This window comes from Hordeum vulgare, chromosome 1H (genome assembly GCF_904849725.1).
Source record: "Hordeum vulgare subsp. vulgare chromosome 1H, MorexV3_pseudomolecules_assembly, whole genome shotgun sequence".
In the NCBI taxonomy this organism is placed as follows: domain Eukaryota; kingdom Viridiplantae; phylum Streptophyta; class Magnoliopsida; order Poales; family Poaceae; genus Hordeum; species Hordeum vulgare.
Window position 1 is genome coordinate 425,814,259 of NC_058518.1, and position 72,089 is coordinate 425,886,347.

Here is a 72,089-nt window from a genome sequence, read left to right on the forward strand (position 1 = left end):
TTAAAGCTTATGGTCATCTTTAGGACAAGCTCGAGTTCATCGAAAACGTAGTTCATCTGAATCTTCTATGATGTTTTTGATGTTGGAGTTTTTGTCAGTTCTTCATTCATAGAGGTTTCACATATCTATATCACTGGCATTTTTCTACCGCCTCTTCTAGCTATAACCATTCATTGTTTGGATAGTACTTGTCATCTGCTATCCAACAAGCTTGAGTTTGCTCAATTCGGAGCTTGCACTACAAGAAATATGCTCATACTTGACGTTTTTTAAAATGTTGTTGATGAATTCGTCATAAATCTACGACGATTTCATCCGAGATTGTCGTAAGCCGTTTGAGGGGATCAAATCTACATATAAATTACAACGATGTGAGTCAAAAACATCGTAACCGCATAAGATGAGATCGTCATAATTTTTACGACGATTATAAAAACATCGTAACACGATGTAACATAATTTTTACGACGATTATAAAAACATCGTAAAATGTATTGAATTTTTTTTCATCTTACTTTTCTGTTGGCTATTTTTTTCATCTTACTTTACTGTTGGCTATTTTTTCCATCTTACTTTTATATTGGGCTTGCTAATGGGCTTGTTTGTGGTCTGTCCACATGGTGCACATATTGGGCTTGCTAATGGGCTTCTTTGTGGTCTGTCCACATCGTGTGCACCACTGCACAAATCGCAAAAATTCGAGCGCAGACAGGACTCGAACTCACGACCTCTCTGTCCAGAGCTAGTGCTAATAGGTCCGCACCACTACGCTAGCGACTCTGCTTGTGTTAGTTGATAGAACTAACTATATACATAGTAAGTTAATATAGATACAACTGCTCTTTCCTGCCCTTCCCTAATCTAACCCACTGCAGTTTTCAGTTTTCCCACTGCGCGGCGGATCTGGTGACCGGCGGCGGGGGCTGATGCGGAGGTGACCGGTGGCGGTGGCTGGTGCAGGGGTGGGCAGCGGCGGAGGGAGCTGGTGCGGGTGCGGGCAGCGGCGGAGGGTGCGGGCAGCGGCGGAGGGAGCTGCAGAGGGAGCTGGTGTGGGCGGAGGGAGCGGCGGAGGGAGCTGCGAGGGGAGCTGGTGTGGTGTTCGACGGATGTAGCTTTGGATTACTCCCCTGGAGGGAGCGGCTGGAGGGAGCTGGGAGCGGCTGGATTACTCCCCTCGAGGGAGATGGGAGCTGGAGGGAGCGGCTGGAGGGAGCTTCTTCCCCTACACAAGGTGATTATTCCCCTGCAGCTTTGGATTTGTAGATGGACTTATGTTTGCATCCTACACAGGTGAAACGGTTCACTGTGAGGCTAGATTTCATTTACCGAAACCAAGAAAACTTGCTTACTTTTGTACTCTATTCAGTTGCTGAGTTAGTATGTGGATATGAATAAACATAAATGTTAGTAAGATTTTTGTACTTGTATGTCCTTTTGTGATGTGAAAGATAAAATCATTTCAGCAAACTACAAATCGACAACTTACTGGTATAGGCTGTGTAGGGGAAATATTGTTGGTATATTATTGTATAGGCTGGAGGGAGCTGGTATATTATAGGGGACATCCATCTTTTTCGCAGGATGATGCAAAAATATTATTGGTATAGGGGAAATGCATGCTGGAGGGAGCTGGTATATTATAGGGGATCTGCTTCTAATCATTTTATGGATGAATGTTTAGTATTATTGGTATAGGCTGTGTAGGGGAAATGCATGCAGGATGCTGGAGTATATGATATATCACTTTATTAGGTTTTGTAGGGGAAATGCATGCATGCAGGATGTTTAATATTATTGGTATAGGCTGTGTAGGGGAAATGCATGCACTGATGATTTATCTAGGTTTGGTTTGCTTTTTGCTAGCTACTGTTGGTCTCTAAGCTTTGATTGATGCTATGTTGCAACATTTCTTGGTCTTTGGCAGATGGACAGGAGCTGGATTAAAGGAGTTAGAAGGCTTTCCGCTGAACATACAAAAGGAGTCAAAGAATTTATGCAATTTGTTCGTAGAAGTGCTGCCGAGGATGCTCATGTTCTTTGCCCATGTCGGAGCTGTCTCAACCGTGCACAACAACCTCTAGGAACTGTAGAGGCTCATCTGTTGATTTATGGGATGGCAAGCACATATGATCGGTGGGTCTATCATGGAGAACCTTTACAGGCTGAACCTGAACCTGATGCAGACCCACACCATGTTGATGAAGGCAATGATTTTGTACAAGATGATCGGCCAGCGGGTGCCGGTTTTGAGGAGGGTGGAAATGAAGATGACAGAATTCCTGAGTTGTTGAAGGATTTCTACAATTCAGAACCGCAAGGTGATCGACAGAAGACAATCTTTGCCGAGCTGTTAGAGGAGGCGAAGCGCCCAGCTAGTGATGGTGGTAAATTGTCCAAATTTTCCTTCACCGTGAAGTTACTTCACGCCAAGTCTTTCTACCGGATGACCAATGTTCAATTCAAGGATTTCTCCGTATCATGACCTTGCAATATCCAGATAGCGAAATTCCCAAATCTTATGATGAAGCATTGAGTATAATCAGCACATTGGGACTTGGCTATGTTTCAATCCATGTCTGCCCGAATAACTGTGTCTTGTTTCGGAAGCAGTTTGCCCACTACAACGAGTGTCCAAAATGTAATGCCTCCAGGTGGAAAAATGCTAATGGGAAGAAGCGGATACCGGTGAAGGTGTTGAGGCACTTTCCTTTGATTCCAAGGCTGCAGAGGATATTTATTTCGAAGAAACAATCGGAGGAGGTACAATGGCACAAGCTAAATCGGAAATCCGTGGAGGGTGAACTCAGCCATGCAGCTGACGGGCAGGCATGGAAAGAGTTGGACAAATTAGATAAAGAATTTGCCGCTGATCCAAGGAACTTTAGTCTCGGCATTGCCGGTGATGCTTTTAATCCATTTGGAAAGATGAGCACATCCTATAGTATGTGGCCTGTATTTGTGATTCCATACAACCTTCCGCCATGGGCATGTATGGATCAGTCCAACGTCATGATGGTGTTGCTGATTCCGGGTCCAAATTCTCCCGGCAAGGATTTTGATGTCTTTATGGAGCCCCTCGTAGATGAACTGCTCCTGCTATGGAAGGGTGTACTTACATATGATGCCGGAAGTCCCGAAAAGTTCAATCTACGTGTTGCGATCTTATGGTGCATCCATAATTACCCGGCGCTGCACACTTTATCGGGGAGGACCACAGGGGGGTATCAAGCATGCGTTCGTTGTGATAAGGACCCTTTCTCAAAGAGAATAAGGAGCAAGATATGCTTTACTGGGCACCACCGTTTTCTTAGTCGCAGCCATCCTTGGCGGAAAAGCAAGGATTTTAACGGCGAGACTGAAACTCGCGACAAGCCAGCACAATTCACTCAAGAAGAGCTTGAGCAGCAACTTGACAAGGTCAAAGATGTGAGACGAGGAAAGCATGGAAAGAAAAGAAAGCGTTAGCAGGGTCAATGTTGGGACCGGAGGTCTATTCTGTGGGACCTCCCGTACTGGAAACACCTAAAGCTCAGGCATAATCTCGATGTTATGCACATCGAGAAAAACATATGTGAGAATCTGCTAGGGACATTTCTGAATATTGAAGGAAAGACAAAGGACACGGTTAACTCCAGGCTAGATTTGGAAGACATGGGCATAAGAGAAGATTTGCACCTACAGCCTTCTGAAGACGGAGAGTCATTCGAAATGCCAGAAGCATGGTATACGATGACTAAAGAAGAAAAGCTTGCATTCTGTGAATATATAATGAATGTAACATCATACATATCGTGTTCTTGCAGAATTTCGATTGTTTTGTGTCGTCAATATGGATGTTCGTTTGCTGGAAAGCTGTTGTAATTATGGCACGCATTCAACTTTGCCAAAAGTAATGCACCATCCATTCTGCATGTTTATGCGTAAAACACTTTGATCAATTAGATTAAAAGGTCAACAATATTAGTTTTCGGTAACTCCACAGCATTACTTATTGATACTTACAAATGGTAGACACAGCTCTCTGATATAGTAATGTCAGTGGTTGCTATACTTTCAGTTAAACCATAATCATTCCTCTGTTTCTGTATATACAACCTGAATGCAGTCATTCATCTTATCTGGATGTTTATCATATTTTTACTCTAAGTCTATGAGAGCAAAATATGGGCACACTAATTTTTACCCCCTCTGTCCCACAATATAAGAGCATTTTTGCAAGTTATGTTGGCTTGCAAAATGCTCTTATATTATGGGACGGAGGGAGTAGCATGTAAGCTATGGACCAGACTTGTTTCTTTTTTAATTTTCTACAGTACTATGATCCTGGTATGCTTATTTACTAGTTTAATGGTACTTGTTGGCTCTTGCCATCAGAAAATGTGCGTAGATGCTGTAGGATCAAGGTGGTGATCAGGTCATGTGGAAACAGGGTGCAATTCGATGTATCTTAACACAGGAATGCGATCATTAAACATATAGCGCGATCTTCTTTCACATGCTTTTGTCAGGTAGCTCATTGTATATGCTAAGTAATATTTCTTATTCCATTGCAGGTGCCAAGTTTTGGAGTCAAGCTGCCGTGACCGTGTGATTTTGTGGTTATCTCGCTTCCCTAATTTCTGTTAGTTGTGATTCTGTAAAATTTATGGTGTGGAACACTTATGTAAAGTTGTGAACTTATATGGTAGTCTATGTTGTATACGGTAGTGCTCATTGCCAGTGCTCATCACCTTGTAAATAAAATCCTGGGAGTAATTTGTTTGTTGAAGGTTTTGATTTGTGCATCTGCTAATTCTTGTCGATCTGAACACAATTGTGGATCTGAAGCAAGTGGTCATGTGGCTGGTAGGCTGGTAGTTTTAGTTAATCTAAAGAAAGTGTATATGGTTGTTGGTTTGTTATTAACTATTAATGTAAATAGTCTATTGTTAGTAACTCATCTTTTACTTTAATCTATATTTTGTATGGCATCACTAGCCTGTTATTACATCAAGCTTGATTAGCCCTATTGTATAAGCTTGTTATACAAGTGCTTCTTCTTAGATATTAATTGAATCTATTGAGTTCTTGGCCCTGTTTATGGTGGTTTTGTTCCTGAAATTGATTGATAAAATATTAGTTCATTGGAGGATCATTCTACTTTATCCCCATTGTATCTCATTCGTGTTCATTCTGTTTTGCAAGCTATTAGGGCAACTTGATACCATCAGCACAATCAGCACATATACAACCCCTTGAGATCAGCCTATAGCCCCTCGAGATCAGCCATGACAAGGACGAAGCAGCCGTCGCCTGGTATACAACTTGCTACTTATTGTACCGCTTGTTTTATCAGCCATGTTAAGCTACCAGGATGCATGGGACATTGGGTGCAATACTGTTTGTTTGTAAGTTTCACACAAAATATATTATGTGGCGCCTGGGTGTGTCTATGTACTAACTATAGAAATGTGCCTAGCTCATGCTTGTAATCTGGTAATTGAAATATATTGTTTTAGTCCAAAAAATTGGTTTATATTTTTCTTGTGCCATTAATGTACTAGGATTAAATAAAACTAAGATCTTATAGGATACCTTAGTTGTTTGAGTTGTCTTGCTTCCCTATGCATTTCAACCATTCATCTAATGGCTATGTTTTCTTATTCATGTAAAGAAGAACCCCTGACTGAGATCGAGAAGATTAGGGCTAGAACTATGATGAGGAACAACCGCATGTTCCAATCGCTAGGTCTTGGTGTGATAGTATCAACGATTAGGAAGTCAAATGCACGTGAAGACGGTAGTGCACCTACTTGTGATGAATCGGCATCTGCCATAACACAAGATGGAAGCTCATACTACAACCCTAAAGATGATGAAGTTATTGATGGAGAGGAAGTTGATGACAAATTAGTGAAGAAGAAAGGAAAGGTGCAAACTCTATCTTGTTTAGGGTGGGAGTTGTATGTTGTGTGCTTTCTTTTTTCGTACATTGCAGAATTTTCTTGTGATCTAATTCCGCCGTCCTTGCCTTTTATACGACACCCTGCAGGTTTCTAGGAAGAAGAAGTGTGCTAACAGAAACAGGAGGAAAGTTTCAGAAACATCTAGTCCAATGGCTCCAGGAAGGGTGTTAGCTCTATCTCCAGAAGGATCAAAGAGGCTTCTGACACCTGATGATGAACCAGTTGTGGCTAGACTCACAGAAGGATCAAAGAGGCTTCTGACACCTAATGATGAACCAGTTGTGGCTAGACTCACTAGGCAGAAAGTAAGGGAGGATGTTGACAAGAGCCTGCTGCACAAGGGTCAAGGACCACTGCGAACTGATGATGAGTTGGCCTCCATGAAAGAAGGAAGCAGGATGTGCATGGACCTCAGCCCCGTTGCACCTTCTGTGGTCAGCAATCATGGCCATGAGTTGAACTTGACAGTCCTTTCTACAGAACCTGAGCAGCCAATGGGTGATGAAGGCATGTTCATCTAGTTTTCTTTTCTTACTAGTTCATTTTCTAAATGTAAGCAATGCATGTATGGGTGACTACTAGTCTTGACTAATGTTTGAGTGTATCCTTTTCAGGCGCTGTTGATGTGGTCAAGAGTTCTAGGAATGGAAAAGGGCTAGAAAAGTTGACACGTGCAATGGGAGCAAAGGTGAGAATTGAAATCGCTGAAGTGATGAGGCGTCCGAAGAAGCCCGTGCAGGCTGTGAAGCTAGCATCTGAGGGTGGCCTCATTGCGAGAGCTCATATGCCGCTGCTTCCTCACTTCAAGGAGTATAAAAAGAACCCAAGTCTTGTGCAGAATTATATAGGAAAAGTATCTGTAAGCTAACTATCTTGTTGCTGAATGCGGTCTTTATTCCCTGTTATTATACATCTCATATGATGGTTAATCTTGGTACTCATCTTGTTTGCTGCCTTTGTAGGCAAATTTTGAGATGGACACGGAATCAAGTGTCATTGAGTATGCATGCACTTATATCTTGAAGAATTCGTTGAGGAACAGACGCCATTATGTCAAGAAGGAGTACTTTGACAATGTCGAAGCAAGCAAGGTTAGCATCAAGTCCCCTGTTTCTGACATAACGGATACTGAATGGCAAAGGCTGGTCGAGTTGTGGTCAACTCCAAGACACAAGGTATGTAAATGCTTGACTGTTGCTTTACCTTGCCCATGCAAACTGTGTGATTTGCTTTATTGTATGGAAGTGATGATCTGATGTGCACATATGTAGGAGACATGTGCCAATAACAAGGTTAATCGAACAAAAGTCAAGTTTGCGCAGAAAACTGGTTCAAGATGCTATGTTGCTCATGTGCATGCAACTGTAAGATCCAACATTGTTGTTCCTTTAGTTGTTTTCCTTTAGACATAAGCATCAATTTGTTGCAAAAGCTAATGGTTGGGTTGTTGTTGAAAAACATTTCAGCAAGAGCAAAGAAAGGGTGAAGTGTTATCTGCATTGGACATTTTCAAGGCGACACACAACAGCACCAAACATGGATTCTCAGAGGATGTTCAAGCTGCTATAGTAAGTAATCTTCCTTGGATTTGTTTCTGGCCTCATGTGCTATACAGTTGTATGCTCTAGGAGTGAAAAACATGGATTTGTTTCTGGATGAGCCGCTATAAGTAGTATATGCATGAGCTCCTTTTGTGTCCAGCATTTTATTGTAACAACCAGTAAAATGCCTGTTTGACTTTATATTATCCTGCTATGTGCTGATACATGCTTATACATGTAGTTTGTTGAGTCTAAAATAACAACCAGTAAAATAGTAGTTTTTGTATGTAGTTTATGTATAAGTAGTTTCTGTATTAATTTGTGTATAAGTAGTTTCTGTATGTAGTTTCTGTATAAGTAGTTTCTGTATTCTTCATTATTCTTCATTAATTTCTGTATAAGTAGTTTATGTATGTAGTTTCATTATTTCATTAGTTTCTGGTTTTATGTAATTTATGGTTTCATTAGTTTCTGTATGTAATTTCTGTATAAGTAGTTTCCTCTCCGTGGTTCTATTAACATGAAACCAGAAACTTATTCCTATCTTATTGGGAGATGGTATTGCCAAACTCTACTGGTTCTATTAACATGAAACAGAAATCTGGTTTCATTATGTCTGCTTTCCTCATTATTGGGCGCTTATTTTGCTTTCTTTCTCATGGATTTAAACTGTTTCTCAATGCATTCATTATCTTTCAGTCTGAGATGGAAGAGAAGATGACTGCTCCTGTACAAGAAGGCGAAGAGCGAAAGTCTCCTGTTTCAGTTGTTGCGGAAGTTCTGACCAAGCATCGCCCATCAAGCAAATTCTTGAAGAATGTTGGTCTGCAGCCAAACTCTACTGGCAAGTCCAGCAAGTCAAATGCTGCTGTCAATGCTCATGTGCTGGATCTACAAGAGCAGCTCGAGATGTCGCGTCAAAGAAGTGAAGTTATGCGTGAAGAGATGGATGTTATGAAGAGGAAGGCAGCAGAAGCTGAAGCTGCACAAGCTGAACGTGACAAGTCCTATGAGCTGCTGCTCAAGAAGGCGGAAGAAAATGATGCGAAGTATGCTCAGCTGATGGCGTTGGTTGGAGCCAAAACAGGAAACTAGTTGGTTTTAGAACTAGATTTTCATAGCAGTTCTTGTGCACTTGATAACTATGGTGTGGGCTGAAATTTATTTTGGTTGTGCTCAGATTTTGGTAGCAGTTCTTGTGCTACAGATTTAGGATCTGTATGGGCTCAGATTTAGGATCTGTATGTGCTATGCTATTTTTGGTGTGGGCTGAAATTTTTGGTTGTGCTACATACTTTGTGATGTGGGCTATATAATATCAGATTTTGGTTGTGCTTCATACTTTGTGATGTGGGCTGACTTTGTGATGTGGGCTAAGATGTTTTAGAATCTGTGTATGGGCTTCAAAGTTCCATGGGCTCAGATTTATGTGTATGAGCTTCGAATTTGTATGGGCTTAGATTTATTTGGACATAAAAGGAAAAAAAAGTTGCTGAATTCAAAAATGAAAAAAGGCTAAAACTGAAAATGGATCAAATGTATTTGGGCATGAAAAGGCCAAGGCCCAAAAGAAGCCCAAATTAGAATGATAAAAAAAATTCAAAAAAAAACTAAAGTGGCTGAAAATAGGCCAAGGCCCAAAAGAAGCCCAATAAGAAAAGCCCAAAAAAAATAAAATGAGCCCATGTGATCAATTGAAATGGGTTGGGCTGATTTCAGCCATGACGTTTTGATTTCGTCGTAATTTTGCCACGTAGGACTGCCACGTAGGACTGGGTTTGATTGTCAGCGATGATTTAGGATCGTCGTAAAGGTTACGACAATCCAGGAATCGTCGTAAAGTTACGACGATTTTGACCAAAACGTTGTTGCTGTTCATTTCTGACGCTCCGTTTTTTACGCTTGGTTTTTCGTCGTGCGATCGTCGTAAATGAAAAACCGTGACGATGTAGCGACGAAAAAATAGCGTCGTGTACTAGCATATTCCTTGTAGTGTTGTATGTGAAAGTTATGGTTGTTTTTCTCTTACATGTTTTACACTAAGAGGTTGTACCGGTCGACTGGTACAACCGGTGTTTGGAGCGGTTGTACCACTCCAGAATTGGTCTGGAGGTTGTACCGGCCATGTGCCGCTATACCATCGGACTCTTGGAAATATGCCCTAGAGGCAATGATAAAATAGTTATTATTATATTTCCTGTTTCAAGATAATCATTTATTATCCATGCTATAGTTGTATTGAATGAAAGCATAGATACATGTGTGGATATATAGAGAAAACAATGTCCCTAGTAAGCCTCTAGTTGACTAGCCAGTTGATCAAGGATGGTTAAGGTTTTCTGACCATATGCAAGTGTTGTCACTTTATGATTGGATCACATCATTAGGAGAATGATGTGATGGACAAGACCCAAATTATAAACGTAGCATGTGATCGTGTCATTTGTTGCTACTGTTTTCTGCGTGTCAAGTATTCATTCCTATGACCATGAGATCATGTAACTCACTGACACCGGAGGAATGCCTTGTGTGTATCAAACGTCGCAACGTTACTGGGTGACTATAAAGGTGCTCTACAGGTATCTCCGAAGGTGTCCGTTGAGTTAGCATGGATCAAGACTGGGATTTGTCACTCCGTGTGACGGAGAGGTATCTCGGGGCCCACTCTGTAATACAACATCACATATAAGCCTTGCAAGCAATGTGGCTAATGTGTTAGTAACGGGATCTTGTATTACGGAATGAGTAAAGAGACTTGCTGGTAACGAGAATGAAATAGGTATAGGGATACCGACGATCCAATCTCAGGCAAGTAACATACGAAATAGGTATAGGGATACTGACGATCAAATCTCAGGCAAGTAACATACCGAAGGACAATGGGAATGGTATACGGGATTATATGAATCCTTGGCACAGAGGTTCAACTGATAAGATCTTCGTAGAATATGTAGGATCCAATATGGACATCCAGGTCCCGCTGTTGGATATTGACCGGGGAGTGTCTACAGGTCATGTCTGCATAGTTCTCGAACCCGCAGGGTCAGCACACTTTAGATTCGGTGACGTTTCGGTATAGTAGAGTTATAGGTATTGGTGACCGAAGGTTGTTCGGAGTCCCGGATGAGATCATGGATGTCATGAGGGTTTCCGGAATGGTCCGGAAACGAAGATTGATATATAGGATTGTTTCATTTGGTCTCCGGAAAGATTTCGGGCTTTACCGGCAGTGTACCAGGAGTGACGAATGGGTTCTGAGTTTTTACCGGGAGGGGCCCACCCACCCGGGAGTGAGCCTAATATCCCAATGGTGGCGCACCAGCCCTTAGTGGGCTGGTGAGGCCAGCCCAAGTGGGCTATGTAGGCTAAGGAAAAACCCAAAGGAAAAAAAGAGGGAGGTGGGAAGGAAGGAGGGGACTCCTCCTCCCCAAACCGACTTGGAGATGGAGTCCTCCTCCTCCTCTCTCGGCCGGCGCCCTTGGAGCTCCTTGAGCCCCAAGGCTAGCCCCTCCCCTCCTCCTATATAAACTAGAGGTTTTAGGGTTTTTGACACACAACTTTGCCACGTGCAACCCTAAACCGCTACTTCGTAGTTCTTCCTCTAGGTTTTCTGCGGAGCTCACGCGGAGCCCTGCAGGAATAGATCATCACCATCACCGGCGCGTCGTCACGCTGCCGGAGAACTCATCTACTTCCTCGTCTCTCTTGCTGGATCAAGAAGGCGGAGATCGTCATCGAGCTGTATGTGTGCTGAACGCGGAGATGCCGTCCATTCGGCGCTAGATCGGAACGAATCGTGGGACGACGGTGATTTGAATCACGAAGCTATACCACTACATCAATCGCATTTCTTAACGCTTCCCGCTTAGCGATCTACAAGGGTATGTGAATTCAATATCCCTCTCGTAGATGAACATCACCATGATAGGTCTTCGTGTGCGTAGGAAATTTTTTGTTTCCCATGAAATGTTCCCCCACACGGACTAGGTTATGTTTTGGATCGGTTCTTGGGCGGTGGTTGGGCGGTTGTACCGCCCTTGTGTTATTCTGCGCATAACAGGCAGATTTGTGGGGACCTATTTTTGGGGGTCTTCCTCCCCAATGGTTACCCAACTCTTGAGCTCGTGTTTACCCCTCAGTGTTGCCCTTCTTAGAGCTTGCTAACTCTCAATCCCTCGAATGATTCTTGCTCCTTTTTGAGGGAAAAGAGAGAGGAGATCTAGATCCTCATTTCCACCAATCACTTTCTCCTCTATGTGAGGGGAACCCCTTGGATCTAGTTCTTGGAGTTCTTGGTGTTCTTCTTTGTTCTTCCTCTCATTTTCCACCATAGCATTAGTCGTTATTGTGGGATTTGGGCGAGAAGGACTTGGGCACTCTGTGTGCCCTTGCCATTGCATTTGGTGCATAGTTTTGAGTTCCATGGTGATACATGGAAGTGAAGTTTGATAATCCTATTTACTCTTGGGTGCTTGGTACCCTAATACTTGTTCTTCTTGGGTGCTTTGGCATCCTAGAAGCTTGGTTGTGCCTTGAAGCTCAATCATTGTGGTGTAAAGCTTCGGGCAAGCGTCGGGGTCTCCAATTAGGTTGTGGAGATTGCCCCGAGCATTTGAGGTTACCTCAAAGCCATATTCCATTGTGGTGAAGCTTCATGGTGTTGTTGGGAGCCTCCAATTAAGTTGTGGAGATTGCCCCAACCTTGTTTGTACGGGTTTGTTGATCGCCCTCAAGGGTCCCTTAGTGGAATCACAACATCTTGCATTGTGCGAGGGTGTGAGCAGATTATGGTGGCCTTAGTGGCATATTGGGGAGCATTGTGCCTCCACACCGCTCCAAACGGAGATTAGCATCTGCAAGGGTGTGAACTTCGGGATACATTGTTGTCTCTGCGTGCCTCAGTTATCTCTTACCCGAGCCTTTTACTTCTGCACTTTAGTTTGTGATATCCATACTGTTTCTTGTTATATATCTTGCTATCACTTAGTTGTTTATCTTGATTAGCATATGTTGTTGGTGCACATAGGTGAGCCTAGTTGTTTTAGGTTTTGTGCTTGACTAATTAAACGTAAGTTTAATTTTGCATTTGTTCAAGCCTAAACCGTAATTATTTTAAAGCACCTATTCACCACCCCCCTCTAGGTGACATCCACGTCCTTTCAATTGGTATCGGAGCTAGGTATCTCATTATTAGGTTTGACCACCTAGAGAGTAAGGATGTCGACTAGGGGATTAAAATTCTCCGACACTCTTAGTTTTGATGGCACAAATTTTGATGTTTGGGTAATTCGCATGCTTAATCAATTTAGGGTCATGCACCCAAATTTAGAGCGGATCGTAGATATGGGTTTTTCTCCTCCAAAGGATTCTCAAAACATATCTTTAGAGGATGAGAAAAACTCTTATCTCAATGCTCAAGCTTCTAACGTGCTTTTCGATCCTTTGAGCAATGTAGTTACATTTCAACTCATGCCATTTCGGGATGCTCATGAGTTGTGGACAAAGCTTCAAAATCGATATGGTGTGTCCAAGATTTGTGGGAATGATTGTTCTCCCTCCACCTTCGGTCCTGTGATCTAGTGGATGCTTCCTAGCAGTCCCCGGCAACGACACTAGAAAAATGTTGTTGACGTGTTCCTGACTTGATGCCTCCACGGCAACGGAGCCAGAACTGTTCCCAGTTGCTCAACAATTAGCAATTGTCTTGCAATGGCCCACCAGCGCGTGGGTTCGCGGCAGTTTTCGAGGATAGAGTATTCAACCCAAGTTTGTTGGTTCGCCCGACAGGAAGTGAAAGGATACTCTCAAGTATTAGCACCTGAATGTGTCGGATTCAACCGCACATGAAAGATTAGTATCTGCAAGCAAAGTATCAGTAGCAAAGTAGTATGATAGCAACGGTGCCAGAAACGATCTCTTGACGGAAGACTATTCCTAACTGTTGTATCAATGGCGCCAGAAGTTGCCCGTGGACGGGAAATATTCTTTCCCGGCAACGGTGCGAGAAAAAGTACTGTAGCAGGTAGCAGCAGTGTAACGAGTAATAGCAGTGGCAAGGAACAACAGTAGTGACAGCAGTAGCAAGTAGCAACAGTAGCAAGTAACAGCAGAGCAAAGCAAGTAACAACAACATCAACAATAGTAATAGCAGCAGAGCAAAACAAGTAAGAGCAGCAGAGCAAAACAAGTAACAGCAGCAGTGGGACAAACTCGTAGGCAATGGATCGGTGATTTGTTTGGATGATATTCATCATGCAATAGTTATAACATGGAGAGATATGTGGCTAGCTCCCGTTCGTCAATGTGATGTATGCATGCATTCCGTGTGTCGTCATACGTGCTTAGGGAAAAGAACTTGCATGACATCTATTGTCCATCCCTCCCGTGGCAGCGGGGTCCAAAAGGATACTACGGGATATTAAGGTTCTCCTTTTAATAAAGAACTGGAACAACGCATTAGCACTTGGTGAACACATGAACTCCTCAAACTATGGTCATCACCGGGAGTGGTTCCGGTTATTGTCACTCTGGGGTTGCCGGATCATAACACATAGTAGGTAACTACAACTTGCAAGATCGGATCTAAAACACACATATATTGGTGACAACATAATAATTTCAGATCTGAAATCATGGCACTCGGGCCCTAGTGACAAGCATTAAGCATGGCAAAGTAGTAGCAACATCTATGTCAGAACATAGTGGATATTAGGGATCAATCCCCGCCAAATCTAACTCGATTACATGATAGATCTCATCCTACTCATCACCACCCAGCGAGCCTACGAATAGATTACTCACGAACGATGAAGAGCTTCATGTAATTGGAGAGGGAAGAAGGTTGATGATGACGATGGCGACGATTTCCCCTCTCCTGAGCCCAAAACGGACTCCAGGTCTGCCCTCCAGATGAAGAACAGGATGTGGCGGCGCCTCCGTATCGCAAACGCGATGAAATCTTCTCTCTTGATTTTTTCTGGGACGAAAGTGAATTTATAGAGCCGAGTTTGGGGGCGACAGAGCCATGTGGGCCCCACAAGCTTGGTAGCCGCCACTAGGGGGCGGCGGCTACAGCGCTTGTGGCCCACTGGCCCATCCCCTCCGGTGGATCATTGCGCAGGTATTTTTCATATTTTCCAGAAATATTCTCCGTAAATTTTCAGGACGTTCCGAGAACTTTCATTTCTACACAAAAACAACACCAAGGCAATTCTGCTGAAAATAGCGTCAGTCCAGGTTAGTTCCATTCAAATCATGCAAATTAGAGTCCAAAACAAGGGCAAAAGAGTTTGGAAAAGTAGATACGATGGAGACGTATCAACTCCCCCAAGCTTAAAACCTTGCTTGTCCTCAAGCAACTCACTTGACAAACTGAAAGAGAAAGAAAAACTTTGACAAACTCTGTTTGATCTTGTTGTTCCAACTATGTCTAACTCATAACCAAAATTTCAGCAAGATCACAAGTTAACCACATAAGCAAGTGACACAAAGGTCTCACGGTAAACTAATATCAAAGGCATAATCAGCTAGCGAGCAAATAATAATGAGTTTCAGATAACAACAATTTAATCAAAACAAGCATGAAGCAATATGAATAGGTGGTATCTCGCTAGCTCTTCCTGAGACCGCAAAACATAAATGCAGAGCACTTTCAAAGATCAAGGGCTGACTAAACATCGTAATTCATAGCAACGAAGATCCAGTCATAGTCATACTCAATATCGATCAAAAGCAAAGCATAAAAATGACAGATGTGCTCTCTAATTGGAGCTTATATAAGAAGAGGATGACTCAACAGGAAAATAAATAGACATGCCCTTCGCAGAGGGAAGCATTGATTTGCAGAGGCGCCAGAGCTCAAGCTTTGAAAACAGAGATAATAATTTGGGGTGGCATGCTTTCATTGTCAACGCAATGACCAAGAGTTCTCAATATCTTCCATGCTACTCATGCTATAGGCGGTTCCCAAATAGAAAAGTAAAGTTTTAACTCCCCCACCACCAATCAATCACACTCCACGGCTAGCCGAATCCTCGGGTACCGTCCATACTAACATCAATCCGGGGGGAGTCTTGTTTTACAGTTATGTTTTCGATTTAAGCGTGGAACTGGGCATTCCAATTACCGGCCCCTTTCTCGTGAATGACAGTGAATAAACACATGTCGAGGATAACATGCCTAACATGGAAGATATCAATAGCCCCCCTGTCACCACATGAGCGGTTTGGGCATGCAAAACAGATTATTTCTTGAAGGTTTAGAGAATGGCACATGCAAATTTACTTGGAACGGCAGGTAGATACCGCAAAAAGGTAGGTATGGTGGACTCTCGTGGAAAAACTTTTGGGTTTATGGAAGTGGATGCACAAGCAGTACTCCGCTTAGTACAAGTGAAGGCTAGCAAAAGACTGGGAAGCGACCAACTAGAGAGCGACAACAGACATCAAGATGTAATGAGTTTGACTAACATTGAGTGCAAGCATGAACAGGATATTAATCACCACGAATACGAACATCATAGAGGCTATGTTGATTTTATTTCAACTACATGCATGAACAAGCGCCAAGTCAAGCCAGTTGAATCATTCAAAGGAGAATACCATCCTATCATACTACATCATTGTCATCTCAAAATCTATGTTGGCATTCAAGACAAACCATTATAAGCTCTCAGCTAATTAAACATGGCATCAGAAACTATGATCTCTAAGTTGTCATTGCAAACATGGTTCTGTCACAACAAAGCTGAATCTGGGATGACAAGCTAGTCATATTTACAAAAAAAATAGATAGAGTTCATACCAGCTTTTCCAGTCTCAGTCACTTCATCATATATCATCATTATTGCCTTTCACTTGCACGATCGAACGATGTGAACAATAATAATAGTGCTCGTGCATTGGACTAAGCTGAATCTGCAGGAAAACACAAAGGAGAAGACAAAGTAATATGGCTCTTTGAAAGCTAAACAGGTATGCATGCAAGAGCCACTAAACATTGTAACCAATATCTTCTACCTTGACCCAAAGAAAAAGAAAACTATTTACACGGGAAAACTCCCAACAAGCAAAAGTAGAAAGGAAAATCTTTTTGGGTTTTCTCAAAAGGACACGAAACAAGAAAACAAGAAAACGAAAATAAACTAGCATGGATAATACAGTGGCAAAGTGTAAACACCGACTAACAAAGTGAAAGCATAAGCATGAATGTAAGGTCGGTGAGAACACGTACTCCCCCAAGATTAGGCTTTTGGCTTAGCTTGGTCTACTCCCAAGGCGGGAAATAACTAGCTCCGGGATACTCCGGAGCGGACTATGGATGCCACTGCTGTCTGAGCTCCTCTGGCTCCCACTGATAAACTGGCGTCTGGTACTCGACTGGCGGCTCGGGCACGGGCACCTGTGGTTGGGCCAAGCCCCAATATGCGTAGATGTCCGAGGGCATAATAGTGTACCTGCCTGCATGAAGATCGAACAAAGAAGGAGCAGGCAAAGTAATAGTCTCTCGAGTACCCTGACTAAATACCAGGTTATAAATCATCCGTCTACTAGCATCTCTATCCAGAAAATCATGGCGAACCATGCTGTCATAATCCAGATATTTCTCAGGAAGAAGCATCTCTCCTTCCTCCCCCAGTCTAACGGGTATCTCAAAGTGTCTGGCAAGACGGGTAGCATAGATACCTCCATAGATGACACCCTTGGAACGGTTTGTGTTCAACCGCTGGGCTACTATAACACCTAGGCTATAAGTATTATCATTATAAAGGCCTTCGCGCAAAACCGCAAGGTCTGGAGAGCTAAGTGATCCAGCCTCCCCACGGCGAATTGGAAGAAAAATCAAAGAGAAAGAATAAAAAGGAGGAGGTGGGAAGGGAAGGAAGGACTCCCACCCACCAAACCAAGTCCAACTCGGTTTGGGGGGGGAGACCTTCCCCCCTTGGCTCGGCCGACCCCCTTGGGGCTCCTTGAGCCCCAAGGCAAGGTCCCCCCCTCTACCACCTATATATACGGAGGTATTAGGGCTGATTTGAGACGACTTTTCCACGGCAGCCCGACCACATACCTCCACGGTTTTTCCTCTAGATCGTGTTTCTGCGGGGCTCGGGCGGAGCCCTGCTGAGACGAGATCATCACCAACCTTCGGAGCGCCGTCACGCTGCCGGAGAACTCTTCTACCTCTCCGTCTCTCTTGCTGGATCAAGAAGGCCGAGATCATCGTCGAGTTGTACGTGTGCTGAACGCGGAGGTGCCGTCCGTTCGGCACTAGATCGTGGGACTGATCGCGGGATAGTTCGCGGGGTGGATCGAGGGACGTGAGGACGTTCCACTACATCAACCGCATTCACTAACGCTTCTGCTGTACGGTCTACAAGGGTACGTAGATCACTCATCCCCTCTCGTAGATGGACATCACCATGATAGGTCTTCGTGCGCGTAGGAAAATTTTTGTTTCCCATGCGACGTTCCCAACAGTGGCATCATGAGCTAGGTTCATGCGTAGATGTCTTCTCGAGTAGAACAGAAAAGTTTTTGTGGGCGGTGATGTGCGTTTTGCTGCCCTCCTTAGTCTTTTCTTGATTCCGCGGTATTGTTGGATTGAAGCGGCTTGGACCGACATTACTCGTACGCTTACGAGAGACTGGTTTCATCGCTACGAGTAACCCCGTTGCTCAAAGATGACTGGCAAGTGACGGTTTCTCCAACTTTAGTTGAATCGAATTTGACCAAGGAGGTCCTTGGATGAGGTTAAATAGCAACTCATATATCTCCGTTGTGGTGTTTGCGTAAGTAAGATGCGATCCTACTAGATACCCATGGTCACCACGTAAAACATGCAACAACAAAATTAGAGGACGTCTAACTTGTTTTTGCAGGGTATGCTTGTGATGTGATATGGCCAACGGTGTGATGTGATATATTGGATGTATGATATGATCATGTTGTAATAGATAATATCGACTTGCACGTCGATGGTACGGCAACCGGCAGGAGCCATAGGGTTGTCTTTATACTAATGTTTGTGCTTGCAGATGCGTTTACTATTTTGCTAGGATGTAGCTTTAGTAGTAATAGCATGAGTAGCACGACAACCCCGATGGCGACACGTTGATGGAGATCATGGTGTGGCGCCGGTGACAAGAAGATCGTGCCGGTGCTTTGGTGATGGAGATCAAAAAGCATGTGATGATGGCCATATCATGTCACTTATGAATTGCATGTGATGTTAATCCTTTTATGCACCTTATTTTGCTTAGAACGACGGTAGCATTATGAGGTGATCTCTCACTAAAATTTCAAGACGAAATTGTGTTCTCCCCGACTGTGCACCGTTGCTACAGTTCGTCGTTTCGAGACACCACGTGATGATCGGGTGTGATAGACTCAACGTTCACATACAACGGGTGCAAAACAGTTGCGCACGCGGAACACTCGGGTTAAGCTTGACGAGCCTAGCATGTGCAGACATGGCCTCGGAACACATGAGACCGAAAGGTCGATCATGAATCATATAGATGATATGATTAGCATAGGGATGCTTACCACTGAAACTATACTCAACTCACGTGATGATCGGACTTGAGCTAGTGTAAGTGGATCATGAACCACTCAAATGACTAGAGAGATGTACTTTTTGAGTGGGAGTTTAGCGTATAATTTTGATTAAGTTAAACCCTAATTATCTTGAACATAGTCTAAGTCCACTTTGAGTATATTTGTGTTGTAGATCATGGCTCACGCGACAGTCACCCTGAATTTTAATACGTTCCTAGAGAAAGCTAAGTTGAAAGATGATGGAAGCAACTTTGTAGACTGGGCTCGTAATCTTAAGCTAATCTTACAAGCTCGGAAGAAGGATTATGTCCTTAATGCTGCGCTAGGAGATGAACCACCCGCTACGGCTGATCAGGATGTTAAGAACGCTTGGTTAGCATGTAAGGAGGACTACTCAGTAGTTCAACGTGCAGTCTTGTATGGCTTAGAACCGGGACTTCAACGTCGCTTTGAGCGTCATGGAGCATTTGAGATGTTCCAGGAGTTGAAGTTTATCTTTTAGAAGAACGCCCGGATCGAGAGGTATGAGACCTCCGATATATTCTATGCTTGCAAGATGGAGGAGAACTCGTCTGTCAGTGAACATGTGCTCAAAATGTCTGGGTACTCAAACCGTCTAGCTGAGCTGGGGATTGAACTCCCATAAGAGGCTATCACTGATAGAATCCTTCAATCACTGCCGCCAAGCTATAAAGGCTTTATGTTGAACTACAACATGCAAGGGATGAACAAGTCACCCGGCGAGTTGTTTGCGATGCTGAAAGTCGCCGAGTCTGAACTCCGTAAAGAGCATCAAGTGTTGATGGTGAATAAGACCACTAGTTTCAAGAGAAACCGCAAAGGCAAGAAGGGTAATTCAAAGAAGAGCGGCAAGCCTGTTGCCAATCCGACGAAGAAACCCAAAGCTGGACCTAAGCCTGAAACAGAGTGTTACTATTGCAAGGGTATGGGTCACTGGAAGCGCAATTGCCCCAAGTATCTGGCAGATAAGAAGGCGGCCAAAGAAAAATCAGGTATATTTGATATACATGTTATTGATGTGTACTTAACCGGCTCTCGTAGTAGTGCCTGGGTATTCGATACCGGTTCTGTTGCTCATATTTGCAACTCGAAACAGGAACTGCGGAATAGACGAAGGCTGGCGAAAGATGAAGTGACGATGCGCGTAGGAAATGGTTCCAGGGTTGATGTAATCGCCGTCGGCACAGTTTCACTTCAGTTACCATCAGGATTAGTTATGAACTTGAAACATTGTTATTTAGTGCCTGCGTTGAGCATGAACATTATATCTGGATCTTGTTTATTGCGAGACGGTTACTCTTTTAAGTCAGAGAATAATGGTTGTTCTATTTCTATGAGTAACATCTTTTATGGTCATGCACCCAATGTGAGAGGATTGTTCATATTGAATCTTGATAGCGATACACACATACATAACATTGAGACCAAAAGAGTTAGAGTTAACAATGATAGCGCCATATTTTTGTGGCACTGCCGCTTAGGTCATATTGGTGTAAAGCGCATGAAGAAACTCCATGCCGATGGACTTTTGGAGTCACTTGACTTTGATTCGCTTGACACGTGCGAACCATGCCTCATGGGCAAGATGACTAAAACTCCGTTCTCCGGAACAATGGAGCGTGCAAGTGACTTGTTGGAAATCATACATACCGATGTGTGTGGTCCGATGAGCGTAGAGGCACGCGGCGGATATCGTTATTTTCTCACCTTCACTGACGATTTGAGTAGATATGGTTATGTCTTCTTAATGAAGCACAAGTCTGAAAAATTTGAAAAGTTCAAGCAATTTCAGAGTGAAGTTGAAAATCATCGTAACAAGAAGATCAAGTTCCTACGGTCTGATCGTGGGGGTGAATATCTGAGTTTCGAGTTTGGTGCTCACTTAAGACAATGTGGAATTGTTTCACAGTTGACACCGCCTGGAACACCACAGCGTAATGGTGTGTCCGAACATCGTAATCGTACTTTATTAGAGATGGTGCGATCTGTGATGTCTCTTACCGATTTGCCGTTATCGTTTTGGGGTTATGCATTAGAAACAGCTGCATTCACTTTAAATAGTGCACCATCAAAATCCGTTGAGACGACACCATACGAACTGTGGTATGGCAAAAGGCCAAAGTTGTCGTTTCTTAAAGTTTGGGGATGTGATGCTTATGTCAAAAAGCTTCAGCCTGAAAAGCTGGAACCCAAAGCGGAAAAGTGCATCTTCATAGGTTACCCAAAAGAGACAGTTGGGTACACCTTCTATCTCAAATCCGAGGGCAAAGTGTTTGTTGCTAAAAACGGAGCTTTTCTCGAGAAGGAGTTTCTCTCGAGAGAATTGAGTGGGAGGAAGATAGAACTTGACGAGGTTGTCGAACCTCTCATCCCTCTGGATGGTGGCGCAGGGCAAGGGGAAACCTCTGTCGTTGCGATGCCGGTTGAGGAGGAAGTTAATGATGATGATCATGAAACTCCGGTTCAAGTTTCTGTCGAACCACGCAGGTCGACGAGACCACGTGCTGCTCCAGAGTGGTACGGTAATCCCGTCTTATCAATCATGTTGTTGGACAACAATGAACCTGCAAATTATGAAGAAGCAATGGTGGGCCCAGATTCCAACAAATGGCTAGAAGCCATGAAGTCCGAGATAGGATCCATGTATGAGAACAAAGTGTGGACTTTGGAGGTACTGCCTGAGGGCCGCAAGGCTATTCAGAACAAATGGATCTTTAAGAGGAAGACGGACGCTGACGGCAATGTGACCGTTTATAAAGCTCGACTTGTGGCAAAGGGTTTTTCACAAGTTCAAGGAGTTCACTACGATGAGACATTCTCACCCGTAGCGATGCTTAAGTCCGTCAGAATCATGTTAGCAATAGCTGCATTTTTTGATTATGAAATCTGGCAGATGGATGTCAAAACGGTGTTCCTTAACGGTTTCCTTAAGGAAGAGTTGTATATGATGCAACCCGAAGGTTTTGTCGATCCTAAAAATGCTGACAAGGTGTGCAAGCTCCAGCGATCCATTTATGGACTGGTGCAAGCATCTCGGAGTTAGAACAAACGCTTTGATGAGGTGATCAAAGCATTTGGGTTTATACAAGTGGTTGGAGAATCTTGTATTTACAAGAAAGTGAGTGGGAGCTCTGTGGCGTTTCTAATATTATATGTGGATGACATATTGCTGATTGGAAACAACGTAGAGTTTTTGGAGAGCATAAAGGATTACTTGAATAAAATTTTCTCTATGAAGGACCTAGGAGAAGCTGCTTACATTCTAGGCATTAAGATCTATAGGGATAGATCAAAACGCCTGATAGGACTTTCACAAAGCACATACCTAGATAAAGTTTTGAAGAGGTTCAAAATGGAACAGTCCAAGAAGGGGTTCTTGCCAGTTTTACAAGGTACGAGATTGAGTAAGACTCAGTGCCCAGCAGCTGATGAAGATAGAGAGCATATGCGCTCCGTCCCCTATGCTTCAGCCATAGGTTCTATCATGTATACAATACTGTGCACTAGACCGGACATTAGCCTGGCCATAAGTATGGCAGGTAGGTTCCAGAGTAATCCAGGAGTGGATCACTGGACGGCGGTCAAGAATATCCTGAAGTACCTGAAAAGGACTAAGGAGATGTTTCTCGTGTATGGAGGTGACGAAGAGCTCGCCGTAAAAGGTTACGTCGATGCAAGCTTTGACACAGATCCGGACGACTCTAAGTCGCAAACCAGATACGTGTTTATTCTTAATGGGGGTGCGGTAAGCTGGTGCAGTTCCAAGCAAAGCGTCGTAGCAGATTCTACATGTGAAGCGGAGTACATGGCTGCCTCGGAGGCGGCTAAGGAGGGTGTCTCGATGAAGCAGTTCATGACGGATCTTGGAGTGGTGCCAAGCGCACTGAATCCAATAACCTTGTTCTGTGGCAACACGGGTGCCATTGCCTTAGCAAAGGAACTACGGTTTCACAAGAAGTCCAGACACATCAAACGACGCCTCAACCTCATCCGCGACTACGTCGAAGGAGAGGACGTAAATATATGCAAAGTGCACACGGATCTGAATGTAGCAGACCCGTTGACTAAACCTCTTCCACGGCCAAAGCATGATCAACACCAGAACTGTATGGGTGTTAGATTTATTACAATGTAATTCGCATGATGATGTGAGGGCTAGATTATTGACTCTAGTGCAAGTGGGAGACTGTTGGAATTATGCCCTAGAGGCAATAATAAATATAGTTATTATTATAATTCCTGTATCAAGATAATCGTTTATTATCCATGCTATAATTGTATTGAATGAAGACTCATTTACATGTGTGGATGCATAGACAAAACACTGTCCCTAGCAAGCCTCTAGTTGGCTAGCCAGTTGATCAAAGATTGTCAATGTCTTCTGATTATGAACAAGGTGTTGTTGCTTGATAACTGGATCACGTCATTTGGAGAATCACGTGATGGACTAGATCCAAACTAATAGACGTAGCATGTTGATCGTGTCATTTTGTTGCTACTGTTTTCTGCGTGTCAAGTATTTGTTCCTATGACCATGAGATCATATAACTCAGTAACACCGGAGGAATACTTTGTGTGTATCAAACATCGCAACGTAACTGGGTGACTATAAAGATGCTCTACAGGTATCTCCAAAGGTGTTCGTTGAGTTAGTATGGATCAAGACTGGGATTTGTCACTCCGTGTGACGGAGAGGTATCTTGGGGCCCACTAGGTAATACAACATCACACACAAGCCTTGCAAGCAATGTAACTTAGTGTAAGTTGCGGGATCTTGTATTACGGAATGAGTAAAGAGACTTGCCGGTAAACGAGATTGAAATAGGTATGCGGATACTGACGATCGAATCTCGGGCAAGTAACATACCGAAGGACAAAGGGAATGACATACGGGATTGTATGAATCCTTGGCACTGAGGTTCAAACGATAAGATCTTCCTAGAATATGTAGGATCCAATATGGGCATCCAGGTCCCGCTATTGGATATTGACCGAGGAGTCTCTCGGGTCATGTCTACATAGTTCTCGAACCCGCAGGGTCTGCACACTTAAGGTTCGACGTTGTTTTATGCGTATTTGAGTTATATGGTTAGTTACCGAATGTTGTTCGGAGTCCCAGATGAGATCACGGACATCACGAGGGTTTCCGGAATGGTCCGGAAACGAAGATTGATATATAGGACGACCTCATTTTATTACCGGAAGGTTTTCGGAGTTACCGGGAATGACGAATGGGTTCCGGGAGTTCACCGGGGGGGCAACCCACCCCGGGGAAGCCCATAGGCCTTGAGGGTGGCGCACCAGCCCTTAGTGGGCTGGTGGGACAGCCCAAAAGGGCCCTATGCGCATTGGAAGAAAAATCAAAGAGAAAGAAAAAAAGGAGGAGGTGGGAAGGGAAGGAAGGACTCCCACCCACCAAACCAAGTCCAACTCGGTTTGGGGGGGGGGGGAGACCTTCCCCCCTTGGCTCAGCCGACCCCCTTGGGGATCCTTGAGCCCCAAGGCAAGGTCCCCCCTCTCCCACCTATATATACGGAGGTTTTAGGGCTGATTTGAGACGACTTTTCCACGGCAGCCTGACCACATACCTCCACGGTTTTTCCTCTAGATCGCGTTTCTGCGGAGCTCGGGCGGAGCCCTGCTGAGACGAGATCATCACCAACCTCCGGAGCGCCGTCACGCTGCCGGAGAACTCTTCTACCTCTCCGTCTCTCTTGCTGGATCAAGAAGGCCGAGATCATCGTCGAGCTGTACGTGTGCTGAACGCGGAGGTGCCGTCCGTTCGGCACTAGATCGTGGGACTGATCGCGGGATAGTTCGCGGGGCGGATCGAGGGACGTGAGGACGTTCCACTACATCAACCGCGTTCACTAACGCTTCTGCTGTACGGTCTACAAGGGTACGTAGATCACTCATCCCCTCTCGTAGATGGACATCACCATGATAGGTCTTCGTGCGCGTAGGAAAAATTTTGTTTCCCATGCGACGTTCCCCAACAGGAACCACGTACTTGGGGTGGTTCTTCTCATCCTCCTTGGGGTTACGGCTTGAAGAGCCTCTCAAGAACCTCCTCATCTTTTCCCTTTTCTAGCTCTGAAAAATTCTGAAATTTTTAGAGTCTTCGAAAGAAAAGTGAGTAAGGATTAACCCAACTCGTAGCAACTACTCCTACTAGTGCCTAGAGACCGTATCACGTGCTAAAACTACTTGGGACCAGCTAAAATCAACATTTCAAGCTCAAGAACAGGGTCACCAAGCTAGGAAGAATACGCAAAGGATAAAGCACTAGAGCAAAAACTAATTGGACCAATGAAGGAGTCACTTACCAAGGAGTAATTTCCCCAAAACGGTTCGGAGAATGGTGCTTTGAGAAAGGAGATCGAAAATCTCAGCCAAATGAGCAAGAACACGGGTTTGAGCTGCGAAACGATTTTTTCTGGAGGTAGAAGAAGAGGATGGGAGCTGGGATGAGTGGAGGGGGTCCCTGTGGGCCCCACAAGCTTGGTAGCCGCCACCAGGGGGCGGCGGCTACAGGCCTTGTGGCCCACTGGTGTGGCCCCCAGGCCAGCTCTCAATCCCAGTATTTTTCAAATATTCCAGAAAAAATCATACTAGATTTTCAGGACCATCGGAGAACTTTTATTTTCGAGGTATTTTTCTCCGGGACGCTAAAACAGAAAGCAGGAAAAACTAAACTAAATCTATCATTTTTCTTCTAAGGAACAGAAAGTGAAAGCTTAAAACAGAGGTATGTGACTCTTTGATTCATCCATTTCATGGTCATCGAAAGAAATCCGTCAATGGGGTTGATCAAATCCTCATGACAAAACCTTTTCGAATCGCAAGAGGGAACGGAGAATTGTCGAATAGCCACTAAGTCACCTCAATGGGGATATGTATCTCCCCAACAAGCAAATCATACTTCATCTTGGCACGAGGAATAGGGCACTCAAAGCTCCCAATAAGAATCGATGAAGTTTTTTCGATAGCATTGATGCAATGTACTTGATATCGTTTCTTCGGAAAGTGCAATGTATGCTCATTACCGTTGACATGGAAAGTGACATTGCCTTTGTTGCAATCTATAACAGCCCCTGCAGTGTTTAAAAAGGGTCTTCCGAGGATGACAACCATGGCATCGTCCTCGGGAATATCCAAGATAACAAAGTCTGTTAAGATAGTGGTGTTAGCAACCACAACAGGCACATCCTCGCAAATGCCGATAGGGAAAGCAGTTGATTTGTCGGCCATTTGCAGAGAAATTTTAGTGGGTGTCAACTTATCCAGTTCAAGTCTACGATAAAGAGGGAGCGACATAACACTAACACCGGCTCCAAGGTCACATAAGGCAGTTCTTACGTAGTTTCCTTTAATGGTGCAAGGTATAGTGGGCACTCCGGGATCACCAAGTTTTTTAGGAGTTCCACCTTTGAAAGTGTAATTGGCAAGCATGGTGGAGATCTCAAGATCTGGTATCTTTCGTTTATTAGTTACGATATCTTTCATGTACTTGGCATATGGAGACATTTTGAGCATATCAATTAACCGCATCTGTAGAAAGACGGGTCTTATCATCTCAACAAAGCGCTCAAAATCCTCATCATCCTTTTTCTTGGATGGCTTCGGAGGAAAGGGCATGGGTCTCTGAACCCATGGCCCCCTTTCTTTACCATGCTTCCTAGCAGTGAAGTCATTCTTATCGTATCTCTTAGGTTGTGGGTTATCAGGATTAACCGTTGGTTCAGTCTCCACGTCCTTATCATTGCTAGGTTGAGCATTATTATGAACATCGCTGTCCATATTATCACCAGGTTCATGTTCATCACCAGATTGTGTCTCTGCATTAGACGCAAAAATATCATTTGATTCTTCAGGTGTGACAGTATTTGGTGAACTGACATGAAGGTTTCTATCATCCTTCTTCTTAGGATGACTGTGTGTATCAGCATTAATTCCTTGAGAATCTTGATCAATTCTCTTAGGATGGCCTTCTCCTCTAGTAATGACTCTGACAGAGTTGTCATTTAATTCATTGAGCAAGTCATTCTGCGCTTTAAGTACTTGTTCTACCTGAGTAGTAATCATAGAGGCATGTTTACTCAGAAGCTTCAGATCATTGACATTTCTGTCTACACAAGCACTTAAATGACTAAGCATACAAGTACTTTGTTCCAAATGTCTGCTAACATAATCATTGAAACTCTGTTGTTTGGCAACTAAGTTGTCAAATTCATCAAAGCATAGGCTAGCAGGTTTATCAAAAGGAATATCACTCTCATCAAACCTACGCAGAGAATTTACTTCCACTACTTGTATCGGGTTATCGAGACCATGGATCTCTTCGATAGGTGGTAGATTTTTTGACATCTTCAGATCTAATGCCTTTATCTTGCATAGATTTCTTGGCTTCTTGCATATCTTCGGGACTGAGGAATAGAATACCTCTTTTCTTAGGAGTTGGCTTAGGAGGTGGTTCGGGAATAGTACAAGCACTATCGTTGATCAAGATGTTATTCAGTAGAACCTAAGCTTGTTCTATAGTTCGTTCCCTAAAAACACAACCGGCACAACTATCTAGGTGGTCTCTAGAAGCATCGGTAAGTCCGTTATAGAAGATATCAAGTATCTCATTCTTCTTAAGAGGGCGATCAGGCAAAGCATTCTCTAGCTGGATGAGCCTCCCCCAAGCTTGTGGGAGACTCTCTTCTTTGAGTTGAGCAAAGTTGTATATTTCCTGCAAGGCAGCTTGCTTCTTATGGGCAGGGAAATATTTCTCACATAAGTAATAGACCATATCCTGGGGACTACTCACACATCCAGGAGCAAGAGAAGTGAACCAGGCTTTAGTGTCATCCTTTAGAGAGAAAGAAAACAGCTTAAGGATATAGTAGTAGCGGATCTTCTCCTCACTAGTGAAAAGGGTGGCTATATCATGTAGTTTGGTAAGATGGGCTATGACCGTCTCAGACTCATAACCGTGGAAAGGATCATATTCGACTAGAGAGATTATCTCAGGGTCGATAGAGAATTCATAATCCTTATCGGTGATAAAGATAGGTGAAGTGGCAAACTTCGGGTCGTATTTTATCCTAGCTTTCAGAGATTTTTCCTTCCACTTGAGAAGTAATTTCTCAGCGTCATAGGCATCCTTACACGCAAGAAAATCCTCAGCTATCTCTCCCTCCATAACATAACCCTCAGGTATATCAGGCAATTCATATGTAGGAGAGCTAGATCTAGCAGGAGCAAAAGCAGGTTCTATCTCAATAGTATCGGCAGTTTCAGAAGCATCACGAGCATTGGCAGTAACTCTAGCAATATGAGCATCAAGGAATACCCCTAGTGGCATATCAGGCAAAGTAGTATCTCTAGCAGTATCAAGCATAGCATCATCAGGCAAAATAGCATCTCTAGCATCATCAGGCAAAGTAGTATATGGCATAGCAGTATCAAACATAGCATCTCTAGCAGTATCAGGCATAACATCTCTAGCAGTATCAAGCATAGTATCTCTAGCATTAGCATCATAAGCATCATCAAGCACAGGCGACATATCAAGATTTCTAGCAGGAGGTGATGTCGCGAACTTACTCATAACTGAAGGTGAATCAAGTGCAGAGCTAGATGGCAGTTCCTTACCTCCCCTCGTAGTTGAGGGCAAGACTTTGGTTTTTGGATCTTTCAGATTCTTCATAGTGATTTGCAGATATAAATCCCAAGTGACTCAGAGAATATAGCAATCCCTTCCCCGGCAACGGCGCCAGAAAAATGCTGCTAGAGTCCCCGGCAACGACACTAGAAAAATGGTGTTGACGTGTTCCTGACTTGATGCCTCCACGGCAACGGAGCCAGAACTGCTCCGAGTTGCTCAACAATTAGCAATTGTCTTGCAATGGCCCACCAGCGCGTGGGTTCGCGACAGTTTTCGAGGGTAGAGAATTCAACCCAAATTTGTTGGTTCGCCCGACAGGAAGTGAAAGGATACTCTCAAGTATTAGCAGCTGAATGTGTCGGATTCAACCGCACCTGAAAGATTAGTATGTGCAAGCAAAGTATCAGTAGCAAAGTAGAATGATAGCAATGGTGCCAGAAACGATCTGTTGACGGAAGACTATTCCTAACTGTTGTATCAATGGTGCCAGAAGTTGCCCGTGGACGGGAAATATTCTTTCCCGGCAACGGTGCGAGAAAAAGTATTGTAGCAGGTAGCAGCAGTGTAACGAGTAACAGCAGTGGCAAGGAACAACAGTAGTGACAGCAGTAGCAAGTAGCAACAGTAGCAAGTAACAGCAGAGCAAAGCAAGTAATAGCAGCAGCAACAGTAGTAACAGCAGCAGAGCAAAACAAGTAACAGCAGCAGAGCAAAACACATAACAGCAGCAGTGGGACAAACTCGTAGGCAATGGATCGGTGATTTGTTTGGATGATATTCATCATGCAACAGTTATAACACGGAGAGATGTGTGGCTAGCTCCCGTTCGTCAATGTGATGTAGGTATGCATTCCGTGTGTCGTCATACGTGCTTAGGAAAAAGAACTTGCATGACATCTATTGTCCATCCCTCCCGTGGCAGCAGGGTCCAAAACGATACTACGAGATATTAAGGTTCTCCTTTTAATAAAGAACCGGAACAACGCATTAGAACTTGGTGAACACATGAACTCCTCAAACTATGGTCATCACCGGGAGTGGTTCCGGTTATTGTCACTCCGGGGTTGCCGGATCATAACACATAGTAGGTAAATACAACTTGCAAGATCGGATCTAAAACACACATATATTGGTGACAACATAATAATTTCAGATCTGAAATCATGGCACTCGGGCCCTAGTGGCAAGCATTAAGCATGGCAAAACAGTAGCAACATCAATCTCAGAACATAGTGGATAATAGGGATCAATCCCCGTGAAAACTAACTCGATTACATGATAGATCTCATCCTACTCATCACCGCCCAGCGAGCCTACGAATAGATTACTCACGAACGATGAAGAGCTTCATGGAATTGGAGAGGGAAGAAGGTTGATGATGACGATGGCGACGATTTCCCCTCTCCGGAGCCCAAAACAGACTCCAGATCTGCCCTCCAGATGAAGAACAGGATGTGGCGGCGCCTCCGTATCACAAACGCGATGAAATCTTCTCTCCTGATTTTTCTGGGACGAAAGTGAATTTATAGAGCTGAGTTTGGGGGCGGCAGAGCCACGTGGGCCCCACAAGCTTGGTAGCCGCCACCAGGGGGGCGGCGGCTACAGGGCTTGTGGCCCACTGGCCCATCCCCTTCGGTGGATCTTTGCGCAGGTATTTTTCATATTTTCCAGAAATATTCTCCGTAAATTTTCAGGACGTTCCGAGAACTTTCATTTCTACACAAAAACAACACCAAGGCAATTCTGCTGAAAACAGCGTCAGTCCAGGTTAGTTCCATTCAAATCATGCAAATTAGAGTCCAAAACAAGGGCAAAAGAGTTTGGAAAAGTAGATACGATGGAGACATATCAATGCTCATGTCATTTTGGGGTGCTCATGTGTTCTCAACTTCATCTACTTCACCTACATATGGATTGCCACAAGGTAATGATATGGTGAGTAGTGGTGATCATTGCAATGATGATAGTTGGCTTACTGTTTATGATCCTTCTTCACTATATTATTGCAATGTTTCAACTTTGGGCGTTAACAATTCGAGCACTCTAAATGTTTTACATGATTTTGTTGATAGTCCTTGCATATCATGTACAAACTCCTTGACTAAATATAATGATGATATGCTTTCTATATCTTGTTGCCATGGTAAAAATGTATCTATTTCCTCGAGTTGTTGTGCTAACAATGTAGAGGAAATCCATCACTCCATGGAACAAGATGATGCTTCAAGGGATCCTACATCATCATCTATTGTTTCTCACTTTTGCGCTATGGCTAAGGCTTCAAAGGTATCTCCTATTTTGAATCCCAATATATCTCATGATTATGATGTGGATGATAATGAGGATGAGGATAATGATGAAGAGAGTGATACTATTGCATCCTTAAAAGTTAAGGGTGAAATGTAAAGCTCTTCATAAGAATAATATTGTTCATTCCAACTTGATGGAAATCATGTATATTGCCATTGAGGGCAAGAAATATATTGAGGAGTTGGAAGCTCGTCTCAAGGAGCATAGGCCACAATTAAGACAATGGAAGTTCATGAGCGTGATTACGCTAATGAGATCGCGGAGCTATCTCAAGCTCTTGAAAATGAACAAACCACCAAGGAATCTCTTGAGGAAACCTTTGCTCTAGAATTATCTAGATTAAAGGAATCCCATGATAGAGCTATCAAGGTGGCTAATGATTTTAGAACTAAAAATTATAATCTTCAAGTTGCACATGCTAAACTCCTTGAGGACTATGAGCTCCTCGAAAATGGCTCAAGGGATGTTAATAGTTCGCTCATCGAACTCACAGAGTCTCATGCTCAACTTGACGCTTCATACGCTAAAGAGCTTGCCAAGTTGCCCTCTCCTTGTTTTGTTAATTATGATGCTTGTGCTACTAACTCTACTTCTTGTGAAGCATCCATATTAAAGGAGAATGTTGAGCTAATGGATCAACTTGAGTTGCTATCTAGCAATTATGGGAAATTGGAGCAAAGTCATGTAATGCTCACAAGCTCTCATGAGGATCCTCTAGTATCCCATAATGTGCTAAAGTTATCTCATGATGTTATTACTACCAAGATAACATCAAGTGAGCATCATGTGTACATTAGCACTACTTCTTGTCAAAATGCTATATTGCCATGTGCTAGTCCTCGCAATTCATCTACTCATAATGTTGCTAAATCTTGTGATGAATTACTTTCCTTGCCTTGTTGCTCTAACAATTATGCTTATACTTCCTCTAGTACTTGTGTTGTCACTAACCATGTAGAGGAAATCAAAGAGGTCAAGGCCCAAGTCACTTCCTTAAAGAAAGACTTGGAAAAGAGTCATGAAGGGATGTCCACACTCAACAATACCTTGTGTGGGCGTAAACGCCAAATGATGAAGGTGGACTTGGATTCAACTTCAATAAGAATAAGCAGTCCAAGAGCAGCAATAAGAAGGGACAAGAACAAATCAAGAACTCGACCAAGATAATTTGCTTCAATTGCAAGATTCAAGGGCATCATGTTAGATATTGCCCATTGAAGAAGAAGCTTCATAGTCACAGTCAACAAGGGAAGTAGCCACAAGTTCAATTACATGCTCAACCACAAGTTGAATAAAGGCGTCTTCCCAAGAAGACCCATGCCAACGCTCCTCAAATTGAGAAATAAATTGAGAAGAAAGTAAAGGGTAGATGTTGCTACTTATGTCATGAGAAGGGTCACTTCGCTTCTTCATGCGCGAATGGTAACTTATCCAACCCAATCATTATTGATGATATCTATTCTCTTGGGAATGATAATATTGGCAATGTGTTTGCCAAGTTTGTTGGTACTCAAAGTGGTGTCAAGAAAAGAACCATTTGGGTAGCCAAGCCTATTGTGAGTAACCTCTTAGGACCCAACTTGACTGGGGACCAACAAACTCAAACTTGATCAATAGGTGATGATGGAGGTCATTGGATACTTTGCTAAATTATTAAGAATTAAGGGATCTTCATCATTCATATTATGATATTATCTCAAGCCAAGTCATTTGGGTTATCGAGTTTCTATCTTATATACAATGTGCCTCCTTACGGTAACTTGTACTTAAATTAGTTAAATTGTTATTTACTTGCCCCTTTGCATGTTGTGGTTTTGTACCTTGCATGTGCTTGTATATTTTGTGCTTCCAACTTGCTTATCTTGAGTAATCAATTATGTATATATTGGTTTGCACATCATGTACATGTGAGTCTTGTGTTGAGCCTTTTTGCATCTTGTTTGTATCTTTGTTGGCTCTCATGAGAGATTAATGGATTATCCCATTTTAGGGGAATGATGTGCTTTGTGCACTTCACGGTCCTAAATATGTGTGTACATGAGGAATACCACTTAGTATTGATATTTCAAGATTATCTAGTCTCTATGTGGTATGTCTTACACATGAGAAATTCAAATTCTAAATGGTCCAATAACTATCTCTTGTTTGTTTTCATTTGCCACTTGTTAATAATGTTAGGTTATCACATTATGGGGGAGTAATATGCTATGTGCATATTACAAGCCTAGAAAGTGTGTACATTTGAGATATTGCCACTTACTGTTGATATTGTAAATTATCGTGTTCCTAGGTGGCATGTTAGCTCTACAAGTGTCATTTGCTTTTGTTTTTGGTGTAAAGATGATGTTGGATATATTTTCAATCTACCATTGGGAATTATTTCAAATACTGCTTGTCCATTGACATTGGTATTCCCTTCATGTGGTAGAATCCGCTAATCATCTTTACATTGTATTTTGTGTATCATTTGTCTTCCTTGCCTCTTGTGGATCTTTTTGAACATGTCTAGTGTTTCTATAGATATTAGAAAGTGATGATCCCATCTTGTGCATTTTGTATTTAAATGCAAATTCTATATAATGCACATGTCTTGGGGGAGCTATCCTATTTTCTTTAGAACACTCTCTTTATGTGTTTATCATAAAATCTTTCGATGCCCATCAAGCGTGCATTGGTGGGAGGCAAGTATTTCTCTTTATGGTGCTTTGTTCCATCATGAAAATTTGTCGAGGGTTTGGTTTGTTTGGAACCTAGCTCTCTTTTGGAAACTAGATATCTCGTGTTTGTTTTCCTTCAATTGGTATCTTGTTTCCTTTTATTTGGCATGTGCCAATGGATATCTCGTTCCTTGATGTATTTTTTAATTGATATCCTTCAAGTGATATTTTTTCGTTTGGTATCTTATTATCACTTGTCACCTTGTCTTTTGGTGTCTTATAAACTATGTGTTGATTTGATTCTTGAAAACCTTGAGCATGCACATTTACTATATGTAGTTTCTTTGGCATGCTTTCTTTCTTTGACCCAATATATAGGGGAAACTCCACCTTGTCATAAATTGGCTAAAGTATGCATGAAATTCAAATTCATATCTATATGCACATAATTATGTGGAGTTTGTCCTATGTATTTTTGGTTATCTAACTCTTTGGTCCCAATGAGTTTGGGCACCATTTTGTTTGTGTTGTTATTCTAGGAACAATTGGAGATGCATTGGATGCTCGGCTCACTTACAAGGAAGATGTTGACACCATGTGCTTATTGCAGCCAAGTTAGGATGATCAACGAACAATTATCTACTACATCCACCCAATGCTATCTCGGTAACAAGTATCTACCTCATGCATACATTTATTGCATTCAACTTTTCATAGGTTGCATCATGGCATGAATTTCTTGATTTGTTCTTGTGGTACTTGTTTCCTTTCTCAAAGCATCCCGACGATGATGTCGTATTGCTAGTTGTGATGCCTTTGATGTTCATGGGTTGGAAGTTCATTTGTGTACAATAAGAAAATATTAGGCCATGTGCTATGCTTTCAAGGAAAGATCTTATTGGTATACTTATGACTTCCATGTGGATATCTTGTTCGTTCCTTCTTATAACTATTTCGGGTGTACATCCTTCTTTGTGGATATATATCATCATTATTACTTTCTACCTAGAATCTTTTACACATGAGAGAAGTTACATCTCTAGTTGATATCCTCTTTTCTTTCACATACACAGTTGCATTTCCTTTTTCAGTTTTTGGTGGCTTCGTGAAAGGATTTGTCTTGATGCGGATCTTATATTCTTGCATCTTGACGCACTCTTTGTTGGTGAAGATTAATTTTTCCTCATGCTTGTCTTGACGAGGGTTTGCCATTTTGATTGGTATCCCTCCTCTTGACAAGGCTATTATTTACTTTATTCACCATGGGTTGTCACAAGCGTTGGTTCTTAATTTTTTTATTAGTAAGCTTGTGAACCCATTTACTAGTAGCGTGTGTGGGAAGGATATGTCTTGCGCTTTGTGTCTCATTTCATCAAGACTATGTTGGTGAGTAATGCTCATCCTTATCTTAGTATTCTCAAGTGCTTTGCCATGACTCACACACATCATTTTGGTTGAGCTTATTCTTAAGTTGCCTCTTTTACATGTTTCTCAACCATATGTTTTGTTCAAGTGATATGATTATTGTATTATCTAATTGCTTGCACTTGTTATGTGTTTTTATTAATTTTGGGGGAGCAACGATCATATTTTGTGCACTTGTATCAAATACAAAAAAATCTTATTAGTGCACAAACCATGGGGAGCCTCTCTAGTTTCGATAAAACACTCATTTCCATCTTTTATTCATGTGGTTCGAAGGACCATGTGATTGTTTATTCATATTGGTATCTTTTGATTGCTTGCTTCTCTCTTTTTGTATGTCTTTGTGCCATACGGTCCTTTTGCAATCTCTGGGTCCTCGATATAATTCGTTTTCCTCCAACTACTTGCCATTGTATATGTGTATTTCTTTGCACTCATTTGTTGAGATGCACACAATTTTTGGAGGAACGCCTATTATAGTGGCGTTCTAAGCTTTTCGTCCATTTTGGCAATCGATGCCAATGGGGGAGAACTTTAGAGAGTTTAGTTTGGAGATGTTGAGAGAGTTTTGCCTTTTGTTGCTTAAGCATTTGCATATCATACCCATGCTGAGCAGATGTGTGGAGAGAGTCATCCTTAAGTGCCACCACCGTGATGGAGCTATCAGATTGGATCACTATAGGAAGATCAGAATGTTGCACACTGAAAGGGACTCCTTCGAGGATAGCACTGATTTCAGACTCAAGGGGCATCCTTGCAATGGTAAAGATACTGATATGCAGAGAAGATGACCACACCTTCCGAGTCTCTCAGAATCATACATGAACCTGCCCGCCCGGTGTCCTTGACAAAGGCTCCATCCACTGATAAGGCCACCCAACCCAGGGGTGGTTTTGGCCATGGTTTAAGTTGCTTCTGAATGAGAACCGAGCAGCTTGGCGTGTCAACTACACACATCTTCCCTTTGAGTATGTCTTCCATACCATACCCGTGAGCCTTACTATACGAGCTTAAATAGCTTAGGAGGAATGATCGTGAGATCTCTGGTGGAGGGATCATCTTGTCATGAAGCATACCATTGCGAAGACTCCAAAATCCGCCATAGCAGGATAATAGTCATAGCATGAACTTCCTCGTTGTGGTTTGCGAGGATGCCGAACAGCCATTCCTTGCCCGTATCCACACGCTTCTCCTTAGCAGGCAGTGGCCAGTCTTGTCGCATGAGATCCCAAAGCTCGAGTGATTTTGGGCAGATCACCAGTGCATGGAAAGAACTATCCTCCATCACACCACACACCCGACATGCAGCATGCACTGGGATATGGTGTCTAGCTTTGCATTCATTTGTTGGCAGTGCATCAACATCCACTCTCCACGCAAAGGAATGCATTTTGTTTGGGACTTTGGCCTGCCAAATAAGGTTCCAGCAGGGGCGACCTCGTTCAGGCCTCGTGCTGCAAGCACCGTTGTCATGTGTCTGCACGTGCTGTTGCAAGGCCAGGTAGTAAGTGGACTTAACACTAAACTGGCCGAACTTATCAGGGAACCAGGATATGAAATCCTCCTCTTGACTTGGGGAGGTTATGGTTTCTCTAATGACTTGCACATTGGCTGGGGTAAATAAAGTGTTTAGAAGCTCAATATCCCAGCTCCCATTGCCCTAGAGGAAATTTGAGACTTTATTCAGCCGACATCGCCCTTTAGCAGAGATTTGCCTCAAGGATGGGCCTTTTGGAACCCACGGATCCCGCCACACATTAATAATTTTTCCGTTGCCAACTAGCCAAATCATGCCCTTCTTGATTAGTTCCAAACCATGTTCAATGACGCGCCATATAACAGATGCGTTCCCAGTAAATATCGTGTCGACCAATTTTCCCATATGGTAGTATTTAGCACTGAGAAGTCGTGCTACCAAGCTTTCTGGATTCGTAAGAAGTCTCCGGGCTTGCTTGGCCAGGAGGGGCTGGTTGAAAGCCCTCATATCTGCCCCCCCCCATAGACTTTGGCAATATCATTTTGTCCCATGAGACCCATGCCATCTTCCTCTTTCCTTCTTCGACACCCCACCAGTATTGCCTAATGAGGTGAGTCAATTCATCACAAACTGACAGGGGTAACTTGAACACACTCATGGTATATGTGGGTATTACTTGTGCTACAACATTTATCAGAATTTCCTTGCTCGCCGTAGACATATATCTCTCACTCCAATCCACGAATCTTTTAGCTAATTTTCCTAGCAAGGGATGTAAAATACCCTTACTCATTCTGCCTTCTAGAATCGGTAAGCCGAAATACTTGGGGTCAAACACCTCCTATGTTATATCAAGAAATCTCTTGATGTTGTCAGAGATTGACACTTGAAAATTGTTGGAGAATAAGATGGAGCACTTGGTCGGGTTTATAAGTTGTCCCATCGCACTTGCATATGTGCTCAACACCTCTTTGACAATCATAGCTTGGTCAGGACTCGCTTTAAAGAAAAGGAGGGTATCATCTGCAAATAATAGATGGGATATTGCCGACGCCCTTCTGCAGATCTTCACAGCTTCCAAGCCCTCATCACGAATAGCTTTATTCAACAAGGCAGAGAGTGCATCACCAAAAAATAGGAATAAGAAAGAGGATAGAGGGTCACCCTGTCAAAGGCCACGAGAGGGTGAGAATTGATCCAAGAGCTTCCCATTAAACTTGTGAGAGTACTTGATAGATTTAACACACACCATTATACGATTGGCCCAAGTAGAAGAAAATCCCCATTTAAGCAATGCATTTTCCAAGAAATCCCAGTCCACTCTATCGTTAGCTTTTGACAGATCCAATTTATAAGCAAAATACGAATCCTCATGGCGTGAGGATTGAATATGATGTATACACTCAAAGGCGATGATAGTGTTATCACATATCAACTGACCTGGGATGAACGCGTTGTGGTGTTCAGAGATTAGATCTGTCAACAAGGGACGAAGACAATTAACCAGGCACTTCAACACTACCTTATAAACCACATTACATAGGCTTATTGGTCGGAAGTCCTTCAAATCCACTGGCGATGAGACTTTAGGAATCAGAACAATTGCAGTGTCGTCAACACCGGGTGGCATATGTCCTATGGAGAAAAATTCCAACATTGCAGCGGTAATGTCATTTTTCAGAATTCCCCAAATGCACTGAAATAAATGACTCGCAAATCCATCAGGCCCCGGTGCTTTCATGGGACCGATCTGAAATAGGGCATCTGCAACTTCCTTCTCAAAGAAGGGGGCATCCAGGGAGTCATTCATTTGGTGAGTAACTTTAGCCTCAATACACCCAAGAAGCCCGTTTGGCAGAAGAATTGGGTCCTCGGTAAAAAGTTCCTCTAAGTATGAGTTTGCCATAAGCTCCATCATGCTTGGCGATGAACACCATGATCTGTCATCTCTACGTAGACGACGGATTAGATTCTTCCTCGCCTGCCATACCGCTTTTCTATGGAAATAGTGTGTATTCCAATCTCCTTCCTTCAGCCACATGATCCTAGATCTCTGCAAACACATCGTTTCTTCTATGTAAAGAAGCTCATCCAACATATACATCTTCTCTTTAATAGCCGACCTGTCTGCCTTATTAATCCGTAGTGTTTCTAATTTAGCTCTTAGAGCCTCAATCTATTTCGAAACCTGACCAAAGTGTTTTTTGCTCCACTCCTGTAGGTCCTTCATCACATCCTTTAAGTTTGCTGCAACATCACCCAGGTTGCGAGCGCTTTGTTTGGTCCATGCTTTAGCAATGACTTCTCGTAGTGCGGCATGTCGCTCCCACATGATCTCGTATCGGCTGACGCTGTTTTTTCTCTTATTTGTCACCAAGGTTTCAACTTCTAGGAGTAGGGGGCAGTGATCCAAAGCCGATGACGTTAGATGTTTAACTTGAGCGTGGGGAAATAGATCGCTCCACGCCTCATCAGCACAGCATCTGTCCAGCCTCACCTGAACATTGCTACCAGCAAACTGGTTGTTATTGTATGTAAACGGCATTCCAGTGAACCCGAAATCTATCAATTCACAGAGTTGCAGACAATCCTGAAACGCTTCCATCTGAGATGAGTTGTGTTCCGTCCTTGAAAGGTGCTCGTGTTGCCACATGCATTCATTGTAATCCCCACAAACTACCCAAGGGACATTTGACACAGATCGAAGCCTAGTAAGGTGATCCCACATGTGCCTGCGGTTTTCCAGTCTAGGTTCCTCGTAAACAAAAGTAGTCCTCCATTGTTTATCAACAATTGGGTCAACAAGCAACACATCAATGAATCGGCTACAAGACTCCAATACTGTCACCTCTAACGATTCATTCCAAAACATCCCTAGGCCACCACTTCTTCCTTCTGGGTCCACTCTTTTGAACCCTCGGAGGCCGATTCTCCATATTAGCTTCTCCACTTTCACAGCAGCATGTCTCGTCTCGCAAAGGAAGACGAGCTTAGGGTTATTGGCCCTTGAGAGGGCCAACAGGTCACGAACTGTCCGGCGGTTCCCTAGCCCCCGGTAGTTCCAAACTAGGTGATTTATTGCGTCTGGCGGTCCTCCTTGGGGGAGGCCGCCGATATCTCCTGTTCGTCATTGCCCTTCATGATCTTTGCCCTCTTGCTGCCATTGTTGCTCGTTTGCGAGTTACTCTTTGTTTCATCCACACCACTGCCATCCGTAATGGCTAGCAGAACATTAGGTTGGTTAGGGAGACTGGAATGCACTGCATCAGCGACATCCATGTTAAGCCTCTTCCTTGGGTCCTTGTCAACCTCCATCCTCACTCCAGATTGCTTAACCGGGCTTGATGATGTATCAACAGTCTCAAGGTCAATTTCCGCCTGTGACTTGGACTGGGTGTCAAGGTCCGCAACCTTTCTCCCCGCCGTATCTTTCTGTCGAGTGTTCGGGTGCTGCATCCGCTTATCACTCCCACTGCCGATGTTATCAGGTCTTGGTCCGTTCGGTCCATCCGCGTACAGCCATGGTCCAAACTTCATGTTTTTATCATCATGGATACGTGAACCACACTCCTTGTACCCATGCCCTATTAGACCACACACACTACAGAATCTAGCCAGCTTCTCATACCGCACCAGGAATACATGTCGTTCCCTTCGCCCCCCTTACAATGCTGACAAATTTCGTGAGGGGTTAGCGGATGTCATGGCGAACCCTTACCCTCACATAGTCACCTCGGGCATTCCCGTTCAACCTCATCTCCAGGATTTCCCAGGAGCTCGGCAACAGAGATTCCACAATATTCCTCTTACAAAAGCCATCAGGTAGCTTGTGAATCTAAAGCCGGATTGGCATGAACAGCATCGGTACCTCCTTCGCCTTCGTGAAACCATCATACGTACACATAAGTACCAGCCAATATCTGAAGAGCCAAGGCCCTGCGCCACCGTATGCTCCCAATCTCCAAGGCAAGACGCCTCCACGACGAACAAATTCGGTCCGACAGGCTTAAACCTAGCATGCTTCGCCGGATTCCAAGCTCGCGCATGTCCTTGTAGAACGTCGTCGGGCTGAAAGTTTTTTCAGTGTGAACCCTAGCTAGGGCTAACCATCTAACTCCCTCATTGATCACTGGATCATCCTCTTCGATCGCTAGGTCATCGAATTCTTCCTCGTCCAGATTGAGTTGCTCCATGAAATTGTCCAGATCCCGATTCCCAACGGCACCACCACCACCGCTGGTCCCGGACAGGGTGTCCGCCATAGAAACCTCGATTGCTGCCGAGTAGGAGCGCGCAAGTCACCGACGTGAGGATTACATGCCACGATAGCCCGATCCCTCGCGGGGCCTGTGATTGAACGTAAGTACTCGGTGGCGATGGAATCGCGAGGGAGGAGACAAACCCTAGCCTTGGCGTAGGGGAAAAGGGAACACTTCATCCGTGATTTGCATTGACTCACCATAGAAAAGAGAATGGAGCATATTTACAGCGGCCTCTAGGAGGAAGGGACGGACATGGGAGGATCAAGAGATAATAGTACATCCTCCGTCTCGGTTTAGAAGTCCGGCACATATATCTATGTTGTCAATTTGACCAATTTAATAAGAGACATATATAACAAAAAATATATCATTAAAAACTTTAGGTGTTATATTTTCTATGGTATAATTTTTATATTAAACAATATATTTTATATAAGTTAAATTGATGATCTAGATACGCGTGCATGTCTTCTAAACTGTGACGGAGGAAGTAGTACAAGTGATGGATCTCTGTTTTCATTTGAATGTAACATTACTGATGCATTAAGGCCTGGCCAATTGTGTACATAAGCAACGCGGTGACAATTACTCCCTCCGTCACGGTTTAGAAGGCACAGTTAAACTTGCGTGCGTTTTCAAAATAGACAAGGTTTAAGGCGCGAAAGCAATTAGTCATATTAATTAGTACTGGTACTACTCATGTATGCGCCCTCCCAATTTGCTGCTCACACATTAGTACTTGTATTTTCTCAGTTGATTAGACGCATTAACATTTACACCTGCTACATCTCACAACCAATCGATGACTACCTTGGTTTCAGAGATTTTCCAAGCGTGCCTTCTAAACCGTGACGGACGGAGTAACCAAATTATCTTCATAGAAAAACTTAGTTATCATCTTATCTTCTTGATTTAGTGTCAATTAAGTTCAGTTAGATATCGCCCTTACGAGTGAAACCATATGCTATTAATACTCCCTCCATTTCAAAATATAGTACATACTTTGTTTTGAAAAGTCAAGCAAATCAATGTTTGGCCAAGTTTAAAAAATCAACATCCACGTGTACTTTTATAGTTTATATATTTAGTACTTCAGATATTGATACTTTAGTCAACAAACTTTGTCAAATATGGACATCTTTAACTTTTGAAAAAACTAATATGGACTGCATTATGGAACGGAGGGAGCATATAGCATGCCATGTATAAAATGTCGGAGGCTGTAAATCCACAGGCACGGACATGGTTCAAAAAATTATTTGTTCAATAATTCAAAAAATGTTCGCGGTCTACAAATTTGTTGGAATTTCATAATTTGTTCACAACTTCAAAAAATGGTTCACTTTTTTCAAAACCACTTTCTACGATTTAATTTTTTTTTGTTTGTAGATGCAAAAAATATTCTTGTCTACGAAAAACTGTTCAGAAATTCAAAAATGTTCGCACTTTTTAAAATATACACTTTTTTAAAAAAATTACACTTTTTTAGAAAAATGTTCACTACATTAAGTAATTTCGGTTCCGTATAGAAGACCGTTCCGACATGCCAAGTTCTTTTAGCTGTGGGCTCTTCTACTGCCAACAATGCAAGTCAGCTGGAGTAACAATGTAAGCGGTTTGTCCCCAGTTTGAGTCCCTGCATCATGGCGGAAAATTCTATTTGCTGCTCTTTGCCTCAAGATGTCGGAGCTTCGTACATAAACGAAGAACGAGCGACCCGATCTGAGCCGGCCAATTATGATTGTGGGGATCTCGGTTTTGGAACCTTCTAGGCTTTTGCAGCCGATTTTATTGGTTTTTTCGTTTTCCTTTTTTATCCTTTTTTTCGTATAAAAAATGTTCCGTTTTCTAAAAGAAATGTTCCAGAAATTAAGAATAAATGTTCAAGAATTACAAAAAAGTTTCAGAATTTGAAAATAAATTATGGAATTTCAAAAAATGTTTTGGAATTTGAAAAAATATTCAGGAATTCGACAAATATCCTGGAATTTAATTTTTTTTCCAGAATTTAAAAAGATCTTCTGTAATTTAAAAAAAGTTAAGGGATTTAAACATTGTTCCGGAATTTGAAAATTTGTTCCAGAATTTTAAAAAATGTTTTGAAATTTTCACAAAAATGGTTCTAATTTTTGAAAAAATGTTGCGGAATTTGAAATAATGTGCCGGAATTTGAGTCGAAAATAGAAAAACAATTATTGGCTTTTTTTGAAACAAAATTATAAGCTGGGCCGAGCCCCTGTGCGTTGTAGCTCGTCCCTGCCAAAGATGGCCTAGCCTAGTCGGGGAGCCACCCCTGTGCGGCGCGAGACTCCTTCCCACAATTAGCGGCAAATAGGAGGTCCCCATCATGGTCACCTCCCTTTTTTCCTTTCCCTTTCACTCCGCGGTACAACTCGATGGGCCAGCCCAGTCAGGCTGACTCCTGTGCGTGCCGACGTCCATTTGACACAAAGTGTGTCCAATAGGAGCTCCGCTAAAAATGCACTTTCATACTTAACTACTTACTAGTAGAGAGGCCCGTGCGTTGCAACAGAAAAAAAAACCATAATCTTCAATGATGATGACCATATTATGTTCACATATCATCACTTGATTTTAAAATTATGTGCACAAATGCAAAAAAATGTCTTTTCTTTTAAAAAATTCACAAGTTGAAGTTCACATTTAAAAAAAATATCATGGTTGTCAAAAATCTTAGTAATTCAAAGAACTATTCTGAATTTCAAGAATTTTATTTAGAAAACATACAATAATAATCCGATTCAACCGACAGATAATTCTTGAAAATTCACAAGGGTATATTGTCACGAAGACTTAGAAGCATTACTATTTAACAACATACCTTAGATCATTTGTGAATATTTTTACAAATATGAGAAGAGTTTTAAAATTTAGAACAATTTTAGCAATTTACAAATATTTACTAAAAATCATGAACATTTTTTGTATTTCGAACGGGTTTTGAGTATTTTCTTTTGAATTGGCGAAGAATTCGAGAATACACGAACATATATTTTCGAGTTGGCGGATTTCTTTTAAATGGACGAACATTTCTTTAAACACATGAAAATTTCTGAATAAGCAAGCATTTTTATAAATCAGTAATCTATTTTTAAAATTACGGACATTGTTTCAGAATATTTGAAAAAATTACAAACATGCTGAGCTTTTTTTGAATTCACAAGCATTTTATGTTTTTGTCAAACTTGATTTCAAAATTCCTAGTTTTTTAATAGCAAAAGTTTTTTGTAACTCTAAATTATTTAAAGTAGAAAAATAAAAAATATAACCGAAAAATGAAAATAAAAAAGGAAACTATAAACACAGGCATTAACCATTTTTCAAATTTTCGGATATTTTGTCAATGCATTAACTTATTTTGAATTAGAAAGAATTTAGTTAAATTTCTGTAACGGTTTTTAAATTCCTAGTTTTTTAATAGCAAAAGTTTTGATATGAAGTCATGAACATTTTTTATTTTACAAACATTTGTCAAAATTGTGAAAATAGTTATTGTATATGTGAACATTTTTTACGAAAATCCCAAACAGTTTTTGAATTCAAAAACATTTTATGTTTTTTAAAATAGGGAGATTTAAAATTTCCAATTTCTTAAAAGTTTAAAAGTTATTTAAAGTTCTAAATTATTTAAAATAGAAAAGTAAAACGGAACTAAAAATAAAAATAAAAAACGGAACTAAAAAACAGACGCTTTTGCATGAACCAGCCCAAACGGGTTTGTTGTATGTTCTCACAGCTGGTAGAGCGTAATATAGAAGGTTTCTTCATTGGCCGGTTCAGTCTGAGATTTTTTGCTGTGAAACGTTTTTTATTACTTATCGATGGCATAGTGGATAATTTATGGCAAGTTCAGAGGCAATTTTTATGACGTACGGGAAAAACCACTCCATTTTTCAATATTAGGTGTGTGTGTATATATAGAATGTCTATTCAACACTATATATATATATATATATATATATAAAGTCTATTCAACATCCAACAAGCAGAATAAGTTACTCTTCACCCAAGATAATCTTACGATTGTTTCATAAATAAATTACATTTTAAATACAAATCGTTACATTTATATTGATTACTACATAAAGTTTGACATAAGAAAAAAACAATATAGGCCAAATGACCAGAAAAATGGCGTTTTATGCATATTTCACACTATGTTTTTGTGTTTGTAATTTTAAGAGACGTAAAATATTTTTTGCGGTGACTATATATTTCTTACAGTCTCTTTTTATGTATGAAATAAGATAAAATTTACGAAATGTAAAATTATGGTGCATTGATATGAAAATAGAGGGGGTGAGAAATAACTATTCCTCATCGAGTGTGACGAATAGTCAATCCCTATATTTTCTGAATAAGCAAGCATTTTTATATTCATCACCCAGGATGCAGAATAGATTATTCCTCACCGGAGATAATCTTACGATCAATATACAAATCAATTACGTTTATAGTAAATCACTACATAAAATTTAACAAAATAAAAACAAAAAATTAGGTCCCAAGACAAAAACAAATTGAATTTATGTTCTTTTGCACTACTTTTGTATGTTTGTAATTTTACGTAACTTAAAATTTTTACATTAATTATATTTTTTTACGTTTCTTTTTGGTATAAAATAAGATAAAATTTTCGTAACGTAAGATTATGATGCATTAATGTTAAAATAAAGATGATAAATAATAAATATTCCTTACCTGGGGTGACGAATAGCTCGACCCTAAAAAGAGCAAATACAAAATATGAACATATTAGTAAAAAAAAAGTATATATACTACCTAAAATTTGTTATATTATACATAGTACGTGTACATACTCTTCAATTTGATAAATATTAAGTACAACATACAAAATACAAGTGATGTTAAATATCAACGGTGTTCGATAAAATTTGTTATATATATATATATATCACTCAGGTTGCAAAACAAGTTATTCTTCACATAAATAATTTTACGACCGTTCCATAAATAAATTATATTTAGAATATCAGTAGTTACATAACATTGATTCATTATGTAAAATTTCATGTAAAAATTAAAAATATAGGTCATAAGACCAGAAAAACCGCATTTAATGTTCATTTTACATTATGTTCATAAATTTGTGTGACATAACATATTTTTTATAATAATTATATATTTTCTTACGGTCTTCTTCTACATATAAGAAAAAAATTATGATACATTAAAGTGAAAATAGATAAAACGAACAATAATTATTTGTCACCCAGAATGACGAATAATGTACATATACCTCGCACCTTTTTTTAGTCCACGTGGCCTAGTAACGTAGGGCGAATCTCCTTCGCACGTTGGAAATTTTCATGGCCCGGCCCATTTATAATTTTGCTTTATATAAATTTTTCTTTTCTTCTTTTTTCTTTTCTACTTTTTCGTTTCTATTTTTTTATCTTTATTTTTTTTCCTCCAGATTTATTTTCATATTCGTGAAAAAAAATTTCTCACCGAATTCAGAAATTGTTCATCCATGTAAAAAAAATCAATAATTCAAAAAATGTTCATAATTCAATTTTTTATCGTATTTAAAAAATGTTTATCAAAATTCAAAATTTGTGCACCGGCCTAAAAAAATGTTCAACAAATTAGGAATTTATTCGTTGTTCCAATAAGATGTTCATGAAATTCAAATTGATCCACTGAATCCAAAATTTGCTCATACATTACGTTTTTAAAAACATTGGCTTGAAGACAAATTTTGTTCATCAAGTTAAAAATGTTAAGAAAATTTAAAATTTATTCTTCAAGTTTTGAAAATGTTCATCAAAAAGAGAAAAATGTGCAGTAAAATTAAAATAATATTTTTTTGTGAAATCCGGGATAATTTTTTATTTCAAGATTCAAAAGTCGCCTTTTATTTAAATATTAGAATCTTTTTCTAATATCAAATTATTTTAACATAGAATAAAATGAAAAAAAGGGATTGTCCGTCCCGTGCATTGGCCGGCCAACAGGTCGTGCGGTGAGGCTGGTGGTGCATGCTTCCCCGACCGTCGGCGCACACCGTGCCATAAATTATGAAATCATTAATTAAAAAGTACTCTTTTTAAAGATCACTTCCATCTACCAGATTGCGATAAGTGATGCATTGCCTGTGTGTCACTTGTCGCAGCCTGAGAGTTTTTTTTTTCGTAGATTTGTATTTTTAAACGTTTTATCTATTATATCATGCATCCAAATCTTGAATCATTTTTATCGTTGGATTTTTGCGTCGAGATCTTTAAAACAAGATCTCATGTTGATATTAACGAATTTCGGACAAAAAAAACGTGCCTCTTGTATAATGGAAGAAAAAAATTGTGTTTTTTTTCATTTTTGAAAGACACAGCCGTGACTCTTGCAGAAGCAAACCATGCCTTTCGCGAAGGGAAGACAAAAGAGAACACATGGTTGTTTTTTCTATTTTGGAGAGGCACGTGCCTCTGGCAAAAACAAGTATGTGTTTCTCGTCAAAGCAAAACCGTGTCTCTTGCAAAACATAATGGAAAACACTTTTTTCTTCATTTCTAAGAGGCACAACAGTGCCTCTCGCGAAAGCTAATCCGTGTCTATCACGGAAGCAAAACCATGCCTCTCACAAAAGAAAAATAAATTAAAAATGTATTATTTTCTCATTTTTGAGCGTGAAAGCAAATTTGTGCCTCTCGTGAAAGCAAATTCATGCCTCTCCTGAAAGCAAAATCGTGTCTCTCAAGAAAGAAAAAGAAAAAAAACGCGTTCTCCGTTTTCGAGGAAGCAAATCTGTGCCTCTCATACAAGAAAACCATGCTTTTCGAGAAAAGGAAAAAACACGCTGTGAGAGTGATCGTTGGAACGCTATCGCAGGAGCGCTCGTCAACTTGTTGCTCTATGGAGGTCTCTATCCACAGACCATGTGTCACACTCCCTAGTGCGTCGGCCCATTTAGATAGTGGTGGTATCGTAGCAGAGAGAGCAATGTAGCTAGCCGATTCACTGAAGCAGCCCACACTATCGTAACATTTTTTATTTCATTTTTATATGTCTTTTTTACATAAGTTAGTATTTTTGAAAAATAAAATATTTATTTAATATTTAACAAAATAACAAAGATTTTTCAAAAATTTCGGAAGTTTATTTGTAAATGATATTTCTTGATTTATTGATCATTCTAAATAACAAGTACATATTTTAAAGTTACCCACCATTTTTTGAAGGCCTGTCCCTTTTTTTCTAAATCATGAACATGTGTAGAAAGTGCGAACACGGTATGTTTGAACAAAATTTTTAAAACGGAACATTTGTTTGACCTAAATAGTTTTTAAAACGCAAAGAACTTTTTAATTTGTATGAACAAATTTGGCAAATGAGGACATTATTTTATATTTCTAAACATTTTTTGAGAGCACAATTATTTTATTCCCGGTTATTTTACTAAAACACAACCAGTTCTTGAAATTGTGAACACATTTGAAAAACGCATGTCCAACCGTGTTATCCATTGGTGATGAGCACATAAATGTAAGAAAAGGCCCATCAGCCCAAAAGTTTAACATGCTTTCGCCAACTTCATTCTAATATTCTGTTGGCCCAGCAAAAAGGAAAAAAAAACCACTCAGTTGGGTTGGCTAGCACATTTCTCCTTCATCGGAAAAAACTCCGCGCTCTACGGTCTTAGTCAGAAACAAAGAGGGGAAAAGGTTATAGCTACGAATTGAGTAGATGATTCTTGAAGAAATAACCACACTAACATCGCTTCAATGCGGCACGAGCGGAGCTCCACTACAGGCTAACAACCTCGGCGATGAGGCGGCGAATTTCCGTTGCATCTCCGACAGTGCGGAGAAGCTCCAACACAGCATCGAGGTCACCCTTATGAAGCTCCATTATAGTCGGAGCTGAAGAAAATGCCCCGTCGCAACTGCAGCGGTTGTTGCCATGACGAGGATGCAACAGCAACAGCTGCTTCGCGCCTTCACCCATATGATTGCAACAATGACGGGGTTGTGATAGGGTAGCATCATGTGGCCCTCTGTGGCAACCCTCCCAGTTCCCATGTGTGGTCGTGGTGCTCGTCATGGAGCCTTGGCTTCACTATGGTAGTGATTTGTTTTTTGAAATGGCAGTTATTCTGCATTCATTAAGAAGAAAAGAATTGCTCAATTAATTAGGAAAACCGGGCGAAAACCATCACAACCGCTGAGCGGCACACATAAGAAACTCCACGCACACCACTCCAAAGAGGGCCTCCGCGAGACAGCACACATGTGTCATCGTCATCACTTATCCCCTAGAGGAGTCATCACCATCCCTACACTCTGAGTAAACGACTCCGACTTCACCGTTGGGGATCATCGACTCAACTCACACCAAAGCGGACGCGTGAAGTAGCATGAAGATTCGTGTCAAAGCTCAGCCACCTACGGCCAACCCACGCAACGCCGAATCTGAAGGAGAGCTCAGAAGGACAAATCCAGGCACGGCTCGCGCCGCGGAAGATCACCGAACGGACCACCTACTGCCAATCATCATATACCATAGGGCCTCGTCGCCGCATCTTTGACTCCAAAATAACAAACAAATTAACCGAGGCAAAAATCGCGGACATGACGAAGAAAAACTGGCTACCGCAACTGTGGCCGCACTACAGGCGTCGCTCCCACCATCATCGATGCCATAGAAGCCTGGCCACCACAAACCACTGGTCCCACTTGCCGATGGCGAGCTCCGAGACGAAGCCCCCAAGAGGGAAACGAGACACCAAAGCGTCGTCATCGTCTGATCACAAGATCAAGGGTTTCCCTTGGAGAGGTCATAATGGTCGGATCCATGTAGAAGAGGTGCGGCAGTAAATCAGCAATGCCTCCACGGAGGTCAATGATGGCCACAACAGCTGCCATCGCTGGTCACGACACCAGGAAAAGACAAGGTCTTCACCCATGCTCCCACACCACCACGACCACGCATCATCCCGCACCAGCAATGACAAGCCCATCACCCACCACCATCATCAACATTGCCCATCGATGAAGAGGCGCCGAGACTGCCGCAACCAACCTCGCCTCGAGAAGCCCGCCGGTGACCAATCTACAGCACGAGACCCACCACAACACTCGTTCCACCACCACCGAACAAGCACTTCACAAACGAAGCGACCACCCACACCTCTCGGAGGCCACCAACGTCCCTCCCGCCACGTTGGCTAGCAGATCCATTATACGTCTCCATTGTATCTATAATTTTTTATTGTTCCATGCCAATATTATACAACTTTCACATATTTTTAGCAACATTTTATATGATTTATTGGACTAACATATTGATCCAGTGCCAAGTACCAGTTCCTGTTTGTTGCATGTTTTTTGTTTCACAAAATATCCATATCAAACAAAGTCCAAACGTGATAAAAGTTTATGGAGAATTATTTTGGAATATATGTGATTTAGGAGGTGGAATCAATGCAAACAGAGGCCCACGGCCTCCAGTAGCCACCATGTGCGACCCGTACCCCCTGGCGCATGGTGGTGCCTAGTGGCCACATCGTGAGTCGGTTGGCGCTCTTCTTAGGGCACAAGAAAGATAATTTATGTAATAAAATTATGTTAAAATTTCAGCCCGATCGGAGTTACAGATCTCCAGGAATTTAAGAAAGGGTGAAGTGCCAGAAAACAGGAACGTGAAACAGGAGAGAATAGAGACGGAGATCCAATCTCGGAGTGGCTCCTTCCTCTCCGCTGCCATGGAGGCCATGGACCAGAGGGGAAACTCTCCTCCCATCTAGGGGGAGGCCAAGGAAGAAGAGGAAGGAGGGGGTCTCTCTCCCTCTCTCTCCCGATGGCACCAGAGTGCCGCCGGGGCAAGGAGTGTGACGTTAATCTACATCAACAATCTTGTCGTTGTTAACACCGTCTCCACCTCTATGCAACCATGTAACGCCTCTTTTCTCGCTGTAACTCTCTACTTAAACATGGTGCTCAACACTACATACAATTTGCCAATGATATGTGGCTATCCTATGATGTTTGAGTAGATCCGTTTTGTCCTACGGGTTAATTTTGATTTGTTGTTATAGATATGAGTTCACGTCCTTCTGTGAGGAACACACGTGAAGGATACACACTGGAGGTTTGCAATATGTTCATGATACACTTATAGTGGGTGGCGGGAGTGATAGAAACTTACACGCGAGCAAGGGAGTTGTGCGCGTATGGGAGTAAAGAGGACTTGATGTTTAATGCTATGGTTTTTTTTACCTTAATGATTTCTAGTAGTTGCGGATGCTTGCTAGAGGTCCAATCGGTAAGTGCATATGATCCAAGTACGGAAAGTGTGTTAGCGTATTCCTCTCCCTCATTGCACATGATAAGTATCTATCATGTTATATTCAATTGGCTATGGACAATTGTTTTCTTGTGTTAGACAAAAAGCTTTCTACTAAACAAGCCCTAACTTTTATTTCCACGCTCTTTATTCTCTTACAAACCTATCTATTACACCTACTAAGTACTTCTAGTTTTATTCTTGTTTTTGGTAAAGCACACGTTAAGTGTGCGCAGAGTTGTATCGGTGGTCGATAGAACTTGAGGGAATATTTGTTCTACCTTTAACTTCTGGTGGGTTTGACACTCTTATTTATCGAAAAAGGCTACAAATGATCCCATATACTTGTGGGTTACGAAGACCTTTTTTTGGCACCGTTGCCGGGGAGCAATAGCGTGGGATGAATATTCTCGTGTGTGTTGGTTTTCTTTATCACTAAGTAATTTTGATTTTATGTTATTAGTTGTTTTATATCTTTAGTTATGGATATGGAACACGAAACATCAAAAAAATTAGTTGTACTTGCCACTCATGGAGATGGGGAACCTCCTAAAACCCTTGATGATGGTTATGTGGAAAACAGTAAATACTACTTTGATAATCTTGAGAATTCCCCACTCAACTTGGTGATGGGATACATGTTAGATCAACGTGAGTATTTTAGGGATTATCACTTGACTCAAAAAGGGAAACACTTATGGCATCAAATCAAAATGTTGCTTTGTTATGCTTGGAAGTTATGCTTGAGGTGCGATTATACTTGTTGCTCCAAGATGGAGACTTCACACCTTCCTTTTCATTGTAACTTAATGATAATGAAACCTTGGCCTTTTATGATAAGGGTATATATGATTACTATGATGTGTAACAAATAGAAGAATTTGTTGCTTTTAGGGGTGCATCTGAAATTGCTTCTTTGATTCAAAAGTATGATGATATTCCTTACGAATATGAAAATTTTGCCATACTTAAATATTGCTATGAGAATTATGAATATAATGCTGGTATTAATGAATTTATTGAAAGAATGACCGCTGCCTTGGAAGAGATTAATATTTTGCATAAATCTATGGAAGAAGAAATTGATGAAACTGTGAGATCATTGAATGAAAAAGATGAGGAGGAGAGTGAAGAACAAAAGGAGGAACAACGGATTAGCTACTGCTACTTCTTGAGTTTGCGTTTGTTTTCCCTTGAAGAGGAAAGGGGTGATGCAACAAAGTAGATAAGTATTTCCCTCAGTTTGTTGACAACCAAGGTATCAATCCAGTAGGAGGAACAATCAAGGCCCCAATCTTAGTACCTACACAAACAATCAAACACTTGCACCCAACGTTAAAAAGGGGTTGTCAATCCCTTCACGGTTATTTGCAAGGATAAGATCTAATAGAGATAGATATAAAAGATTGCTAGAACTAAAAATAAAACAAACGTAAATAAATGGCAGCAATATATTTTTTGGTATTTTTGGTTTATAGATTTGAAAGTATAATATGGGAAATAGACCCAGGGGCCATAGGTTTCACTAAAGACTTCTCTCATGAAGAAAATAATACGGTGCGTGAACAAATTACTATAGAGCAATTGATAGAAAAGAAAATAATTATGAAGATATCCGAGGCAATGATTATGCATATAGGCATCACGTCCATGTCAAGTAGACCGAAACGATTCTTCATCTACTACTATTACTCCACACATCAACCGACTCCTGCTTGCATCTAAAGTATTAAGTTCATGAAGAACAGAGTAACACATTAGGTAAGATGACATGATGTAGAGGGATAAACTCAAGCAATATTATGAAAACCCCATATTTTTATCCTCAATGGCAACAATTCAATACGTGCCTCTGTCGGTGAATACTCACAACATAAGCCATGGGTAGGCTAAAGAAGGTAGGAACCGAAGTGGCAACGGAGGGCGTTAGGGGCGAGGTTGGTACAAGCATGGAACGCACGATGTACCCAGGTTCAGGGCTCTCCATAGAGATAATACCCCTAGTACTGTCGGAGTGTGTAGTATGTATGGATGGGATTACAAGGTTGCTCCTGGAGCTGTATTGCGGAGGAGGAAGAAGGAGCATTCGGCTCGTCTCTGCCTCTCCTATGTGGTTGGTGTGTGTGTGTGTGTGATCAGTTGACCGACCCTCTTCATGGAGGGGGGCCAGGGGGTTTTATAGACGAACCCACCGGCCTACAATATGGATAAAGGGTACAAGAGTGGGACCCGGCTGGCAGCCTCGCTGGCTGGCCAGCGGGCCCACAGGGGTCTTGTCTTATTGCTTGAGGGGTCCGCCGGCTGCGAGGTCCCGTCTGGCCGTGGGACCCACCGGCTAGCCAATGAGGCTCTCGCGTAAGGTTGACGCATGACACGTATGGTACGTCCGACGTGGTCCAGCGAGATTCGTCATGAGCAGACGGTATGGCCGCCTCCACTGTTCCCACGCCGAGTGCAGTAATGGAGTGGGAGTGTGACGGCCGACACTGTGCTGGGTGATGGATCAGAGCCGGGGGAGGTCAGCGGCGTGGCCGCCGACGCTGGTACCCACTGTGCACTCCGATCCAGTACCTTTGCTGATGAGTAGCCACCTTTAATCGTAGGGTCTCATCATGACCTACGATCTGATGTGACTTGAGATCCCCGGCCGGCTAGCCTGCTTGACTAGCCGGCTTGGGCACAACCGCCTCATCCCTAGCCGGCTAGCTTGGCCTAGGCGGCCAGGAAGAGGTAGCCGTCTCGCTTCTAGCCGGTATGTGTTGCCTGGCCGGCCAGAGAGTTGGCCGTCTCGCCCCCTAGCCGGTAGGTGTTGCCTAGCCGGCCAGGGGACTTGGGCCTTGTAGAATTGTTCTTGGTCATTCCTTCTGGGCCGGAGATAAAGGAGCAGGCTCGATGAGCCTACCCCGGGGTTATCCCCCCGACAGTAGTCCCCAAAGCTGGAGAGGCCCACCGCTTGGTTGCGGGTGGCCTCACCGGCTTGATTTTTTGTCTTTGTATTCCTGCCGCCACCTGCGGCACGCCTTGGCTTCGTCGTAGGATGCGCAAATCGTGCCACGTGCCAGGCCCGGCCTAACGTGATGATGGTTTAGGTAGGTGACGGGACCGGGCCTGGGCCTTGGGTCCCGCCATGACGTCCCCTCAGCCGCCCTGCGAAGGATCCTCTCTGGATTTACTCCGCGACGGTTGGGTTTCGGGAAACGCTACTGCCCGTAATACAGGGGATTAGTGGGGCTCCGCGCGCACCGGATCCCCTCCCCACGATACTTATTGGGGTTTAAATGGGATGCGGGGGTACCGAGGAGGCCATTCGCCCCCTTCTCGCCCCGCATCGACGCCCTCTTCCTCCTGGAGCCCAAAGAGAAAGAGTCCGTCCACCTTCGTCTTCTTCTTCTCCGTCGCCGTCGCGCCACTAGTCCTCCCGAGCACCCGTCGCCCGCAGCCATGGCGAGCGGTTCTTCCTCGAAGAAGACCTCGTCTCATGGAGCTTGGCTCAGCAGTAAGATCTGCGACGACCGCATCGAGGCGCTCCGCCACCGCCAGATGCTGCCCCCGGCCTCTCTTGTGTCGGTGCGGATCCCTGGCGCCAAGACAGCCCCGACACCGCAGGAAGGAGAGATCGTCGTATTCGACGAGCATTTCTACAGGGGCTTCGGGCTCCCGGCAAGCACCTTCTTGTCCAATTGGCTCATCTTCTTTGGCCTGCGGCCGCACCACCTGGCGCCGAACGCCATCCTTCAGCTGTGGGCCTTCGTCGTCCTGTGTGAGGGCTTTCTAGGGATCGAGCCTCGCCTCGACCTCTGGCAAAGCTTGTTCTTCTTCAAGCAGCAGTCCATGAAGATGGACAAGGCCGAGATGGAAAAGCTCGTTGGGCCTCCCCCGATGACGCCGAGCGGAGCCGCATTGGTGCACCATCGCTCGAAGTCCGGCTTCCCCCAGATTCCGCTGCAAGAATCCATCAAGCAGTGGCAGAGAGGCTTCTTCTACGTGAAGAACGCCAACCCCGCACACGACGCCCTCAACATGCCCCCGTTCAACATCGATCCTCCGACGAAGTTGAACTAGGGAGCGAAGTATCCAAAGACGGTTCCCGAGGTGGCGCAGATCGGCAACCACCTCGATATCCTGAAGGAACGCGGCCTCCTTGGCCATGACCTGCTTACCACCATGGTCTCCCGCAGGATCCTGCCTCTGCAGAGGCGGCCCCATCTGTTCTACCAGATGAGTGGCCGGTATGATACCTACCGGACCTCCACCAAGAGCTTCACAGCCAACGCGGTGGCGCGGGGGGTGAACCAGATTTCCACCGCCCGTATGGACGACAGTGGGAACTGGGTGTGGGGGATGGCCCCTTACAGCAGGTCCCGTCTGCCTCCGATGGTAAGCACTCTCCTTGCGTCTACTCTTGTTGATTTTCTTGTGGTCGGTCATCTTTTTGAGCCGGCCACCGACTCCGTTGCGCAGGAGTTTGAGAAGCTGCACGCGCTCAACCCGCCTGCCCCCGACATGGTGACGTCTGACGCCTCGGAGATCGAGGACGAGGGCATGATTGAGTCCCGCTCTGCCGCCTCCGAAGGTTCGGAGGATGCGCTGGAGTCGGAGGGGACAGAGCCGTCTGGTGAGCATCTGAAGTCCTCCATTGTAGATTGGACGGATGATGATGAGACTCCATCCTCCCTATCTGATGCAGCCTTCGAGGAAGACTCCGACGGGGTGGAGGAGGTCACCAGCCCGCCTCTGACGCGCGGGCGGTGCCATAAGGCCGAGGCGGCCGGTCTTGGCGAGGCGGCCCGGAAGAAAGGCAAGGGTGCCACAGCTTCCAGGCCGGCTCCCAAGTGAGCCGCGATGGGTCCTCCAGCCGGAGCACGAGCAGGCGGCGCTAAGAAGCGCCGTGCTGGCGGCGGTAGGAGGCAGGTGCCCATCATCGTGGTGTAAGGGTTCCCTTTCATTCTTTTTACTTTGTCTTGCGTTAAGACTTATTCCTCAAAGTGTCGCTTGGCAAGGAGGCGGAGGATGTAGAGGATGACACCGCCTCCGCCGCCGAGCGAGCCGGCTGCGCAGCGGCTCACGCTGCCTAGAAGGAGCTCGAGGAGCAATCCGCCCGCCACTGGGATGCGACCGCGGAGAAGACGGCCGAGGGCCAGTCTCGGCCCAGCGGAGCCGAAAAGCCTGCGGAGAGGCGTACGACGGCTAGACATGACCCCTCCACGCGTACTCGCGTGGAGGAGCCAGCTAGCGAGGCGGCCCCGAGGCGCGCCCAGAGGACCGAGGCGGCCCGAGGCGCGCCCAGAGGACCGAGGCGGCCCAGCCGTCCGAGTCGGACGTCTCCGCGCCACTGTATCTCGAGGAGAACCCCGAGTCATCAGAGGCCGAGGCGGCGGCTGACGCGCCGGAACTGAACCTGGACGCGCCAGACGTGGCCCTGAACGCGCTAGAGGTGAACATGGATGCGCCGGACGCGGCTCATCCACCTCCTGCTACGAAGACAGCGTCGGCTGGGACATCGGCGGAGCCGGCCGCCATACCAACGCCAGGAGACGACACCATCGTCGTCTCTAAACGTGGCCCGGCTGCTCTAGGAGCCGGCCCCAGAGCCGGGAGCCAGCCTATGAAGGCTTGATGAGCGGCCAATCTTGAGCGTCAGAAGCTGCCCGCAGGCACCGTGCTCCAAGGTGTCCCGGAGCTGGTATCGCTGTTTGCCATCACCCGATACAAGGTGGAGCAGGCAGCCCGTGTGGCGGGCAGCAATCTGGAGCGCTTGGAGGAGCGCACCAGGGTAAGTTCCTCGTCTTCGATTTTTCTTCTTCTTCTTGAATCCGTGGGGGCGCGCCAGCGCACCCACTGGGTGTATCCACCGATCGGCCGGGCCGAATCTCTTGCTTTGCTTTTTGAGTGGGCGCGCGCTAGTGCACCCACTGGATGTAGCCCCCGAGAATCGGGCTGGTTATGAATTAACCAGACCGAATCTTACTTTTGCTTCTTCCTTGCTTGTAGGATCTTTATGATGCCCAGGTGCAAGCCTACAACATGCTGTGGGCTCAGAACCAGGCGGCTGATGGCCAGGTCGCCGAACTTCAGGCCCGGCTTGGCGAGGTTGTCGTGGAGCGGGACGCCCTGCGCGAAGCAGACGGCCGGCTCTAGCAGCAGCTGACTCTTCTCCAGGCGGAGAAGAAGGAGCTTGAGGCGGCCCGCCAGGCTGAGCAGGAGCAGCTGCGTGCCTCCCTGCAGCAGAAGGACGCCTCCCATGCTGCCGACGTGGAGCATCTTGAGACGGTTCATCTCGAGGAGATGAAGCTCAAGGACGCTGCCTTGAAGGAGACGGAGGAAGCCGTGATCCAGAAGCAGGCGTAGCTGGCTAAGGCGCTGGACGCAGCCGCGGACCTTCAGGAAGAAGTTACCCGCATCACCCAAGCGAGCAAGGTGCAGGAGCTTGAGGCCTTGGAGAGTGCTCACGAGACTGACGGCCACTTCGACCGTGAGTCCTCTTTGTTTTGTCTTAAATTTTCTTCTTTGCCGCCTCCTCTTCTTACTCTTCCTTGCGCCCCTTTCCCTATCTCAGGTCTCTTCCTTGGGACGTGGGATGCAGCCGAGACAGTCGTCCAGGTGAGCCGCGAGGAGCGTCGCGGGGCCGGGTAGGAGGTAGACGATGCCTCTGGCTGGAGCGTGGAGGAGATCGGGGTGGGCGTCAGAGCCCGCCTGCGTGTCCTGGGCGTGTCCTGCGTGTTCTGAGCTCTAGGTTGCCGGCTTTGATACGTCTCCGTTGTATCTATAATTTTTGATTGTTTCATGCCAATATTCTACAACTTTCATATACTTTTGGCAACTTTTTATACTATTTTTGGGACTAACATATTGATCCAGTGCCCAGTGCGAGTTCCTGTTTGTTGCATGTTTTTTGTTTCACAGAATATCCATACCAAACGAAGTCCAAACGTAATAAAAACTTACGGGGATTTTTTTGGAATATTTATGATTTTTGGGAAGAAGAATCAACGCGAGGCGATGCACGGAGGGCCCACAAGCCCCGTAGCCGCCACTAGAAGGTACGGCGGTGGCTGGCAGGCTTGTGGCCACTCCTTAAGGCGGTTGGAGCCCTTCTTTCGCCTCAAGAAATATAATATCCGGAATAAAATTGTGTTCTAATTTCAGCCCAATCGGAGTTACGGATCTCCGGGAATTTAAGAAACGGTGAAATGCAGAATCTAGGAGCGGAGAAACAGAAGGACACAGAGAGAGAGAGATCCAATCACGGAGGGGCTCTCGCCCCTCTGCCGCCATGGAGACCATGGACCAGAGGGGAAACCCTTCTCCCATCTAGGGAGGAGGTCAAGGAAGAAAAAGAAGGAGGGGGCTCTCTCCCCCTCTCTCCAGGCGGCGCCAGAATGCCGCCCAGGACATCGTCGTGTGACGACGATCTATACCAACACCTCCGTCATCTTCACCAACATCTCCATCATCTTCCCCCATCTATATTTAGCGGTTCACTCTCCTGCAACCCGTTGTACCCTCTACTTGAACATAGTGTTTTATGCTACATATTATTATCCAATGATGTGTTGCTATCCTATGATGTCTGAGTAGATTATCGTTGTCCTATCGGTGATTGATGAATTGCTATGATTGGTTTAATTTGCTTGTGGTTATGTTGCTGTCCTTTGGTGCCCATCATATGATCGCGCGCGTGGATCACACCATAGGGTTAGTTGTATGTTGATAGGACTATGTATTGGCAGGCTAGAGTGACAGAAGTTTCAAACCTAGCATAGAAATTGATGCATATGGGAATGAAGGGGGACCAATATATCTTATTGCTATGGTTGGGTTTTACCTTAATGAACGTTAGTAGTTGCGGACGCTTGCTAATAGTTCCAATCATAAGTGCATAGAATTCCAAGTAAGGGATGACATGCTAGCAGAGGCCTCTCCCACATGATACTTGCTATCGATCTAGTAAAGTAGTCAATTGCTGAGGGACAATTCCGCAACTCCTACCACCACTTTTCCAAACTCGTTAGACACTCGTAGTTGTTTATTTATCTAACCAGCCCCTAGTTTTATTTACGTGTTCTTTACTTTCTTGCAAGCCTATCCTTTCACTCCTACAAAGTACTTCTAGTTTCATACTTGTTCTAGGTAAAGCGAACGTAAAGTGTGCGTAGAGTTGTATAGGTGGTCGATAGAACTTGAGGGAATATTTGTCCCGCCTTTAGCTCCTCGTTGGGTTCGACACTCTTACTTATCGAGAAAGGCTACAATTGATCCCCTATACTTGTGGGTTATCAAGACCTTTTTCTCGCGCCGTTGCCGGGGAGCAATAGCGTGGGGTGAATATCCTCATGTGTGCTTGTTTGCTTTATCACTAAGTAGATTTATTTGTTGTTATAAGTTGTTCTCTATCTTTAGTTATGGATATGGAACACGAAATACCAAAAAAATTAGGTGTACTTGCTACTCATGGAGATGGGGAACCTCCTAAAACCCTCGATGCTCGTTACGTGGAAAATATTATATACTTCTTTAATAATCCTGAGAAAGCCCCATTCAATTATATAATGGGATACACGTTGGATCAACGTGAATACTTTAGGGATTATCGCTTGACTCAAAAAGGGGAACTTTTATGGGATCAAATCCATTTGTTGAAATGGTATGCTTGGGAACTATGCAAGAGACATGGTGTTACTTGTTGCTCTAGGATGAAGGCTCCACACCTTCCCTTTTCTTGTGAGTTTAATGATCATAGACCTTGGCTTCTTATGCTAATGGTATATATGATTACTATGATGTGGATCAAATAGAAGAGTTTGTTGCTTTTATGGGTGCTTATGAAATTGAGGCTCTCTTTAAAAGGTATGATGATAATGATGATGCTCCTTACCAATCTGAAAATTTGGCTATGCTTCGTCATTGTTATACTAATTATGAATATAATGCCCATATTGAACGATTTAAGGAGAAATCCTATGCTGCCCAAGAAGAGACTATTATTTTGCAGGAAACTATGGAAGAAGAAAATGCTGAAATTGTGAGCTCATTAGATGAAAAAGATGACGAGGAGAGCGAAGAACAAAAGGAGGAAGAACGGACTAGCTACCCATGTACACCTTCTAATGAGAGTAACTCTTCTACTCATACATTATTTAATTTCCCTTCATTCTTACCGAAGGATGAATGCTATGATCCCTTGGATTCGTTTGAAATATCCCTTTTTGATTAACTTGATGCTTGCTACGCTTGTGGCCATGATGCCAATATGAATGATGCTTATGAAGATGAGCTAGCTATAGTTCCTTATGTTACACATGATGATTTTGATGAATATAATATGCATGTGCTTGCTGCTCCTACTTGCAATTATTATGAGAGAGGAACTACATCTCCACCTCTCTATGTTTCCAATACGATAAAATTGCAAGAAACTGCTTATGCTATTGTATTGGCCTTTACTTGATGTGCATGAATTGTTCTTTTATGACATGCCAATGCAAAAGAAGAGAGTTAGACTTCGTCATTGCTTGATATATGTTACCTTGTGCTCACTACTAAATTTCAAATAATTGCTAATTAAAATTGGCTTTGATATACCTTGGGATCCGGGTGGATCCATTACTTGAGCACTTTATGCCTAGCTTAATGGCTTTAAAGAAAGCGCTGCCTGGGAGACAACCCGGAAGTTTTAGAGAGTCATTTATTTCTCTTGAGTTCTTTTATTTAGTTTTAAAACAAAAAAATATAGAGGGGAACTTAAAACTTTTTCAAAAAGAGAAGTGATTGAAAGGTGATGCATTGTGGAAGTGAGGGTTGACCTTGAACACTTGTGTTCATGCTCATGGAAACAATGTAGAATCTTTCATGGAAGTTTCTCACAAAAATAACTATCCCCTTGTAAAATTCCTTTGTGTTTTTAAAAATAATGTGCCAAGCAAAGCCTTTACGATTAGTTTGGGTGATAGTTGTTTGATCACGCTGAGAAAAGACAGAAACTTTCTACTCACGAAATCAATTTTCATTTTTATTTTGGAAGAGATTTTGAGTTTATTCCTTTTTCTGCTGATTGATATGAAAAGTTTCCAGACGTTCGTAATTTTTCAGATTTTTTGAGATATCATAAGTATACGGAATATACAGATTGCTACAGAATGTTCTGTTTTGACAGATTGTGTTTTCTATGCATTGTTCTCTTATTCTGATGAATCTACGGGTAGTATCGGGGGGTATGAACCATGGTGAAGTTGTATTAGAGTAGATATAATGCTAATATGAATTTAGAATGAGTTCACAACAGTACTTGAAGTGGTGATTTATTTTATTATACTAACGGATCTCACGAAGTTTTGTTGAGTTTTGTGTGATTGAAGTTTTCAAGTTTTGGGTGATAGCACGATGGATGAAGGAATAAAGAGAGGCAAGAGCCTAAGCTTGGGGATGCCCGAGGCACCCCAAGGTAATATCCAAGGAAGACTCAAGCGTCTACGCTTGGGGATGCCCCGGAAGGCATCCCCTCTTTCGTCTACAATCTATCGGTAATTTTACTAAGAGCTATATTTTAATTCGTCACATGATATGTGCAAATGCTTGGAGCGTCTTTTGTGTTTATTTTTCCTTTTTCTTTTATGCACCATGCTGGTATGAGATAGTCCTTGGTTGTCTTTATAGAATGCTTCTTGTGCTTCACTTATATCTTTTGAAGTTTGGATTCCCTGTTTCCCTACACATAGAAAACCGCCATTTGTAGAATGCTCTTTTGCTTCACTTATATTTGTTAGAGCGGGGCACATCTTTTGTACAAAAAATTAAACTCTCATGCTTCACTTATACCTATTTAGAGAGTTAACAGGAGTTGGTCATTCACATGGTTAGTCATAAAATCCTATATAAAACTTGAAGATCACTGAATATGATATGTTTGATTCCTTGCAACAGTTTTGCGACATGAATATGTGATATTAGAGTCATGCTAGTGAGTAATTGTGTATTTTTAGAAATACTTGTGTTAAGGTTTGTGATTCCCGTAGCATGCACGTATGGTGAACCGTTATGTGATGAAGTCGGAGCATGATTTATTTATTGATTGTCATCCTTTGTGTGGAGGTCGGGATCGCGCGATGGTTAACTCCTACCAACCTTTCCCCTAGGAGCATGCGTGTAGTACCTTGTTTCGATGACTAATATACTTTTGCAATAAGTATGTGAGTTCTTTATGACTAATGTTGAGTCCATGGATTATACACACTCTCACCCTTCCATCATTGCTAGCCTCTCTAGTACCACGCAACTTTCGCCGGTGCAGTACACCCACCATATAGCCTCCCTCAAAACAGCCACCATACCTACCTATTATGGCATTTTGTTGGAGCATATATCTCCATATGTGGTTTTGGTACTTGATGACAATTCCTATGGACTAATGGTTGCCTTAAGCTACATTTATAGGACTTGTCCATAGGCACTTCTTGAAGTCCATCTGTTGGGTTCAAGGAGTTTATATGATGACCAAGATGGTATTCAAGGTATTATCCAAAGAATGGTCATAGATACACATGGTTGATCAAGATCTCAGACAAAGAGTAAATCAAGATGATCAACACACAAAGCATACAAGATGTACCGAGAGGGATCAAGTGATCCCATGGTATGGATTTGTCCATAGGCACTTCTTGAAGTCCATCTGTTGGGTTCAAGGAGTTTATATGATGACCAAGATGGTATTCAAGGTATTATCCAAAGAATGGTCATAGCGACACATGGTTGATCAAGATCTCAGACAAAGAGTAAATCAAGATGATCAACACACAAAGCGTACAAGATGTACCGAGAGGGATCAAGTGATCCCATGGTATGGTAAGCATTGTCCATTACGTGTTTGTGTACTAACCCATGGTCTTCGTGAGAGTTCTATGTGGGGGTTAGGTGTGTTTACATGGGCTTGCGTCAAAGGGAAGATCTCATACAACCCATGGAGTATGACGTCAAGTTGTGATCATCATCAATGGTTGATCAAGATCTCAGACAAAGAGTAAATCAAGATGATCAACACACAAAGCGTACAAGATGTACCGAGAGGGATCAAGTGATCCCATGGTATGGTAAGCATTGTCCATTACGTGTTTGTGTACTAACCCATGGTCTTCGTGAGAGTTCTATGTGGGGGTTAGGTGTGTTTCCATGGGCTTGCGTCAAAGGGAAGATCTCATACAACCCATGGAGTATGACGTCAAGTTGTGATCGTCATCAAGATTGCGATGTGCAAGTTCAAGTGGATCAGCAAGAAGATAGCATGCTTGAAGCTTGCCGTCCATTGTGGTGGCAATGGACTTGTGAAGATATGCTGAAGAGTGGCTCACCCATAGTGAGTATGGGGGAGCAATCAACTAGTCTTCATCAAGCCAACACAATCGAGAAAGGTGGTCCATCTTGAGGAAGTCAAGATCATCATCATCTAGCTCAAGAGGACGAGGTGCAAGGTATAGGTTTTCCCTTGATAGGTTTTCTGGTTAGGATAGATTGCTGTTCTATCAAGGGGGGCTCTCAAGTGAGTAGCTTGATCGTATCGTTCGTTGAGAGCTCAAACCATTTGCATCCTTGCATCATACTTCTTGGTTCTTGTTTGGTGTTTCTCTTTGTGAGTTTTAGAGCTTATGGTCATCTTCGTGACAAGCTCGAGTTCATCGAAAACGGAGTCCATATGCATCTACTATGATGTTTTCGATGTTGGAGTTTTTGTCGGTTCTTCATTCATAGAGATCTCACATCTCTATATCTTTGGCATATTCATAACCGCATGGTCTTAAGATTTCACTTTCATTCGCTGTTTGGATAGCCCTTGTCGTCCTGAATCCAACAAGATTGGGTTTGCTCGATTCGGAGCTCGTATGCGAAAGTTATGGCTGTTTCAGTGGCGAGCGGTAGTACCGCTGGACCTAGCGGTAGTACCGCTAGAGTTGGCGGTAGTACCGCTGGCCCTAGCGGTAGTACCGCTGGCCCTAGCGGTAGTACCGCTGGCTCGCGGTAGTACCGCCCCTGGTTAGCGGTAGTACCGCTCCAGGAGCTTAGTACCGCCTGCCTAGCGGTTGTTCGTGGACGGACCTTTTTGCGAAGACTTTCTTGGCGGTGGTAGTGCCTTTGCACTACCAGGGGCCCAGCGGTAGTACCGTTGGGGCCAGTGGTAGTACCGCTGGGGCCAGTGGTAGTACCGCTAGCTGGCGGTAGTACCGCTAGAGTGCCAGCGGTAGTACCGCTGCAGCCAGCGGTAGTACCGTTGGAGCTCGGGCAGAGAGTGGGGGTAACGGTCTGATTCTTTCCCCCACTATATAAAGGGGGTCTTCTTCCCCCTTGGCCTTATCCATCCGTTGAGCTCTTGTTCTACCTCCATTGTTGACATTCTTAGAGCTTGATTACTCTCAATCCCTCCAATGATTCTTGCTTGTTCTTGAGGGAAAAGAGAGAGGAGATCTAGATCCACATCTCCACCAATCACTTTCTCCTCTATGTGAGGGGAACCCCTTGGATCTTGATCTTGGAGCTTGTTCTTCTTCTCATATTTCTCCATAGCTTTTGTTGTTGTGGAGGGATTTGAGTGTGAGGGACTTGACCACTTCGTGTGTTCTTTCCATTGCATTAGTTGCATCGGTTTGAGTTCTCCACGGTGATACGTGGAAGTGAGAAGTTGAGAAGCTTACTACCTTTGGTACTTAGTACCCTTGATATTGTTCTTCGTGGATGCTTCGGCGTCCTAGAAGCTTGGTGGTGTCTCGGAGCTCAATCATTGTGGTGTGAAGCTCCGGGAAGCGTCGGGGTCTCCAATTAGGTTGTGGAGATTGCCTCGAGCAATTTGTACGGGTACCGGTAACCGCCCCCAAGGGTTGCCACGTGTACGGGTTCGGTGACCGCCCCCAAGGGTTGCCATTTGTACGGGTTCGGTGACCACCCTCAAGGGTCCCTTAGTGGAATCACGGCATCTTGCATTGTGCGAGGGCGTGAGGAGATTACGGTGGCCTTAGTGGCATCTTGGAGAGCATTGTGCCTCCACACCGCTCTAACGGAGATTAGCATCCGCAAGGGTGTGAACTTCGGGATACATCATCGTCTCCCCGTGCCTCGGTTATCTCTTACCCGAACCCTTTACTCATGCACTTTACTTTGTGATAGACATATTGTTTATTGTAATATATCTTGCTATCACCTAGTTGTTTATCTTGCTTAGCATAAGTTGTTGGTGCACATAGGTGAGCCTAGTTGTTTGTAGGTTTTGTGCTTGACATATTAAACGTTAGTTTTATTCCGCATTTGTTCAAGCCTAAACCTTAACTATTTTAAAGCGCCTATTCACCCCCCCTCTAGGCGACATCCACGTCCTTTTCACATTTTCATAGCCATTCCGAGATATATTGCCATGCAACTACCACCGTTTCATCTCATGACATGTGCCACCACTTCCATATTGCCATTGCATGATCGTAAGATAGCTAGCATGATGTTTCCATGGCTTGTCCGTTTTTTGATGTCATTGCTATGCTAGATCATTGTCACGGTACACTACCGAAGGCATTTCATATAGAGTCATCATTGCTCTAAGTATTGAGTTGTAAGTGTGATGATCATTATTAATAGAGCATTGTCCCATGTGAGGAAATAAAAGAGGCCAGCGAAGCCCATTTACAAAAAAGAGGCCAAAGATGCCCACCAAAATAAAAAAAATAAAAAAAATAAAAAAAGAGGCCAAAGAGCCCACAAAAAAATGAGAGAAAAGAGAGAAGGGACAATTGCTACTATCCTCTTTCCACACTTGTGCTTCAAATACCACTATGATCTTCATGACAGAGAGTCTCCTATGTTGTCACTTCCATATACTAGTGGGAAATTTTCATTATATAATTTGGCTTGTATATTCCAATGATGGGCTTCCTCAAAATTGCCCTAGGTCTTCGTGAGAAAGCAAGTTGGGTGCATACCCACTAGTTTCTTTTGTGAGCTTTCATACACTTATAAGCTCTAGTGCATCCGTTGCGTGGCAATCCCTACTCACTCACATTGATATCTATTGATGGGCATCTCCATAGCCCGTTGATACGCCTAGTTGATGTGAGACTATCTCCTCCTTTTTTGTCTTCTCCACGACCACCATATTCTATTCCACCTATAGTGCTATGTCCATGGCTCACACTCATGTATTGCATGAAAGTTGAAAAAGTTTGAGAACACTAAAGTATGAAACAATTGCTTGGCTAAAACCGGGGTTGTGCATGATTTAAATACGTTGTGTGGGGAAGATGGAGCATAGCCAGACTATATGATTTTGTAGGGATACCTTTCTTTGGCCAAGATATTTTGAGAAGACATGATTGCTTTGTTAGTATGCTTGAAATATTATTGTCTTTATGTCAAATGATAGACTATTGCTTCGAATCACTCGTGTTTTAGTATTCATGCCATGACTAGATTATATGATCAAGATTATGCTAGGTAGCATGCCACATCAAAAATTATCTTTTTTATAATTTACCTACTCGAGGACGAGCAGGAATTAAGTTTGGGGATGCTGATACGTCTCCGTCGTATCTATAATTTTTGATTGTTTCGTTCCAATATTCTACAACTTTCATATACTTTTGGCAACTTTTTATACTATTTTTGGGACTAACATATTGATTCAGTGCCCAGTGCCAGTTCCTGTTTGTTGCATGTTTTTTGTTTCATAGAATATCCATACCAAACGAAGTCCAAACGTAATAAAAACTTACGGGGATTTTTTTTGGAATATTTATGATTTTTGGGAAGAATAATCAACATGAGGCGATGCACGGAGGGCCCACAAGCCCTGTAGCCGCCACCAGAAGGTACGACGGCGGCTGGCAGGCTTGTGGAAACTCCTTAAGGAGGTTGGAGCCCTTCTTTCTCCTCAATAAATATAATATCCGGAAGAAAATCGTGTGAAAATTTCAGCCCAATCGAAGTTACGGATCTCCGGGAATTTAAGAAACGGTGAAACGCAGAATCTAGGAGCGGAGAAACAGAAGGACACACAGAGAGAGATCCAATCTCGGAGGGGCTCTCGCCCCTCCGCCACCATGGAGACCATGGACCAGAGGGGAAACCCTTCTCCCATCTAGGGAGGAGGTCAAGGAAGAAGAAGAAGGAGGGGGCTCTCCCCCCCTCTCTCCCGTCGGCGCCGGAACGCCGCCCGGGACATCATTGTGTGACGGCGATCTACACCAACACCTCCGTCATCTTCACCAACATCTCCATCATATTCCCCCATCTATATTCAGCGGTTCACTCTCCCGCAACCTGCTCTACCCTCTACTTGAACATGGTGCTTTATGCTACATATTATTATCCAATGATGTGTTGCTATCCTATGATGTCTGAGTAGATTATCGTTGTCCTATCGGTGATTGATGAATTGCTATGATTGGTACAATTTGCTTGTGGTTATGTTGCTGTCCTTTGGTGCCATCATATGATCGCGCGCGTGGATCACACCATAGGGTTAGTTGTATGTTGATAGGACTATGTATTGGCAGGCTAGAGTGACAGAAGCTTCAAACCTAGCATAGAAATTGATACATATGGGATTGAAGGGGGACCAATATATCTTATTGCTATGGTTGGGTTTTACCTCAATGAACGTTAGTAGTTGCGAACGCTTGCTAATAGTTCCAATCATAAGTGCATAGAATTCCAAGTAAGGGATGACATGCTAGCAGAGGCCTCTCCCACATGATACTTGCTATCGATCTAGTAACGTAGTCAATTGCTTAGGGACAATTCCGCAACTCCTACCACCACTTTTCCACACTCGTTAGACACTTGTTTTTGTTTATTTATCTAACCAGCCCCTAGTTTTATTTACGTGTTCTTTCCTTTCTTTCAAGCCTACCCTTTCACTCCTACAAAGTACTTCTAGTTTCATACTTGTTCTAGGTAAAGCGAACGTAAAGTGTGCGTAAAGTTGTATCAGTGGTCGATAGAACTTGAGGGAATATTTGTCCTGCCTTTAGCTCCTCGTTGGGTTCGACACTCTTACTTATCGAGAAAGGCTACAATTGATCCCCTATGCTTGTGGGTTATCAGGCTTGTCGATGGTGAAGGCTCTGTGGCCTGATGGCGTGGAGCCGGCGTCGATGAGCCGGCTCTCCCGCTGGCTTGCGGCTGGCGATGACCGCCTTGACGCCTGGCGTGCTTCGGCCGCGCGTGCTGGAGCCTACATGGCCCTGCGCTTGGCCAAGTTCTGGTACCGAAACCTGGACTTGGGCAAGCTCGTCGCTTAGCGCGACGACTCGGAGGGGGAGCTGCAGGCCATGGAGGAGGAGCTGCGCGTGAGGGCCAACGACATTGCCTCATATGCCGCCTGGGACGAGCTCAACTTGGAGTGGGGTGAAGGCGGAAATGTGATCCCTGAGGATCTGCATGGCCTTGAGCCCTATGACGCCGATGGCAGCTCCGACGAGACGGCCCGTGAGGTGGAAAATGCCGCCTCCAGCGACGAAGTGTACGCCGACTCCGCCGTGGACGGAGCCGAAAGCCCCCGCAGAGGAGACTGCGCCACCGCCTCAGGAGCAGCCGGCGATGGTGGAGCCACCACTTCAGGAGCAACAGCTGGGGCAACAGACGAGGCTGCCGCCCCTTAGCCGATCCTGTTTTTCTTTTTGTTGTCTGCAATGTTTTGTGAGTCCAACAGTTCCACCCACTAGGGGTGTAATGAACCTCGGCCGTGGGCCAATGCTTTTGAATGTATGGATTCTGCATTATATTCGTAATGTCATGCGTGCTGTTTTATATCTTCATCTTTTGATTCCTGCTTGACTTCCTTTTATCCAACCCCTCTACTCCTCTAGCTTCCACCCTGCCAGCCCGATAGTCGGGAGCCGGTCTGTGACTGGGTCGAGGTTTCTGACTTTGGGAATATAGGTCTTAGATTTTTTGAAGCCATCAAGACTTAAAGATTTAGACATAAACCAGCAGAGGCCGGCTAGAATGAGATCGTAAAAGATCAAGCCAACCCGAGCCGGTAACCTTTTTGTAGTCAAACTTTTCATGCATCCGGCCTTACCTGGCGTCGCCTCGCTAGCCGGATAGCCGGGAGATGGTCTGTAGCTGTTATGAGGTGACAAGGGATCGGTCCGGCGTACACTATGTGTTTTTCTACAACGTAAGGAAGTCGTCCGGGCGGCTAGCGAGCCCCCGAGCTTATTAGAGCCGGCAAGGGACTCACAGAGTGAGAACTCTAGATATGATTCTAAAAAGAAGCATATGTGCATGCTCTTTTCATTGCATTCATTAGAAATCCATGAAGAGGGAGAAAGATACATATGTGCATGCTCTTTCCATGTCTGATACTTGCCTTCTAGCAATAGAACGGGCGAAGCAACACCGGGTTCCATGGACGTTCCGTCTCCTGGCCGGAGTCGTCCCTCTTGCGCTTCCTTGGCTTCTAGGCATCGATCAAGTAGTATGCGTTGTTGTGCAATGCCCTACTGATGATGAAGGGTCCCTCCCATGGGGATGAGAGCTTGTGTTGGCCGGCTGTGCGCTGGATTCTTCTGAGCACCAAGTCTCCCTCTCTGAAAGAGAGGGGCTTGATCTTCTTGCTGTGGTAGTACCTCAGCTTTTGTTGATAGATGGCCGTCCGGCTCAAGGCTAGATCCCTTACTTCCGCGAGGAGATCAACACCGTCTTCTCTTGCCTCCTTCGCCTCCGTTTCTGTGTACAGGGTGACCCAAGGCGAGTCGAACTCGATATCTGTAGGGATGATAGCCTCGGACCCGTATACCAGAAAGAACGGGGTGAAGCCGGTTGACCGGTTGGGTGTGATGCGGAGGCTCCACAGTACTGCCGGCTAATCTTCGATCCAGCAGTCAGCTGACCTGAAAAGTGGTGCCACCAGTCTTGGCTTGATGCCGGCCAGGATTAGGCCGTTGGCCCTCTCCACCTGGCCATTGGACTCGGGATGTGCCACTGACGCCAAGTCGAGCCGGATGCCTACCTTGGAGCAGTAGAGCGCCAAGGCACCCTTGGCGAAGTTAGTGCTGTTGTCGGTGATGATGCTGTGGGGGATGCCATATCGGGCAGAGATGTCCGTGATGAACTTGACAGCCTGGATCCACTTGGTAAATTTGTCGATGGCCACCAAGAGGTGAGTCATGCCACCGCGAGCCGTCTTGAAAGGCCCCACCATGTCCAACCCCCAGACGGCGAAAGGCCATGAAAAGGGGATGGTTTTGAGGGCTGAACGGCATGTGGCTCTGCGCGCCAAAGCGTTGGCAGCCCTCGCATTTGTTGACCATGTCCACGGCCTCCTCGAGGGTCGTGGGCCAGTAGAATCCGTGGCAGAACGCCTTGACCACCAGGGTTCTAGCAGCGGCATGATGCCCGCACTCCCCCTGGTGAATGTCTCTGACGATCTCCTGTCCCTTTTCTGATTCGACGCAGCGCTGGAACACGCCAGTCACGCTACGCCGAACCAGCTCGCGATTGATGATGGCGTAGGCTGCAGATCTGCGCTGGATCTGCCTCGCCTCCGCCTCCTCTTGAGGAAGTTCGCCGCGAAGGAGGAAGACCAGGATGGGTTGAGCCCATGACGGAGCCGACACAAGGGTTGGCTCCGTCTCGACCTGACTGTCGGGGGCTTCTGTAGCCCCCGTGCTTGATGAAGCAGTCGCAGGCTCGAGACATTGTGTCTCTGTTGCCGCTGTGGCAGCCGGCTCGCCGTCTACCTCAACGACGTCCACCCACTGGGTGTCGAGACGACAAGATCGAGGCTTGGCGGGGCTGGATTTGTTATTGTAGCGGGTGAGGTAACCGTAGCCGGCGAAGCAGTTGTAGCCGGTGCCACAATTGGAGTCGGCAGAGCCAGCGCAGCCGGCACAGGAGCTGTAGCCGGTGCAGCCGGCATAGCCGACGGCGCTTGCACCGAAGAATCAGCCAGCACAAAAATTGATGCCGACTCTGGAGATGGCCTAATAGACGGCTTGTGCAGCTGCTCGAGGGAGACGCCGGCTGGGATGGCCTCTCTCATGGAGCCAATCTTAGCCAATGTATCGGCCGCCTCGTTGTCCGCCTTGGGAACATGGTGGAACTCGCAACCCTCGAAAGGGCCACTGAGCTGCTGGGTGAGGAAGCGGTAGCTTGCCATGTTGGCGTCCCTGGCGTCCCATTCGCCAGAAACTTGCTGCACCACAAGGTCTGAGTCGCGGAAGCAGATGAGCCGCTGGATGCCAATCTCCTTGGCGAGCCGGAGGCCATGAGCGAGTGCTTCATATTCGGCGACATTGTTGGAGGCGGCGAAGTGGATCTGGAGAGCATACTTGAGATGGTCTCCTTCCACACTACAAGGAATATGCTAATACACGACGCTATATTTTCATCGCTACATCGTCACGGTTTTTAGTTTACGACGATCTTACGATGAAAAACCAAGCGTCGAAAACGGAGCGTCACAAATGAACAACATCGACGTTTTGATCGAAATCGTCGTAACTTTTACGATGATTCCTGGATCGTCGTAACCTTTACGACGATCCTAAATTGTCGTTGGCAATCTAACCCAGTCCTACGTGGCAAAATTACGACGAAATCAAAACGTCAAGGTTGAAATCAGCCCAACCCATTTCAATTGATCACATGGGCTGATTTTATGTTTTTGAGCTTTTTCTTATTGGGCTTCTTTTTGGGCCTTAGCCTATTTACAGCCACTTTAATATATTTTTTCAATTTTTTTTGTATCCTTATAATTTGGGCCCCGGCCTTTTAGTGCCCAAATACATTTGGTCCAGTTTCAATTTTGGCCGTTTTTCATTTTTAAATTCAACAACTTTTCGTTCCAGAACTTGGTTTCTTTTCTATTTGTTGGGCCTTTTCAACCCAATTATTTGTCCAATATTAAATCCAATACTATTTCATATTCAAATCAAGAAAACTCCAAG